We start from the raw sequence: 69526 nt of genomic DNA, 5'->3' as shown, positions 1-69526 counted from the left end.
GTACCTGGTTCATCTCACTGGGACTGGCTGGACAGTGGGTGTAGCCCATGGAGGGTCAGGTGAAGCAGGGCAGGGCATCGCTTCACCCAGGAAGCACAAGGGGTTGGGGGATTTCCCTTTCCTAGCCAAGGGAAGCCATGACAGACTGTACCTGGAAAAATGGGACACTCTCACCCAAATACTGTGCTTTTCCCAAGGTTTTAGCAACTGGCAGACAAGGAGATTCTCTCTTGTGCCTGGCTCGGCGGGTTCCATGCCCACAGAGCCTTGCTTACTGCTAGCACAGCAGTCTGAGATTGAACTGTGAGGCAGCAGCCTGGCTGGAGTAGGGGTGTCTGCCATTGATGAGGCTTAAGTAGGTAAACAAAGCACCGGGAAGCTCAAACTGGGCAGAGCCCAACGCAGCTCAGTAAGGCCTACTGCCTCTAGACTCCACCTCTGTGGGCAGGGCTTAGCTGAACAAAAGGCAGCAGACAACTTCTGTAGACTTAAACGTCCCTGTCTGACAGCTCTGAAGAGAGCAGTGGTTCATCTAACATGGCATTTGAACTCTGAGAACGGACAGACTGCCTCCTCAAGTGGGTCCCTGACCCCCATGTAGCCTAACTGGGAGACACCTCCCAGTAGGGGCTGACAGACACCTCATATAGGCGGGTGCCCCTCTGGGATGAAGCTTCCAGAGGAAGGATCAGGCAGCAATATTTGCTGTTCTGCAGCCTCTGCTGGTGATACCCAGGAAAACAGGGTCTGGAGTGGACCTCCAGAAAACTCCAACAGACCTGCAGCTGAGGAACCTGACTGTTAGAAGGAAAACTAACAAACAGAAAGGAGTAGCATCAACATCAACAAAAAGGACATCTATACCAAAACCCCATCTGTAGGTCACCAACATCAAGGACCAAAGGTAGATAAAACCACAAAGATGGGGAAAAACCAGAGTAGTAAAGCTGAAAATTCTAAAAATCAGAGTCCCTCTTCTCCTCCAAAGCATCACAGCTCCTCGCCAGCAACAGAACAAGGCTGGATGGAGAATGACTTTGATGAGTTGACAGAAGTAGGCTTCAGAAGGTCAGTAAAAACAAACCTCCAAGCTAAATGAACATGTTTGAACCCATCGCAAGGAAGCTAAAAACCTTGAAAAAAGGTTAGATGAACGGCTAACTAGAATAAACAGTGTAGAGAAGACCTTAAATGACCTGAAGGAGCTGAAAACCATGGCATGAGAACTTCAGGACTCATGCACAAGCTTCAGTAGCCGATTCGATCAAGCAGAAGAAAGGGTATCAGTGATTGAAGATCAAATTAATGAAATAAAGCAAGAAGACAAGGTTAGAGAAAAAAGAGAGAAAAGAAATGAACAAAGCCTCCAAGAAATATGGGACTGTATGAAAAGACCAATCTATGTTTGATTGGTGTACCCGAAAGTGATGGGGAGAATGGAACCAAGTTAGAAAACACTCTGCAGGATATTATCCAGGAGAACTTCCCCAACCTAGCAAGGCAGGCCAACATTCAAATTCAGGAAATACAGAGAACACCACAAAGATACTCCTCAAGAAGAACAACCCCAAGACACATAACTGTCAGATTCACCAAGGTTGAAATGAAGGAAAAAATGTTAAGGGCAGCCAGAGAGAAACATCGGGTTACCCACAAAGAGAAGCCCATCAGACTAACAGCGGATCTCTCAGCAGAAACCCTACAAGCCAGAAGAGAGTGAGGGCCAATATTCAACATTCTTAAAGAAAAGAATTTTCAATGCAGAATTTCATATCCAGTCAAACTGAGCTTCATAAGTGAAGGAGAAATAAAATCCTTTATAGACAAGCAAATGCTGAGAGATTTTGTCACCACCAGGCCTGCCTTACAAGAGCTCCTGAAGGAAGCACTAAACATGGAAAGAAACAACCAGTACCAGCCACTGCAAAAACATGCCAAATTGTAAAGACCATTGATGCTATAAAGAAACTGCATCAATTAATGGACAAAATAACCAGCTATCATCATAATGACAGGATCAAATTCATATATAACAATATTAACCTTAAAATATAAATGGGCTAAATGCCCCAATTAAAAGACACAGACTGGCAAATTGGATAAAGAGAAAAGATCCATCAGTGTGCTGTATTCAGGAGACCCATCTCGTGCAAAGACGCACATAGGCTCAAAATAAAGGGATGGAGGAAGATCTACCAAGCAAATGGAAAGCAAAAAAAGCAGGGGTTGCAATCCTAATCTCTGATAAAACAGACTTTAAACCAACAAAGATCAAAAGAGACAAAGAAGGCCATTACATAATGGTAAAGGGATCAATTCAACAAGAACTAACTATCCAAATATATATGCATCCAATACAGGAGCACCCAGATTCATCAAGCAAGTCCTTCAAGACCTACTTGGAGACTTAGATGCCCACACAATAATAATGGGAGACTTTAACACCCCACTGTCAATATTAGATAGATCAACGAGACAGAAGGTTAACAAGGATTTCCAGGACTTGAACTCAGCTCTGCAACTAGCAGACCTAATAGACATCTACAGAACTCTCCACCCCAAATCAACAGAATATACATTCTTCTCAGCACCACATTGCACTTATTCTAAAATTGACCACAGAATTGGAAGTAAAGAACTCCTCAGCAAATGTAAAAGAACAGAAATCACAACAAACTGTCTCTCAGACCACAGTGCAATCAAATTAGAACTCAAGATTAAGAAACTCACTCAAAACTGCTCAACTGCATGGAAACTGAACAACTTGCTCCTGAATGACTACTGGGTACATAACGAAATAAAGGCAGAAATAAAGATGTTCTTTGAAACCAATGAGAACAAACACACAATGTACCAGAATCTCTGGGACACATTTACAGCAGTGTGTATAGGGAAATTTATAGCACAAAATGTCCACAAGAGAAAGCAGGAAAGATCTAAAATTGACACCCTAAAATCACAATTAACAGAACTAGAGAAGCAAGAGCAAACACATTCAAAAGCTGGCGGAAGGCAAGAAATAACTAAGATCAGAGCAGAACTGAAAGAGATAGAGACACAAAAAACCCTCCAAAAAATCAATGAATCCAGGAGCTAGTTTTTTGAAAAGATCAACAAAATTGATAGACTGCTAGCAAGACTAATAAAGAAGAAAAGAAAAAAGAATCAAATAGATGCAATAAAAAATGGTAAAGGGGTTATCACCACCGATCCCACAGAAATACAAACTACCATCAAAGAATACTATAAACACATCTACACAAATAAACTAGAAAATCTAGAAGAAATCAATAAATTCCTGGACACATACACCCTCCCAAGACTAAGTCAGGAAGAAGTTGAATCTCTGAATAGACCAATAACAGGCTCTGAAATTGAGGCAATAATTAATAGCCTACTGACCAAAAAAAGTCCAGGACCAGACAGATTCACAGCTGAATTCTACCAAAGGTACAAAGAGGAGCTGATACCATTCCTTCTGAAACTATTCCAATCAATAGAAAAAGAGGGAGTCCTCCCTAACTCATTTTATGAGGCCAACATCATCCTGATACCAAAGCCTGGCAGAGACACAACAAAAAAGATAATTTTACACCAATATCCCTGATGACCATTGATGTGAAAATCCTCAATAAAATACCGGCAAACAGAATCCAGCAGCACATCAAAAAGCTTATCCACCATGATCAGGTCGGCTTCACCCCTGGGATGCAAGGCTGGTTCAACATACACAAATCAATAAACACAATCCATCACATAAACAGAACCATTGACAAAAACCACGTGATTTTCTCAATAGATGCAGAAAAGGCCTTTGACAAAATTCAACAGCCCTTCATGCTAAAAACTCTCAATAAACTAGGTATTGATGGAACATATCTCAAAATAATAAGAGATATTTATGCCAAACCCACAGCCAATATCATACTGAATGGGCAAAAACTGGAAGCATTCCCTTTGAAAACTGGCACAAGATAGGGATGCCCTCTCTCACCACTCCTACTCAACACAGTGTTGGAACTTCTGACCAGGGCAATCAGGCAAGAGAAAGAAGTAAAGGGTATTCAATTAGGAAATGAGGAAGTCAAATTGTCCCTGTTTGCAGATGACACGAGCGTATATTTAGAAAACCCCATTGTCTCAGCCCAAAATCTCCTTAAGCTGATAAGCAACTTCAGCAAAGTCTCAGGATACAAAATCAATGTGCAAAAATCACAAGCATTCCTATACATCAATAACAGACAAACAGAGCCAAATCATGAGTGAACTCCCATTCACAACTGCTACAAAGAGAATAAAATACCTAGGAATCCAACTTACACGGGATGTGAAGGACCTCTCCAAGAACTACAAATCACTGCTCAACAAAATAAAACAGGACACAAACAAATGGAAGGTCATTCCATGCTCATGGATAGGAAGAATCAATATTGTGAAAATGGCCATACTGCCCAAGGTAATGTATAGATTCAATGCCATCCCCATCAAGCTACCAATGATTTCTTTACAGAATTGGAAAAAACTACTTTAAAGTTCATATGGAACCAAAAAAGAGCCCGCATTGCCAAGACAATTTTCTAAGCAAAAAGAGCAAAGCTGAAAACACCATGCTACCTGACTTCAAACTATACTACAAGGCTACAGTAACCAAAACAGCATGGTACTGGTCCCAAAACAGAGGTATAGACCAATAGAACAGAACAGAGCCCTCAGATATAATACCACACATCTACAACCATCTGATCTTTGACAAACCTGACAAAAACAAGAAATGGGGAAAGGATTCCCTATTTAATAAATGGTGCTGGGAAAACTGGCTAACCATATGTAGAAAGCTGAAACTGGATCCCTTCCTTACAACTTATACAAAAACTAATTCAAGATGGATTAAAGACTTAAATGTTAGACCTAAAACCATAAAAACCCTAGAAGAAAACCTAGGCGTTACCATTCAGGACATAGGCATGGGCAAGAACTTCATGACTAAAACACCAAAAGCAATGGCAACAAAAGCCAAAACAGACAAGTGGGATCTAATTAAACTAAAGAGCTTCTGCACAGCAAAAGAAACTACCATCAGAGTGAACAGGCAACCTACAGAATGGGAGAAAATTTTTGCCATCTACCCATCTGATAAAGGGCTAATATCCAGAATCTACAAAGAACTCAAACAAATTTACAAGAAAAAAACAAACAACCCCATCAAAAAGTGGGCAACAGATATGAACAGACACTTCTCATAAGAAGACATCTATGAAGCCAACAGACACATGAAAAAATGCTCATCATCACCGGTCATCAGAGAAATGAAAATCAAAACCACGATAAGACATCATCTCATGCCAGTTAGAATGGCAATCATTAAAAAGTCAGGAAACAACAGATGCTGCAGAGGATGTGGAGAAATAGGAACATTTTACACTGTTGGTGGGAGTGTAAATTAGTTCAACCATTGTGGAAGACAGTGTGGCGGTCCCTTAAGGATCTAGAACTAGAAATACCATTTGACCTAGCCATCCCATTACTGGGTATATACCCAAAGGATTATAAATCATGCTACTATAAAGACACATGCACATGTATGTTTATTGCAGCACTACTCACAATAGCAAAGACTTGGAATCAACGCAAATGTCCATCAATGATAGACTGGATTAAGAAAATGTCCACATATACACCATGGATTACTATGCAGCCATAAAAATGGATGAGTTCATGTCCTTTGCAGGGACTTGGATGAAGCTGGAAACCATCATTCTCAGCAAACTATCACAAGGACAGAAAACCAAACACCGCATGTTCTCACTCATGGGTGGGAACTGAACAATGAGATCACTTGGACACAGGGCGGGGAACATCACATACCAGGGCCTGTTGGCGGGTAGGAGGCTGGGGGAGGGATAGCATTAGGAGAAACACCTAATGTAAATGATGAGTTGACAGGTGCAGCAAACCAACATGGCACACGTATACCTATATATCAAACCTGCACGTTGTGCACATGTACCCTAGAACTTAAAGTGTAATAAAAAAAATTTTTCTATGGAAATGTATATTAATTGCTTTTCTTATCTTTCCTGGATTTTTCCTGCGCATATAAAAACTTAACCCTGATAACTGCCGCCACCTGGTGGCAATATTCCTATCTTACAAAAACAGGGTTTTGAAAGGTTGAAAAGTGTGACTGGCGTTTCACAATCCAAGTCAGATGTGAAAATGGCTCCTAACATCTCCACAGCTCTTTCCTAGGTGAAGACAACAGGTAACTGTTCATTTGTCTTGTCTGAGACTGCTCCTTTTCCCCACCCACGTCAAAGCAGCCAAAACATCACCTTTCCAGCTATTCTAAAATTTCCCCCATCTCACATCCATGCCTCTGACCTCTCAATCCTTTAACACGATAGTGTTCGTCCTTTTAACACACCAGAAAACTTTCTAAGTTTTCTCTTCCTATGTTTGGACAGTCTTCTTTGCAGCATGATATTAGTAGATAAGCTCTCTGAGTGTTTCCTCAGCCTAAGATGAAAGAATGTATATAAAGTGCAGAGCAGCCTCTGAGTTCTCCAGGATAAGTCATTCCCCTCATCATTTTTAAAGTCTTGTGGGAGCCTGGTTCATGAAATATCACACACTGTACTCAGCACAGTGGCTTCTATGTAGAGGCACCCAATAAATAAGTATGGAATGAGCCAACTGTATAGACGGGGACTTCAAACAGTCCTGTTAAAATACACATATTTCGCCAGTTCGAGTTTATTACAGAGCTCCTATTAGGTTGGTGCAAAAGTAATTGTGTTTTTTGCCAATACTTTTAATATTATTATGCCTGTAGTTTAGCTTTTCCTGTTAGCTGGGAATGGAATGATGAGACCAGACACATTTTAAATGAGAATGGAAAGAGGTAGGCACAACGTCCTAGGCAACTGATGATATTGGGAAGATCAACATGGAGCTTCACACTGGGTCCTGGGGAAAACAGGCACAGAATGTAGATGTTTTTCTCAAAATTAGTAGAAGTCTAGTGAAGCCCTTGCTGTGTGTTCAATATTAAACTACAGATGTTGTAACCTAACAAAACCTTCTAAAATGCAGAGCGAATTCTCTTATAGTGAATTCTCTTACAGTGTTTTCTTGGTGCTTAGAAAACAAAGACTTATCACGGGAAATTGTCCACCTCAAACATGTGTCTTCCCTTCAAGACATTTGGCAATTTGAAGCTGCATGGGGCAGGAGACCATAGAGTTGAGCTGGGAACTTCTGATGACGAGAGATGAACCCCCTTAAGTCTTTCAAAACTTAAGAAGAGACAGATAACCACCAACAGTCAAACAAAATCCCAGAGAAGTCATTCCAGAGCAACAGGGACAAATCAGAAGCAGATGAATATTTCAAAAGCTGCAATTCAACCCTGACCCAGTTCAATCCCTAAATAGGTTGGAATTAGCTGGTTTTCACTCTGTCTGCATAACAGAAGAAAAAGACCCTTTTCAATGAAAGAAAAAATAAAAGGTAGATGATGATACTGGGAGGATCAACATGGAGCTTCACATGGGGTCCTAGGGAAAACAGGCACAGAATGTTGACGTTGTCTTTCTCAAAATGAGGAGAAGCCTAAGCCCTTGCTATGTGTTCAGTATTAGACTACATTAATTCCAGGGCATTCACAACTCAACTAACATATTCTCTTCACTTCTTTCCTGAATTATTTAGTTTCTCCTGCTCTGCCCTGCCCTTGGCTCTTCCACAGGACCTGACTGTAACCAGTGTTCCTGGAAGTCCGTGTTTGAACTGCAGAAACAAATTACACCAGAGTGTTCCCACTCCATCTGCAGGGTTGTTGGGAAGCTGAGAAAATGTGAAATTCTACACCAAGGACTATGTTTCCATGGGCTCTGCCAGCCTCTCATCAAGCTTTTTTTTTTTTTTTTTGAGATGGAGTTTCGCTCTTGTTGCCCAGGCTGGAGTGCAATGGCACAATCTTGGCTCACTGCAACCTCCGCCTCCCGGGTTCAATGGATTCTCCTGCCTCAGCCTCCCGAGTAGCTGGGATTACAGGTGCGTGCCACCACACCCAGCTTTTATACTTTTAGTAGAGATGGAGTTTCGCCATGTTAGCCAGGCTGGTCTCGAACTCCTGACCTCAAGTGATCTGCCCTCCTTGGCCTCACAAAGTGCTGGGATTACAGGCGTGAGCCACCGCGCCCGGCCCAAACATTTTTACCAAAGAGGAAGCCCCACAGCCCTCTCATGACACTCATGAGCATCGAACTAAATAATAAACATTTTATTCCTGCACAGATTGAGCAGTGGCAAATGAGAGGTACCTATAAACCCATACTTTTGCAAACTCTTAGACCCTAGACGCTACCCTTCTTGCTCACCCTGCAACACATCCATAGCTGCATGTTTTCATCTTGGTTAATATGTGGGTGTCGACGGGGCAGTCCCAGCTTTCCACTGTCATTTCTCTGAGCTTGTCATTTTTGAGTGTACTGGAAATTGTGTATAAGTAAACTATAAGGATTCTGGGTGAGTTTTTGTTTCATTTAAAAATATCCTTCTTTTCTTTTGTTACGCAGACAGAGTGCAAAGCCAGCTAATTCCAATCTATTTAGGGATTAAGCTGGGTCAGGGTTGAGTTGCAGCTTTTGAAATAGTCATCTGCCTCTGATTTGTCCCTGTTGCTCTGGAATGACTTCTCTGGGATTTTGTTTGACAGTTGGTGGTTATCTATCTCTTCTTAAGTTTTGAAAGACCTAAGGGGGTTCATCTCTCATCATCAGAAGTTCCCAGCTCAACTCTATGGGTTCCTGCTCTGTGCAGCTTCAAATCTGGCAAATGTCTTGAAGGGAAGACACACGTTTGAGGTGGACACTTCCCCGTGATAAGTCTTTGTTTTCTAAAACTACCATGAGAACACTGTAAGAGAATTCACTCTGCCTTTTAGAAGCTTTTGGTAAGGTTTAACAGCCTCCTGCATGACTCCGTAAACTAGCAAATGCCCTTTTGAAAACTGGTCACGTATTTGGGGTCCTGGAAGTTTTCCACATGTCATTCTAGTTCAATGTGACCTTTAAATATGTTGCTGATTTCACCCTTCCTTAGCAATTGGCTTTCTTCTTGGGCATATCTCAGCATGTGTACAAAATCGGCAAATGTCTGCAGAGAAAAAAAGGTGGCTGGCCCTTTTCATCTCACCTCAGAAAGGTTCTCATCTCTCTGGATTTTATTAGTCCTGATTTATCTGATTTATCTGGATTTACCTTGTCCTGATTGCCTCCATAATGCTGTGATGCGTTTAACACCATAATTTTTGTAATTTAGTTGGCTTTTGCTAATTGTTGTAGCAGGAACAATGGTTCCTTCAGTGTAGTCGGAAGCAAGCATAAAATACCAGGTGCTTTATATGTCATATTTTAGCCTGTTTTCACCATAATACACCACACGTTATATTGGATTTTGTTGGTTCCAAAGTCCTTCCTTAGAAATTCACCTTTCCCCTATCCAGTGTACTTCTAACGAGGTGAACAGTGTTGGTGTTACCCTCTCCCAACTCTAACCTCAGCAATGGGTACTTTTTTTCAGTCCAGAAAAATTGTAGCACTTCATTCCCCTAGAAACAATGATGATACCGGGAGTCATGCATGACTCCCATGAGGTCATTAGAGTCATTCTTTTTTTGTGTGTGTGTGATGAAGTTTTGCTCTTGTTGCTCAGGCTGGAGTGCAATGGTGTGATCTCAGCTCACTGCAACCTCTGCCTCCAGGTTCAAGCAATTCTCCTGCCTCAGCCTCTTGAATAGCTGGGATTACAGGTGCCCGCCACCACACCTGGCTAATTTTTTGTATTTTTAGTATAGACAGGGTTTCGCCATGTTTGTCAGGCTGGTCCCGAACTCCTGACCTCAGGTGATCCAACTGCTTTGGCCTCCCAGAGTGTTGGGATTACAGGCGTGAGCCACTGCGTGTGGCCTAGAGTCATTCTTCAGATTGAAATATAATTGTTAGGTGAAACAAGTATTTCCACTGGAAAAATACAAGCTTGGGGACTTCAGTAGTGATTGTTTTGACCAGATGAAGATTATCTGTGGAATAAAATGAAATAAAAGCTAGCAGAGATGTTTGTGTATGCATGTGTGTGTTTGTGTATATGTGTGTTGTGGGGGTTGGCGTGGGGGAAGAGAGAAAGCGCATGAGCACAAGACAGTGATCTAGACCCACCTGCATAAAGAGAACTAATACATTCCCTTGTTGCTTAAGCTTCTTTGAGTTTTTGCCACTTGCAAATTTTTCTAAGTCCTGATGAATAGGCTAAAATCATCCCAACTTTTTCTATAAAAAGATTGATATTCAGAGAGATTAAATAATATAACTAATGTCACACAGCCAGCAATTGCTGAGCTAGGATTTGAATCCAAGTGGGCCTAACTCCGAAGTCCATGCTTTTCCTACAACATCATGCTTCTGCCACACTTGATGTTAAGGAAACTAAGCCGTAATATGAGGGACCCAACTTGTCCCAGGTTCTCCCAGCTCTTGGGTTAACTGGCATTTGTCAGGTCTTTAGAGAGTAGATATGGGGAAAGGGCATGTGCCTCACCGAAGAAGGGAAATGTGCATGTTCAAGTTCTATTCCTTGGCCATGATGAACTTTGCTTGTGGGCATAATTATCAATCATCCAGCTCTACTGACCACCACAGAGTAGGTGCAGTGGGGCTAAATAATGGATAGACATCTGTTTATGCCCTCTGTGATCTTTCAGCCTAATAAATATTAGCATCTTACTTTACATTTGCATTCTGTTCACATAGTTGTATTCCACTTGTCTTTTATGAAATCTTCGTGATGTACCTTGGGCAGTGAGAGGAAGTATAGAAAAGTGGTTGAGAGCATGCACTCAGACACCAGACAGCTCTGATTTGCATCCTGGCTCTGCCGCTTACTTATGTGACCTCAGACAAGCCATGGTTGTGCATCCCTTAAATATGGAGATGTGCTCTGAGAAATGTGTTGTTAGGCAATTCTGTTATTGTGCAAACATCATAGAGTGTACATACACAAACCTAGATGGTATGGCCTACTGCACACCTAGGGTATACGGTATTGCTTCTGGACTGCAAACCTATACAACCTGTTACTTTACTGAACACTGTGGGCGTTTATAACACAATGGTAAGTATTTGTGTATCTAAACATAGAAAAGGTATGGTAAATGCACAATATTATAATCTTATGGGACCACCATCATATATGCAGTTCATTGTTGACCAAAATGTCTTACGCGGCATATGACTGAACTTCACAACTTCTGTGCTTGTTTCATCGTTGGCAAAATGGGGATAACAAGTAGTGACTACATCGTAAGGTATTATATACATTAAATAAAGTACAATATGTAAATTGCCTAGTCTGATGTCTAGTGCCTGGTAAGTGTCATATTATTTCTGCTATTATTAGCTATGAGGGGTGGTGCCAGAGGCAGCTAGTTATCCACTGCCCTGGTTTGAGTTTGCCTGAAAACAGAGCCTGACTTGTGAGTAGGTAGTTTAATTGCAAGGTGATCCTAGGACGCAGGAGTAAAAGAGTGTGGAGAGTGAGATGGGAAGGAAATGAGAAATTCTAAGGCAGGGGAAGGTGTTCAGCTAGCCTGAGATGAAGATTAGGACAAACACTGGCAGACATTACACAGAGACAGCTTAGCTCATGTGTGCCTCAACTAAACCCTCAACATTTTCTGGAGAAACCATAAATAGTTCATATAATGTTAGGTGTTTTAAAAGTCCCCCATAAAGTATATGAGACCCTTTTTGTAAAGTTAAAACAACTACAATAAAGATACATACTCTGGAAATTCACCTACCACAATTGAACTTATATCTCAAGAAATTAAGGTAATGATAAACTCAGGATGTAAGATGTGGTTACTTAGATGGGGTAGACATAGAAACTAAATGGTGAAGGATCTATTTGGTTAGATATAGTTACATGTGGGACAACTGAGACACAGACAACCAGAACAGAATAGAGAGTCCAGAAATAGATTCATTATGGATATTTTATCTATAACCAAGGTGGCACTGAAAAGCAGTGGAAAAAAAAAGGATAGTCTTTTCAATGAATGGTGCTGGGTAATTAAATAACCACATGGAAAATGACTACTTCACATCACATGCAAAAAAATCAATTCTAGTGAAAGATAAAACAGTAATGCTATTAGAAAATAACATTAAAAATTGTCATAACCTTAGCTAGAAAGATTTCTTAAACAGGACACAAAAATAACTCATTAACCATAAAGGAAATAACTTATAACTTGGAACACATTAAAATTATGAATTTCTGTTTATCTAAAGGCATCACTGAAAGGGTTAAAGAGTTGGCGAAGATATTTATAATCTACTGAGCATTATCAGTATATTATCTCTCAGTTCCAGATTCATTCATTCTCTATTGCTTGCTCTGCAAATATGGTACTGGACCTTTTAAATAGCTTTCCTTTGCCAGCTGGCATGATTTTAGGCTTTGTCAGTACAGGATGCTAGAGAAACACTGTAGGAGAAAAGGGGTTTTCCCTTCCTGGTTCTGGCATGCTCTCTCAGCAGACTCTAGCAGCCTGCAGCTGCTGCAGCACCCAGCTCTGCACCTGAACAGGAAGAAGTGTGAAACAGGAGAAAACAATCACTCCCAGTCAATGTGATGGGTTAAGGCTGCAGAAACCTTGCCTGTGGCCAAAAGCAGAAACAAATGAGAGTCTGAGACTAGACGAGATCCACATCACACAGGGACCATATACGGGTCCAAGTTGATCCACCTGCACAAAAGGAGGACACTGAACTGAGCAGGAAACACAGGACTTGCCCTGGGGTGATGTACACTGTAGGGCCACTGAGGAAGCATGGTCAGATGACGATGATCCTTTGAACAAGAATTAGAAAATGTCTTTCAGTCAGCAGATCCGACAAATGGGAAAACATGAATGGAAATACACATAAAAGGACAATGATTTGAAAAAATGATTTTGAAATAGCATATATTAACGTTCCAGTATATAAGGTAGAAATAGCACCCACAAAAAAGAAAAGGAGGTTATGAAACTAGTGAGGGCAATTATGAAGCAAGAACAGTCTATAAAATAAAACCATGGAAATTAAAATATAATAAACAAAAAAAGTAAACTCAAAAGAGGGTTAAATATGCCCAATAAGTGCAAGAAAAGATGCTCAACATCATTAATGATCAGGGAAATGCAAATTGAAACCACAAAATGGTACAATGTCACACCTACTAAGGTGACTATAATAAAAAATAGAAAATGAGCGTTGGCAAGGATGTAGAGGAATTGTAACTGTCATACACTGTGATGGGAATGTAAAATAGTACATCTGCTGTGGAAAACAGTGTGATGGTTCCTCAAAAAGCTAAGGTTTGCTGCTATGGAATGAAGAAAAAGTAAGTCGGGGTAAGGAACATCAAGAGTGTGGGGGCAGGGAGCGTGCAGTTTGCAGTATTCAACGGGGTGATCAGCTTAAGCCTTGTTGAAAAAGGAATTATTAAATAAAAGACAGAATGGAGGTAATGAGCTATGGAACGTCTGGGAAAAGAGTGTTCTGGGCCAGGAGAACAGTTCATGCAAAGGTCCTGAGGCAGAACCGTGTCTGGGTGTTCAAGAAAACAAGGAGATGGGCAGAACTGCAGCATGGTGTGAGGAGAGAGGCCTGATCCAGGAGAGTCTCCTAGGCCGTTTTTAACACTGTCTTTCACCCTGAGTGAAAGCAGGGGCCATTGCAAAGGAACATTATGAGACTAAAGTTTGGCTGCTGGGTTGGGAATAGAGCACAGGGGACAAGGTTTAAAGCAGAGAAGCCAAGAAGGCTATATTAGTAACCCAGGTGAGAGGTGTCTCAGGCCAGTGTAGCAATGGACATGGTAAGATTTGTTCAATACTAACCCTATCTTGAAGGAAACGTCTTCTTTGTTCCAGAATGCAATCCATGACCCTATATTGCATTTAGATGTCATATCTCCTTAGTCTCCTCCAACTTGGAACAATTCCTGTCTTTAATGGCCTGCACACATTTGAAGAGGACTGGCCAGTTATCTTTCTAGAATGTTTCTCAATTTGGGTATGTCTGATGTTTTTCTATGTTTGAATTCAAGTTATGTATTTTTGAAAAGAATATCACAGAACTGATATTGTGTCTTTCTCAGTACATCGGGTGTTACATAATGTTGACATGTCTCATTGTTGATGAGAAAGTAATGTCAACTTCGATCATTTGGTTTAAATTGTGTCTGCCTTGCTTCATTCATTATAAAGTTACTATTTTCCCTTTATAATTAATATCTTGCAGCAGAATATTTTGAGACTGTGCAAATATCCTGTTTCTTATCATATTTTTATACAATAATTTTAACATCCCATGATATTTCTTGTCTCTAACAATTATTACTATGTAGTGTTTGCCAAATCATGATTTTCTGTTTCTACCACTTTTACATTTATTAACTGGCATTCTATTGTAAGGAAGAGCTGCCCTTTCTTCCCTAATTATATATTTATTCAATTATTTATTGACAACAGTATAGACTCCTGATATTTACTTTATTCTGTGAACTATAATTCATTTTATTATTATATTTATCATTTATTTTGTTGCTGAAATTGTCCCAGATTTGATTGGCTATTGGGAACTCCTTCAAGGTGGATCTTGTATCCTTTTGACATGGCTCAACCATCTCTTTTAGCACTTCTTTACTACTCTCTGTAACCATAAGCTGCTACAGTCTTTTCTTCTACTTTCCCCGCCTCAGCCCAAGAATCAGCCATTTCTTCAGGGACTCCTGGTTCCTTTTTATTGAAGAATGGAATTTAAAAACCAATATCTGGGCACTATATATACTTATTGCTACTGGAATATAATTGCTTCAAGGGCCTCTCAGCAGTTAAAGCTGGGAAATACATTTATGTTTACATATTTTATATCAATTTCTGTATGGATATGTAATCATGGTTTTAAATATATTTTTAAATACATATTTATAAATATATTATTATAATATTGTAATTGTTTCAAGGGCCTCTCAGCAGTTAAAGCTGGGAAATATATGTTACACATATTTTATATCAATTTCCGTATGGATATATAATCATGGTTTTAAATATATTTTAAAATATATTATTGTAATATATATTTTAAATATATATTTAAATAAAACCATAATTAAATACTGAAATACCTTCAATTCCAATACCAGAGGGTTTATTCTAGCCTCTTCTCTTTCCCTATTTATAACTTATTTCTCTGACAGTGAGAAACACAGCTCTCATTATCTACCGGACATTTATTTACTTGCTTACTTTTCGAAGATACATGAGGTAGTTTAAGAATTGTTCCTAGCCAGAGTAATCAGGCAAGAGAAAGAAAAAAAATGACATGTAAATAGGAAGAGAGAAAGTCAAACTATCTCTGTTTGCAGCCCACATGATACTATATCTAAAAAAACCCATAGTCTCAGCCTAAAAGCTCCTTCAGCTGATAAACAACTTCAGCAAAATTTCAGAATACAAAATCAATGTACAAAAATAACTAGCATTCCTATACACCAACAGCCAAGCCAAGAGCCAAATTAGAAAGGCAATCCCTTTTTAATTTGGGAATTACAATGGCCACAAAAAGGATAGAATACTTAGGGATACAGCTAACCAGGAAGGTGAAAGATCTCTACAATGAGAATTACAAAACACTGCTCAAAGATATCAGAGAAGACACAAACAAATGGAATAATATCCCATGCTCGTGGATAGGAAGAATCAATATCATTAAAATGGCCATGCTGCCCAAAGCAATTTACAGATTCAATGCTATTCCTATCAAACTATAAACAACATTCTTCATAGAACTAGAAAAAACTATTTTAAAATTCATATGGAACCAAAACAGAGCCCAAATAGCCAAGGCAATCCTCAGCAAAAAGAACAAAGCTAGAACATCACCCAACTTTAAACTATACTACAGGACTACAGTAACCAAACAGCATTGTACTGGTACAGAAACAGGTACATAGACCAATGGAACAGAGTAGGGAGCCCAGAAATAAGAATGCACGCCTATGACCAGTTGATCTTCAACAAAGCTGGTAAAAACAAAGGAGAAATGACTCCCCTATTCAATAAAAGGTGCTGGGAGAACTGGCTAGCCATATGCAGAAGATTGAAACTGGACCCCTTCCTTACACCATATACAAAAACCAACTCAAAATGGATTAAAGACTTAAATGTAAAACCAAAAACTATAAAAACTCTGGAAGACACCTGGGCAATATCATCCTGGACATAGGAATGGGCAAAGATTTCATGACAAAGTTGCCAAAAACAATCACAACAAAAGGAAAAGTTGACAAGTGGGATCTAATTAAACTTAAGAGCTTCTGCACAGCAAAGGAAACTATCAACAGAGTAAACAGACAACTTACAGAATGGGAGAAAATATTTACAAACTATGCATCTGACAAAGATCTAAGAGCCAGCATCTATAAGGAACTTAAACAAATTTACAAGAGAAAAACAAACAACCCCTTCAAAAAGTGGGCAAAGGACATGAACAGACACTTTTCAAAAGAACACATACATGTGGCCGATAAGCATATGAAAAAAAACTCAACATCACTGGTCATCAGAGAAATGCAAATCAAAACCAGAATGAGATACCATCTCACACCAGTCAGAATGGGTATTTGTTGACAGTCAGTATCTGTCAACAAATAACAGATGCTGGCGAGGTTGCAGAGAAAAGGGAACACTTATACACTGTTGATGGGAGTGTAAATTAGTTCAACCAATATGGAAAACAGTATGGCTATTCCTCAAAGAGCTAAAAGCAGAACTACCATTTAACCGTTACTGGGTATATACCCAGAGGAACAGAAATCACTCTACCATAAAGACACGTGTGGCCAGGTACGGCAGCTCTCAGCTATAATCCCAGCACTTTGAGATCAGCCTGGGCAACATGGCCAATCCCTGTCTCTACCAAAAATACAAAAATTAGTCGGGTGTGGTGGTGCATGCCTGTTTTCCCAGCTACCAGGAAAGCTGAGATGGGACGATCACCTGAGCCTGGGGAGGTCAAGGCTGCAGTGAGCCATGATTGTGCCACTGCACTCCAGCCTGGGCGACAGAGTGACACCCTGCCTCAGACGAAAAAAAAAAAAAAAAAAAAAAAAAGGATACAGCACACATGCAGGTGAATGTTCACTGCAACACTATTCACAATAGCAAAGACATGGAATCAACCTAAATGCGCATCAGTGACAAACTGGATAAAGAAAATGTGGTATATACACACCATGGAATATTATGCAGCCATAAAAAAACAAGATCGGCCAGGTGGGGTGGCTCACACCTGTAATCCCAGCACTTTGGGAGGCCGAGGTGGGTGGATCACAAGGTCAGGAGATCGAGACCGTCCTGGCTAACATGGTGAAACCCCGTCTCTACTAAAAAATACAAAAAATTAGCCAGGCTTGGTGGCACGTGCCTGTAGTCCCAGCTACTTGGGAGGCTGAGGCAGGAGAATGGCATGAACCCGGGAGGCGGAGCTTGCAGTGAGCCGAGATCGCGCCACTGCACTCCAGCCTGGGCGACAGAGCTAGACTCTGTCTCAAAAAAAAAAAAAAAAAAAAACAAGATCATGTATTTTGTGGGAGCATGGATGGAGCTGGAGGCGATTATCCTTAGCTAACTAATGCAGGAACAGATAAACAAATACCACATGTTCTCACTTATAAGTGGGAGCTAAATGATGAGCACTCATAAACACAAAGAAGGAAACAACAGAAACTGAGGTTTTCTTGAGGGTGGAGGGTGGGAGAAGTGGGAGGAGGGGAAAAAGGTAACTGTTAGGTACTGGGCTTAATACCTGGCTGATGAAATAATCTGTACAACAAACACTTGTGACACAAGTTTACCTTGTGTAACAAACCTTCACACCTGCCCATGAACCTAAAATAAAGGTTTTTTGTTTTGTTTTTTTTAAAGAATTGCTAATGTGTACACCAGTAAGAAATAAATTTACTAACTAGAGTACAGTATTTGTGTATAGTTCTTTTTGTCTTTAGCCTTTCCATATAAATCCAAAATCCTATTTTCCAAAGTTAAAATTATCAAGGTTAGTACTTTTCTTTCCTAGCCTCTTCAGTGCGGTTACATTGTTGTTGTTAAATAGAGTTCATTTGTTACTGTTCGTATTCCATTTTTAGTTGCCCCCATCACTACCACATTTTCATTGAGAGGATGAATTTTTGCATTATATTAGGTAACAGCGCTTTTTGCAATTGTTGTTAGGATACTCAAGTATGAGAATAATAATTAATACGTATGTATGTATGTATGTTGCATACCCCGAGTGATCCTTACAGCTGTAACATTGCCTAACTCAGTACTCATTCTAACCCCCTCCAGTGTGCTTTCCTGTGATATAGGCTAGCAAGCTAAACCTAGAATTCCCAGATTCCCTGAAGTAAAGATTTCATCCGTGACTTAGGTTCTGCTAAGCAAATGTGCCTATAGGAAATTTAGGTGAATTACAGAATAAAGGTAATTAATGTATAGGGGAGACCAGCTCTTCTGGAAAAGCTGAGGTAGAGATTCTAGTATCTAGTCTCCAACATCACGGATGCTGAGCTGCAGGCAGTGACAGCAGTGGGATTACTGCTAGAATAGTCCCAAGGTATTCTCCATGGATCTGGCCTTTCTGCACATCTTGGACTATCTTTTCAAGGATATTCAAATAGGAAATAGCCTTGAAAACTGCAGATAAATCTCTATCTCTGCACGAGGAAGAAGAGGGGAAAAATGGGCTGGTCATCAGCAGCCTTATATATAACATCATAGTTTCCTAATTTTGGGTTTCTCTCTTGAAATGCACCCATTGAATGTGCAGGCACAGTTTGGTCCTCATTCCTTCTCCCTTGTAGCTTGTGGAACTGGCAAAAGATTTTGATCTGGCTTTTGCTATTATTAATACATTCCCTTGTCTCTGACCCACAGGTCTTGTTTTTTTGTAGTGTGCATACACACACGGCAAAAGGCTAGGTTGTTAGGTTGCAAGTAGGGTAAAAGCTGAGACCTTTAACAGTATGTCTTAAAAAGTGAGTCATCCATATCTCCTGGACATGTTGTTTCCAGATGTGTAGTATCCCATCCTGGTTTCCTGACCCTCCCAGAAACTCTAATACCATCTAATGTCTTTTTTCTTAAATTAGCTTTAGTGGATTCCATTATCTGCAACTAACAGCTGTCATAAATAGAGGCGAGAATCTTGACCACACATTGATCTATGCTTTGGATTCGATGATAAAGACAGAAGACCCAATCATTGCATACCTAAGAGATAAGTTCAAGGAAGCTTATAAATAAGAAAAAAAAAACATAGATAAATTAGAAACTGGAAGGCAAGTTGCCCTTGAATAAAGTGCAAGCAGAAGGTGGGACAGAAAAACAACTCAGATTCATCAGAAATATTTATTTATTTATTTATTTTGAGACAGGGTCTTGCTTTGTCACCCAGGCTGGAGTGCAGTGGCACCATCGTGGCTCAATGCAGCCTCAATCTCCAGGGCTCAGGTGATCCTCCCACTTTAGCCTCCCAAGTAGCTGAGACTACAGGCATGAGCCATCATGCCCAGCTAATTTTTTTGTCAAGGCAAAAGGGTTTCATATGTGACCTAGGTTCTGTTAAGCAAATGGCCATGTGCTTTCACATGCTTCAATCTTTATGGCAGGTGCCTGGTCCTATGGACATTTTAATTTCAGACTCCGGCTTAAAGACTTGGAGGCTACACTTCCAAAAGAAAAAGTAACATAATAATAGGTATGGCACCCACTCTGTGTAGCACTAGCTCCTAGAATTGGAGGGCTAGAAATTGATCTGGTGTCTATAGCAACTTATGCGGGACAGTCATGCCTAGGAAAATGTTCCCTGGGTGGATTAAAGATTTAATGTGTGAGAACTGGTGTTTCTAGAGGAGACCTAGCAGAAGTGTGAAGGTAATACTACAATAAAATAATTTTTAAAGTACCTTTTTTATACCTTTTCCTCAAACACTTCTTGAGGAGAGAATAGATGGGGTTGTTTTTTCAGGGAAAACAAGGATTTTACCAAGGAGAGAATATAATTGGAAGACTCAACTTCCCCCTCCCCATCTCAGCTCCCCTTGAGGATGGTGGAAACTGTTCTCGAAGAGATTCTGGCTCCAACCAACAGTGAAGTGAGCAGTTGCTCACAGCAAAGAAGGAAGCACATAATCCACACAAGATAGCATCATTGTAGACTAGACACAAACTCCCTCTTTCCAAAAATAGCAGTGGGGAAAATGACCTTGAAAGGAAGAAGCTGACAACTGAGTTGCAGAGTTCAATTCAAGAAAAGAATCTCAGAGAACTCGGTGGGTTCTTGTGTTTACAGTTTATTTAATGGAAAAGAGATTGGCCTATTGTGGTTTTGATGCCTGCTTTGCCCCGGGATGAGAAGGCTTCCAACATGTCACTTAGAAGAAAAGACAAGGGTTTTCCCTGGTTTCTGACACCAGAGGGGCTTAGGCTTCTTGATCCACAGCAGAGTTTTCTGGGATTTCTTTTTTTAGAGAAAGAGGACTTATTTGAGGGGTTACTGAGTTGACAGAGGAATGGTTTCCATAGATGGGAACAAAGCGGTTGTCAAAAGCTAGAGGAGTGTGTTCCGGGAGCTGGATGACAGGGCTGGAGGGCAGCATCATCCTGTTTTCAGCTTCCATCTGAAGACCCAAGTTACCCATCCTGGGGTGAGTGCCCACCTCAGAAGTCAAATTCTCCCCTCTTAAAGGCATAGTCTGCCCTTCAGGGGTGACTAATATGTTTCTGGAGGGGACAGTCACCTTTTCACGGGCCACAGCCTTCCTTCTAGGGGCCACTGTATTCTGTCTAAGGGTCTCAGTCTGAAAATGGACAGGGGTCATAGTCGTTCCTCCAGGGCTCACAGACTGATGACTCACAGGGGTCACAGACTGATAACCCACAGAGGTCAGGGTCTTCTGTCTAGTGGTCACAGATTGATGACCCACAGGGTTCAGGGCCTTCTCTCCAGGGGTCATGGACTGATGACCCACAGAAGTCATGGTCGCTGCCCCAGTGATCTCAGTCTTCTCTCCTAGAGCTACAGTGTGCTTTCCAAGGGATACAGTTTCCTTTGTAGGGGTCACAGTTGTACCTCTAGGGGTTATAGTCATATTTTCACACTTTCCGTGGATCTCAGTGACCCCAGCCTCTCCTCCTGGGGGCAAAATCTTACTATCAGTGGTCCATGCCGTGGTCACAGCCAGCCTTTCAGGGTCAGTGCTTGAAGAATTCACAGCAGATGACAGCCAAAATTGTGGTAAAGAAGTTGAACTGAACTCTAGAGAAAATCAACAGAAAAGAATGAGATTCCTACCACTTCATTCTCATCCTATTAATTACTGGCAGAACTAGAACCAATCCAGCGCTGAAGTACCTGCTCCAAAAATTCAGAAGTGTAAGATTTCATACTATACCTACTTGAGGACATAGATGAAATCCCACCACATAGAAGCCTTGCTCCAGACCCCGCCATGTTCACAGGTCCCAGACACCCACAGGCACTCAGTGGATTTGCTACATTTTCCATGAATGACCTCAGAAAGGAGCCCACCCATTCCTTGTGCTTAAGCCCTCACTTTGACATCTCTGATTGCATCATCAGCAAAACCTTGCCTCGAGGCCTAATTCTAAATAATTACTTGATGAATGCTCAAGGAGAAGCTTCTTATGTCTCTATGTTGTAGGAGGCACCAGGAACAAAGCCAGAGGCAAGGAGGCTAGAGACAGCATGCTGTGAACAATGGGACTGGGGCCCACCTAAAGACTTGACCTGACTGGGCTCCAGTCGCATTACCCATAAAATGAAGATTATAAACCATCCGTAAGGATGCTTCACCTCTTGTATGCTAGCTTCCATTTCCTAATTGCCAGGGTAGCCTCTACTATCAAAAAGAGATATCAAAAGAAACCTAATTCCCTCAGCCCTTGCCCATGAGAGTAAGAGAAAGAGAGAAATAAATAACATATATTGAGTGCTAACTATGAGAATTTTCATTCCATAGCTCACTTAGTTCTTATAATAATGTCATGAGTATACAGATTATTCCCATTTTAAATAGAACAAAGGAAGCTCAAAGAGGTTAAATAAGGGCCAAGTATCCCAACAAAGACTGGAAAACATATTGGCCTGGCAAAGCTTTTTCTCTCCCCTCAATGTCATGTTGCCTCACCAAGGCATTTAGATCTAGCAGAAGGGACTCACCCAGTGCCTGGTTATGCAACTTCCAGCCCCAGCTTCTAGGTCACAGCTACTTACCAGCCCGCACCAGGATATCATTCAATACGTAGACAAGGGGGAAAGGGCCAGTGCCACAGAACGTGCCCCTGACGTCATCCATGTCCAATGTCCACACCATGGCCCCCCCAAAATGCTCTCGCCTTATAAACCATGCCTGTAAAAGTAACAGTCAGTCAACCTGCTGTACTTGTCAGTCTCTAGACTGGGTACAATGGCAAAAAACTGAAGATAGTCCCTCAGGAAGCAATGTAGCTGGGTGGTTAGGAGTGTAGCCAGCATTTGAATCTAGCTTTTACTGTTTATTAGCTATGGGATCCTGAAGAAGTTATGTAACCCTTATGTGTCTTAACTGCCTCATTTGTGAAAAAAAAAAAAAAAGAGGATAATAACATGTCCAGCATGTTTAGACCCAAAAGATTCTTACATGCACATACTACATACGATATGGATGAAGCGTGAAGACACTATGCTAAGTGAAATAAGCCAGGCACAAAATAAGAAACACTGTATGACTCCATTTATGTGTGGTACCTAGAGTAGTCAAATTCACAGAAACAGAAAATGGAATGGTGGTTGCCAGGGGATGTGGGAAGGAGGAAGGGGAAGTTACTGTTTAATGGGCACAGGGTTTCCATTCGAGAAGATGAAAAAGTTCTGGAGATGGATGGTGGTGATAATTGCATAACAACATGAATGTATTTAATGCAACTGAATTTCAGACTTTAAAATGGTTAAAATGGTAAATCTTATGTTTTATGTTACATAGGAATGCTACATAAGTTTTCCTAAAGAGTTCCCATGCATAAGATATTTGGATCAATACCTGGCACATAGTGAATCTTCAATAAAAGTTAGCTACTAACCCTCTGGGTTCCCCACCTCACTAATCACCATTATTACCCTATTAAACTGTAGATATTGCTCTACTGTTTAAAATTCATTTCCTTATCTCACAGTGATGCTATAAAATACAGTAGAGCACAAAATATTATATTCTTCTCACAGATGAGAAAATAAAGGCTTTCATCCACACTTTTTAAAACCTCCACTACAACTAAACGGCAGAGCTTAGATTCAAGTCCAGGTTTTATTATTACCTTGCCAGCGCTCTCTGTCAAGTCTGATGGAAAAGACAGAATCTATCAGGTCCAAATAGCTGTGTGCCTTAGCCAAGTCAAATGGCTCCTTTCAGGAGTTGACTTTCCCCAAATGTAAAATAAGAGGAAGGAGGAATCCAATCATTAAGTCTGAAACTGTGAAGTTTCTGAGACTTTTATGCTACTTACAAGCTAACAAATTAGTCTGCCAGTTTTGTGTGTATACACACACACACACATGCACACACACACACACATACTCACATACCCCAACACCCCAGACCTCTGGATCAGAGGACAGAATATTTATTACTCACAGAAAAAAAACAAAGCAAAATAGCCAGAATAGCACTTTGAGTCAGTTTCCATGTCCCAAGGACAATGTGATGAAGGTCAGATGTTCAATTCACCTGCATATGCAGTGGGGTCTGCGCTACAGAGAAGAACTCTGAAATTATGAGACTCAGAGCTTATATAGAATGGTTGACATATGTGGCCCTCCTCCCTTCCAGAGAGAGGAGAGAACCTGGAATGTAAACAAGTCCTCCCTGGGAAGGGGACTTTCACAATCATTGAAGGTAAGCAAATGGCTCTGGGGGAAAGAGGAAAGCAGCTCTCTATTTTTAGTAAAGCTTGTCTGCTTCCTTTGCCCAGAATCCTCAAACTGTGCAGGAACTCTGAGAAATCCAGGGTATAATTATCTCCCAACAATAATCCCCAAGGTCTCTTTTAGCTCTGATATTCTATGTCAAAATCCCTTAACCATCCCCAACCTGGCTTCATGTCCCCTCACCTAGTTCTGCAAGTTACAGTAACTGCACCTCAAAGCAAGACCACCCTCTGCTGCTCATCCCAGGGCCTCCCCCAACACAAGGGATCAATCCCCTCTCTGATGTCCTATGGGTCATAGACTTAACTCCATCCAACTGGGTAAATCCATTGAGTCCTTAATCTTTCCTGTTTGTGTCTTCCCATTCCCAAACCACAGAGCAAGATCCCAGAGGGGAGAAGCCATGCTCTTTTATCTCTCTCCTCCCCAGCAGGCCCCACCCAGTGTTAACGCACAGAGGAGCTACGCAGTGAATCTTCATGAGTGCCTTCCTCTCTGGTGCTTCCCACACAAACTTCCCCCAAAAAACAGCCAACACCTGCCATTTCTGCATCACCGTTAACAGGAGAACTGTGAATTCTCTCTATTTAAGTCTCAATATCCAAGCAGTTGCCACATTCCGAGAATTTCTCACCTTTAAACTGCTGCTCCTTCCAACTACCCTAGTCCAGACCCTCATTATCTCATGCTTGGACACCTCTGTGTCCACGCCCAGAGCTCCCAAAATGCCAACTTAGCATTTGGAAGGATCATATATGGAGGCATTCTAAAATAGTTTCCAAAGTTTTTCTAAGACCTACTGAATATTGAAGAGTGGAACCATGATTTCTACATGTATCCAGTCTCTCAGGTGATTCCAAAACAGAGGCAGGTTTAGGAACTACTGGAGCATGTCAGTTCTCTTTTAGTTCACTATAAAAACCTGCCAGATTCAACTTCATAAAATACCACTTACATGAAGGGAGGGTGGTGGTCATAGTTTGGCTCTAAAAGTTTGAAAATTAAAGGTCATCCACCTGTAGAAACCTGATTTTGCCTTAAAATGTCCACAGGATGAAGACTGAACACCTTTACCAGCATTCAAGTCCCTTTATAAAAAGCCTCTGCTTCACCCAAATTCTTCTTTGAATCTGCTATAAGCTTTCTACACCACTGAGCCTTTCCCCAATGTCATAATCTTCTCCTACTCCTGCTCACCTCCCTCAGGAAGCCCTCCCAGACTTCCTCATTTCTGCTACGTGTCAGTAATATTTACAGAGCACTTACCATGATCTACTTTGTGTTGGTATTTATCTGCTATGAAATTAGCTGGTCCAAATGGAAAGGAAGAGACCAAAAACATCATCGAAAAGCTGTAAGAACTGAGAGAACTATTTATTCCCTCAGAACCTAGATTCTTTCTCTTCAGAATAGAGACTTGGAACAGATGGGATTATAAAGCCGCAGTTAGAACTAAAATGTAGGCATGCCTGAAACCCCTGGTCTAATCATCCTCACCTTTCACCCTCCACCCAATACACATACATGCATTGTACAAATAAGGGCCCCATGGAAGCCGGTAGGAAACCATGTGCTGGAACACGAAAGAGCCAGGGTCTCACCTTGTAACTGAAGCTGATGGCATTGTCATAGCCAACCCACTCTTTCCCCTTGTTGGCATACGGGACATACTGATAATCAATCCAGTGCTTCTTCGCTCCCCAGACAAAGGAACAAATCTGCCAAGAGGACCACCAGGTTAGTTCTGGGAAGTGCCATGGAGATAAGCACCAGGAGACAGTTGTTCCTTGCCCAAGGATAAAGAATCCAAGAATCCCTAACCAGCGAATGAGAAGAAGGTAAACCAAAGAGAGAATGGAGAGGCCACTCACAAATGAGTTCCTCTCTATTTTGAATAAATTCCTACTGTTACCCGTTCCTCCCTCTACTGTCCATGATGGAAAAAAGGGAACCAAAGAGTGGATGACATCCTTAAGAAACCAAGCCAGGGGTATAATGCCAGTACCAAAATAGTAAGAGTAACATACATGATCCTTGACCAAATCTGTATCTCATTCAAAGTGTTTTCATAAACAAGTCTCTCCTGTTCATTAGATCCCAGCACAGACTGCCCCATATAGGTAGTTCTCAAACTAGCACCTGAACTTCTAGTAGATTTAAAGTTCTTGAAGGCAGGGAGAACTACGTTGCTACAAATAATTAAGCATTTGAGTGTCCACTGGGTGCCCAGCATTGTGCTAAAAACTATATGCTGCAAAAAAGTAGAGGTACGCAAGCTGTGCTGCAGAAGTTAATGTCTAAGCCATTCCTTTTTTCCTTTGGTGCTTCAAAGGGTCTGTCTATCAAAGCTTCTTTGCCCTTCAAGAACATTGTTTCAACTATGCCAGCACTCATAAAAATGCTTCATTGGGTTAGCAGAAAAACACCCTCATCCATCCAGCGCAGAGCAGAGATTGGAGAGACTTGCAGCACCTCCACTACTGCCTAAAGTACTCACCCTGTCCCTCTGTACCTGCTGTCCTCTACCTGGGAAGTCCTTCCCATCTAGTCATTCCTGTCCATCAGGATTTTCCTGTGCTTCAAACTCTGCTCAAACTCTACCTGCTCCATAAGACCTTTCCAGGTCACTACAGCCACACACTTATGTGGCTCGTATTGCCACCTCTGGTGGTTACATGCCCTTGGAAACATGTCTCTTTCCGCCACCCAATAGCAAGCTTGGTTGAGATGAAGGTGAAGAGGGTAGAGCTGGAGTGGAGAGAAAGAACCTGTAGTAGATAATGTCTTGGAATTGCTTCAAAATCATCTAGTAGTAGGGAGGGAGGGAGTCAGCAGAGATGAGACAAAATTGGCCATGAATTATTAATGATTGAAGCTGAGTGAGTAGTATGTGGGGGAGGTACAGAGGCTATACTATTCTTTTAATTTTGCATATGTTTGAAATTATATATATTGCAAATATTAATGATTTTTATTTAGGCCATACAGAAAGTCAGGGTTTACCTGTATAGCATATAAGATCATTTTTGGGGTGCAATGAAACCCTTCCATCCAGATTCCACCAAGTCCTTCGTCCCTTACAAAGGACTCAAATAACTTATCCCAAAGAAAAAGAAAATATCGCAGAGAGTGGGTTTCTCTTGTACTAATAGACCACCTCTTTGCCCTGTCTACAGCTCTCACCCTTGCCATTGCCCCTTGTCCTGGCCTTTGCTCCAGCTGGGGGTGGGAGAGTCCTAACTGCTAGACAGAGACTGATATTCCCATCACCTCAAAATAAGCCAAGAAGCCTTCTTGCTTGGTGTACTTCCCTGGAGATGCTGGTCCGATCGCTCTGGCCTGCAACCCATTCTTAGAGGCTTTGAGGAGGCGAAAGGTACGTCCATAGGTGGGGATCCCCATGATGAGCTTCTCTGAGGGTGCCCCAAGCTTTCTCCAATAATTCATAGCATATGCCTGCAGGTAAGAAGAATCCAGACTCCTCCTTGTTACTAAGAGCCAATGGCCTGAGCTCAGGGGGGCAGATGTCTGGACCACCTGAGATCTTTCCTTTCCTTACCGAAGATTTGGGGTCTTCAGGCAGAGAGAAGAGGGGGCTGTTATGTCCTGTGAACCTTTCCCAACTTCCATGTAAGTCATAAGACAAGACATTGATGAAATCCAGGAGTCTGTAAGGGGCAGGAGGAAGAGATATAAAGACTGGGCTAGCCAGATTTTCAAGTCAGAGCATCACAGCACTGTCTAGCTAACTAGCTAGACATTGGTCACCAGAGCTTCCCTGCTCCTTCTGCCTGTGGGGCCTGCCCAGGCTGTGCTATCCACCTGCCACTGGAACAAACAGCTGGTTAGGAACAGCTGTATATGAGGAGCTATGCATCCTGAGAGTACCTGTGGAGGTAGGCAGGAGTTAGATGAGAGAAAATACACTCAGGCCTGATATAAATGCTAACAGGCATCTGCACAAATGGTCATGAGTAAAAGCAGTCTGTTCCATAGCTTGTCTTTCTACAATTCCAGGGTCCATCGAAACCCACCTCCTGTAGAAAGCGTTCATCATTACCAGGTCACAGGGATAAGGGTTTACACTGATTATCTAATTTAATTTTAATCTGGCTAATTCCCTAAGTAGTGTAATTATCTCCATTTTAAAGTTGAAGAAATTGAAACTCAGATAGGTTAACTAATTTGCCTAATGTTGCCCAGTTGGGTGAAGGCAGGACTCTCTCAATCCTGTCTGGCTAAAAGATCAACACTAACACACTCCATGTCCCCTGTGTCTCTCACCCTCCTCCCACATTGAAACAATTCTCTAGCACACTCATACACAGGAACATCCCATTTCTATTTTGGTCTGCATCTGCCTCAGTTTCCTCTTCTGTAAATACTTGATTCTCAAAATTCTAGAAAATATACCTAGAGATGACATGTCCAAAAAGATTTATGTGCTGCTCTTTGTCTAGCTTTTTAACTTTTGCATGAAGAACTGCTCTGAATACTGGATGTGACTGGGCATTCCTATTTTTGTTTTTGTGACAGTGATTATTAATTCATCTGTCTCTGATGCCAGCATCCGCTGCATAGTGTATGTCTACAGATATACTCTGGGTAGAAAGAGGACAGGCCCCTGGGAATCTCTCCTCATGAGACCCAGCAATAGGCTGTGCAGAAGACTCTACCCGTGCTAACGTTGTTGTGGGCAGATATTACATCACCTCCCTCTGAGGTCTAAAGAAACCCTCAGGGTATAATGGAACTAGCCCTTCTCCCCACCCATGCTCCTCAGTCCAGCCCCAAACTTGCACTGACATCAGGGCAGGCACACGGTGAGCTCAAAAACAGTGCTTGGGAAGCTCTGGGGTTCTGAGCTCAAGACACCTGCTTCTCACCAATGTCCTGCCCCACCAAAGCAATATCCACTCACCTTCCTAGAAAGCGCACATCATAGGATGTTTGGATGATGTGTGGGACCCCAGAAACAGCAGCAGACAGCAGCAGCCTCGGGCGCATGGTGAGCAGTGCCTCCTTCCGGAAGGCAAACAGGAGCTCCTAAGAGGAAAGACAGAAAGACACAGAGAACTGGACAAACAGAGAGGTGGGGCCTGGGGGGAGTGTCATCTAGGAAGCATTTACTGAGCTTCTGAGCCAGGCTCTGGGACACGAAGGTGAGTTGGACATGGGCCATGCCACAGGCTCATGAGACAGGCAGATGAGGGCTGATGTGGTGAATGATTTAATCAATTGAGGGGTGGCAAGCAGGCTCAGAAGCACAGAATTCAGACAGACACTGCCTGAGGGAGTGCAGAGAGCTGCAGAGAGAAGGCATCCCTTAGGCTGGAGGACTGGAGCAAGCCCCAGGTGCAGCGAAAAGAGCAACCTCAGGGAGTTACAGGTATTACCCTCCAGGGGTTCACAGTAAAAGAACATTCTGTCACCCTCTTCTGCCCCTGGCCCTGGACTTATGCTCTTCTCCTGCCATAAGCCCAGATATATAAAAGTAGAATCATTTCTGGATTCTGGCGCTTCTAGACCAGACTTACTTCAATTAAGAAGAGAAAAGTCCACCGGTCATGCATGGGGCTGCCTCTTAGTCCAGGATATAAGAAGAAAAGGTCAAGACCATCAAAGTCATGTGTCCTCAGAAGGGATATAACTGAAGCAATAAACTTTTCACGGTTGGCAAATGTGGACAACATAGTGGTGAATCTGTAGGGAGACCAGGGGTAAGGCAAAGAACTCTATCCACAGAATCACAACCTCCTAGAAGGCCCCTTGCAAGCTTGGTGCCCTGTGGTGGGCCTGGCAGATGTGGCTGGAGGAAAGGAAGGCAGATTTCCAAAACTCTCCCACCTTCTTATATGCCTCTCCCAGAACCAGGAGCTCAATACCCAGGAGTAGGGAATTCAGGCAGCTAAAAGAAGTTGAAAACCATGTACTGCCCCAAGGCCAGATGGCACAGGGAACAGCAGGCACAGAACCAAGCATGCAGCCTGGGGTGTGGAGAAATGGCTCAGTCCAGCTCTGCCCTCAAAACATGGTATGCCCACTGGCAAGGCACCGCCCCTCTCTGTGCTGTCTCCTCATAGGTAACTACTCAATTCCCACAACCTGTCCTAGCACTGACATTTTCTACCTGACTGGATTAGGGGAGAGAACATGAGTCAAGGGCCAGCATGTCCAGAAACATCTATGAGTTAATCTGGGCCTGGGCTGTATAACTTGGCACAAGAGGCCTGTGCTCTGATAACGGGATCCTGATCCTGTGTTCTTCTGTTCGTTTTTTGTTTGATATTTTTCTATTTTACTTGTTTTCTCTTCCGTAGTGATGACACTTTGGAAAAATTCTAACTTATTGGACCTGAACTTTAAGCAACTCTGGGGTAGTCCTGAGATGAGCCATGATTAAAAAATTAACCAGACTCATAAATAGATCTGGGTTCCACGGTCAGTTTCCCACCTCCTTGCTGGGCAATCTCTGAGGAATACCTGTGACAAATCTGGCAAGTTCCTTAATACCTGTGACTTGTGCTTTCTGCTCTACCAATTTTGAATACAACCACTTTGTAAAGCTTCCTCCAAGTGTTCACGGGATAATGCGTGTATAGCCCTAGCCCAGCATCTGGAGCACAGGGAGTGTTCAGAGATGGGAAGAGGTGAATCCTGGGCTGGGCAGAGCTAGTTCTCACCCCTCTGCCCTGAATCTTTCCTCCATCTTGTAAAGTGCATCCTCACACACTCCCAGCCCACCAGGCCTCCCTCTCGTGTATCTCATGCCTTTAAGGCAACAAGGCAAGTACGGCCTCTAACCCAGGCCTCAGCCATGAAATAGGGGAAATGTTTCTTCAGAAAATATGAAGGCAGTTTGTAATCTCCACGTTGTCTCATGGAGATTGAAGTGCTAACAAGAGCAGCTGCTACATACTGAACATGTACTATGTCCCAGCACTAAGCTTAGCATTTTGTTATTTCCTTTCCTCTGTTCCAACCCTTTGAGGTTGATATCCCTGGATCCACTAATAAAGTGAAGAAACCTGTGAGGTTTGGGAGTTATTCTCATCCTGCACCTGATTCCTCCCCTTGGAGACAAAACCCTTGCCTCTTATGAAAGGTTGAGGAAACAATTATGAGTGCCTCATTTTGTCCCTAATTTTCCCCCAGCCTCTTTCTCACCACCTGCTAGAACTTCCTTGTCTCCCCTGACCCACCATGGAGAAGAGGCCAGGATATCCCTTGAGTGCAGGGGTCTAAGATTCATGAGTTGGGGAAGTACTTGTGCTAGCTTTGCTGTCCGCATGGCCAAGCTGCCTTCCCCCTCTGTCTTCACGTCTAACCAGCCTGCTCCACCCTCCCAGGGAGAAGAGAATAACAGCAAAGTCTCACCTTGAGGTGCCAAAGTTCCACCCGCCGATGGACAGTAGTGTTTTCAGCTCTCTGTTCCTATGATGTGAGCGAGAGGGTTGATGAGCTGGGTTCTTCACTCCGGTGGGCAGCTGCTGCCACATTCTTTTATTTTGCTCATTGGAAGAAAACAGGAAACAGGAGAGATGGGAGGTAAGGAAAGGAAAAGGGGGAAGGTGATAGAAGGAGAGAGATGATGAGCACAGGAGAGAGGAGGAAAGACAGAGAGAACAATCAACCCAAGGGCCATCACAGCCCAACAACTCCAAGGCTGCACAAAGTCTGCCAAACTCGCGCATGTCCCCATGATGCTTCCAAAAAAAGAGCAGTCTAAAATGTTTCTCTTTTTCCTATTCAACAAATATTTATTGAGCAATGTCTATGTGCCATTTACTGCTTTAGGCACTTTAGAACAAAGAACAACACAGATAAGCTCCCCACTTTCAGGGAGTTTATAATCTAGTGGCATAGAACTTTTACTCTGCCCATCTATAACCATTAATGCAGTAACAAGCCTTCCCTTGGGCACAGAGAGATCCCAGGAGTTCTGGAGAGAGGAAAATGTAAGCAAACACTTACTGAGCACCAACCCTGTGTGAGACACTGACCTAGCCACTGGGGATACAACAACACAGCAGACACTGCCCCTTCCCTGGAGTAGCTCACCGGTAACAAACGGTAATAAAAACATGAGCATTTGTTGAGCATTTGGGATGTGTAGGCCCACTTTAACAGCATTAATAACTAAAATCCTCACAACTAGGTTCAAAGGCTGAGTTGGGTTTTGCCAGGCAGAGAAGAGAGAGAAGCACATTCCAGGCAGAGACAACAGCAACTACAAAAGTAAGGAGGCAGGAAAGAGCTCAAGGTGTCTGTGACAAGGAGTTCTCAAGTTGGGGGTGCTCTGGACCCCTATTTGAGAGGAAGCTAGGACTGGAAGAAATAGAAGAAAGTTGAAGAGTAACAGGAGAAATAGACTGTTATCTTATACCTGTGAAATCTGAAATACAACCCCCACATCCAATATGAACACACCTCTCCTTTAGTTTGTTGAACTCTGGGTAGAGAATTTTCTCATCCTGGAGATCCTTAGCAACAATCTGATTGTTGTTCATTGAGGCAAAGGCAAATATCAGGTGGGTGCAGAGAAAGGGGTCCAGGTCATGGGGCAAGATCGAGGCGGGGCCTGGCCGACTGTGTGCCCAGTTGGTGAAATAACACACGAGTTTATGGGCAGCACCTGGTAAGGGAGAGCACACATTAGTTGGCAGAAACCAAGGGAGGGGATGGAGCTCAGCTTCCAGAAAGCAATGTGAACGCAGCCCAAGAGACCAGGCCACATTTTCATATCCTCTCTCCCTGGCCCTGAAGTACACCTCAGAACTACACTGAGGTTCTATTCCTCCCCCACTGCTGAGGTCTCAGGAAGAAAAGAATGCCTTGTGAAATCCTGGTCAGAACAGATTCTCAAGTCTGGACCAAGGCACACAGTCAGCGACACAAACAGCAGGTGACCAAAAATCCTCTGAGAAACTGTGTTGGATCAATAATCCCTGTCAGAGAAGCCAGGGCAAGGTGGGCTGCAGGGGACACTCAATGTGGAGGACTTCTCAGCCAGAGACTCTCCCTGGCTCTGGAAGGGAAAACACAGTTTCCTTACCATCGTGGTGTTTCAGCACAAGAACCAGCCCTGTGGGAAACAAAGGGAGGAGTCACACAAAGATTCATACCCTCACCAGAGTGGTATGCCACAGCACACCCTCTGATTAGCAAGGGTGCCCACCAACACACCACCTTATGCAGATGCAGACACACAAATGGGGACACACACACCATTCACTCGTTTCCTAGTCTCCAAAGTTGGACCAGTGGAGCTAGATATAAGTTCCTTTTCTTTTTGATAAACATGTGTATATGCTCATGCTTTGCCCAGGGACAACGACAAGTGTTAGAAGTCCCAGAAAAAGCTCGAGGCCAGTGGTTCTGAACCCTGGCTGCAAATTAAGAAGTACTGATATCCTGGCTGGTCATGCAGAGATTCTAACAGAACTGGTCCAAGGTGGAACTCAGGCATTTACAATTTCTAATGGGCCACCAGGTTTGAGAACCACTGCTCTGACCACTTCTCCCTGGGTCCCTCTGACCTCTGACCGTTAACTATGGCCCATCCCATCTCTACCTAATCTAGGCTTCCCTGAGTCTCAGGCTGCTCTCTCAGGCACCAGAGAGATGACGAACTCATAAAGCCTGGCACTTCCTGGACTGAGTGACACTGCTGGGACCTGCCACACTCACCAACCCACAGCAACAGCTTCCACATCTCAATGGTCTGAAAGCTGTGAGGCCAGAGATGGAGTCCTTTATAGGAGCTTCCCTGTGGATAGCGCTGGGACAGCCCAGCTACACATACACACACACACACACACACACACACACACACCCCAGTGCCAGGATCAGTAATTTATGAGAGTCACAGTGACCCCAGAACGACCTGGCCTCCCTCTCCAACAAAGCAACAGCACCAGGTTGGCACTGAATACCAGGAAGAGGGTCTTCCTGGTATTCAGTACCACAGGGACTGAATATGGGGGAGAAACCCCATATGGTAGCAGCAATTCTATTATTAAAAGATTATTGGCTGGGAAGCAGCGTGATTTTTAAAAAAAGTTTAAACCATAGCTTTGGATTTAGGCTTTGAATCCAAGGTTTGAATTCAAAGTTTGAATCTCAGTGTCACCACTTAGAAGTTTTATAATCTTGCACAAATTACCTGCCTCTGTGAGGTCAGTTTCCATGCTTGTAAAATGGAGATGACAGCTCAGACTTACCTCATAGAGCTTTATAGAGATCAAAGAGATAATGGGTCAAAAATTGTTAGTTTCATGCTCGCATATAATAAGGGCTCAGTGAATGGTAGCTATTATTAGGGATGTCAAAAGGGTTGCCCAGCAGAGCAGAGTTCTCAAACTCAAATGACGCTTGCCAGGAAGGTAATGTAAATGGATGGTGTAGATGCAATAAAACAGCTATCTCTATTTTATTAGAAAAGTAACAGTTCATGCCCAATGATGTACATCAACTGACGTGAAGCCTCTTGGTCAGGAGACAACAGAGATCAGTATAAAGAGGGACAGCACTCTGAGCAGCTGCTAATGGTTTCCCTGCAGGGAAACAGACCCAGTGTTGCTGGATCCTTCAGTTTCTCAGGAGAAGGCAAAACCTGAATTTTTATGAGTCAACAATATTTGAGTCAGTATATGAGCCAATTGTGAGGATGTGTCATGAACCTCAAGAATATGATGGATACAATTCTGGACATCTAAGAGCCAGTTTTTTAAAAATGCAACAACAGGAGTACGAAAGATAAAATATATATATATATATATATACCGTTTTTATTACCAGACTGCAAGCCAGATGCTTTTATGATTCATCAGTTTTCTTTCTCTGCTACAGAGGGTCTTGGACCCTATGCCCACCTTCACAGAGACTGATGCTGCTCATCTAATCCACATGAACTACCACGAGGTATTAACCAGATGTCAATATAATCCGCAACACAGGGAAATAATGACTAGTGGTCAAATTCATATAACATCTATCCTTCATTTCCAGTATGAAGAAACCAGGAAAGTCATTGTTTTAAATCAGCAGTTTGCTTGGATATGATGGAATAAAAGCAAAAAATTGTATAGAATGTTTGGAGTATTTCACTGAAACTCTGGGAAAGCCTGATGGAATACCCCACCCAACCCAGACTATGTCTCCTTTTCTTCATCCATCTTTGCCTTTCTTTATGTATTCAACAAATTATCACTGAGCATGTGCCATGCCCTGCTCGGCACTTGAAACAGTTTCTGCTTTCAAGGAGCTTATGATTTAGTGAACAGAATGATCATATCCCTAGAGCTAGGGTATGTGTCTCTTTCTTGGAGAAGTAGCATGATGAGTGCAGTGAGGAAAACATGAGTTTTGTTGCCAAAATGATTTCAGATCCAATTCCCACTCTGTACCATCACTGAGGCAACTTGGGTCCCACTTGCATGCTCAATGCCACCATCCATTCCTTGGACTAATATTAACCTGAATTAGGAGATAATTAGGCCTCCTGAGACCAACACTGGATCATGCTTGGCAACAACTTGTACCATTGGTTAGACTACCCCTGGTACGTTTTCTGACTACAACAACCATGCTCTTGTTCCCCCATTCCTAGCCCTTGTGCCCTCATTCTTGTAACTGGGTCTGGTCCCTGCTTTGACTTCTCTTCCTGTTCTACAAACTGCTGGCACCACAGTTGGGTCCTAGGGCCTGGGTCTTCTGACTCTGTCTTGCTAGGTTCCTCATATCCTACAGCCTAAAGGCCTCCTGTCTTTTAAGATCTCTTTGAAAGTGGAACTTTCCTCCACTTCTGAGCCTCCTCCCACAGTATCCCCTGCCCCTCAAGATTTCACATCACTGAGATTGCCCACTAGGCTGTGACCTTCCACCAAAACTCCTAATAGGGGCACTAGCTGCTAATGCTGTACCTAACACAGAAGCCAAATTGGCCTGCCAATTTGAACTTAATTCATCTGCACCCGAGTCATCCTCTGGATTCCTATTCTGCTGCATTGAGCATGGCTAGATCTCAGACCTGACCCCTCTGTGCCTTGCAAAAATGACTGATGATGCTCAGAATGCCAAGATATAACAATGGATGCCCAGGAATGACCTCTGCATAATGCAGGGATGACCGTGCCAAAGAGCTGGCAACTATGCCCCTATATGTTCAGAGATGATGAATAGTAAAATGCTGAATGGGGATTATGTTGAAAATCAGTGTGTCATGTCGCTCTGTGTGTTCTCAATCCTTTTCCTTCAGTTCTTGCTGTCAAAAAAAAAAAAATTACAACCATTGCTTTTTATTTTTACCCAACCACCCGGATACTTAGACAATATCCCTCCCTAGTGCTTAGCCTGTTCTCATGAAGTTAGAAATGACCATTTGCAAATGTCCTTTACTGAGTAACTGAAGAAATCCCTGCAGCAGTGTGACATCTCTCACATTTTACAACAATTATCAAGATGAAGGCAAGATCAAAGATGTGAAGTGCTTTGGTTTTAACAGAGCATTTGGCCAAATATTTCATGATACCCATGTGAATGAATTAGAGAAGTATGACTTAAACAAAATCAGTTGGTTGAATAATAAAAAAAAATCCAAAGAATATTGACTACAGATCACTGTAAACTTGAAGGGAAGACTCTTTTCTAGTCAGTTACCACATCTTTAAAGTGAAGGGAGTGTTCCAATATTTGGTGTAAAAGATGATTTTTGGTTGTGCATGAGGGATTTTTTAAAATATTTAATGTGTTTATTTTAATGTATAGTAGGAAAATGAATATTATCATATAAACCCATACTTTCATGGATCTTATTTAAGTTTAAAAATTGAGGAAATTCAAAAAAGAATATTTGTAATAAAATAGTAAAGGTAGTGCTATTTGTTTAATGTCTTTACAGGTCATATAGCCAATATCGCAATCCTAAATATAAAATCTTGTAACTTAGCAATTTCACTTTTAGAAATGTATCATGCCCAAGTACGCAAAGAAACAATGTTCATTGCAGCTTTATTTGTAACAGCAAAATACTAAAAACAAAACAAAAATCCTAACTGATTAAATGACATCATTAGGAAATGGCTAAAGGTGTTATTGCACATCCATGCAATGGCCTTTTTCCTTTTAAGCCAGTGATTCTCAACTGGGCACAATTTTGCCCAATCTAGCAATGTCTGGAGATACTTTGGTTGTCACAACAGTGGAAGAAGGTATGCCATAGCACCTAATGGGTAGAAGCCAGGGATGCTGCTAACCCTCCTTTGATGCACAAGACAGCCCTCCACAATGAAGTATATTCAGTGCAGAGGGTCCTTGACTTATGATGGGATTACATCTCGATAAACCCATTGTAAGTTGAAAATATTAATGTTTATGACAACCCATGGACACAGGGAGGGGAACATCACAAACTGGGGCCTGTCGGCGGGTTGGGGGCAAGGGGAGGGAGAGCATTAGGACAAATACCTAATGCACGTGGGGCTTAAAACCTAGATGACAGGTTGACAGGTGCAGCAAACCACCACGGCACATGTATATCTATGCATCATACCTGCATGTTCTGTACATATATCCCAGAACTTAAAGTAAAATAAAAAATATTAATGTTTTCAACTAACCACTATTTTATCAGGATGTAACTCCATCATAAGTCGATGAACAAACTGACAACACTTTTTTTGTTGTTGTTGTTTTGTTTTTGTTTTTGCAGTGTTGTAGAGTTGAAAAATCGTAGGTTGAACTATCAGAAGTCACGGACCGCCTGTACTGGTAATTTAATAGTAACAAGGGTGAGAGACACTGGTTTAAGCAGAATTGCTTTTTTGTGGTCGTCAGTTCTTATTCTTTTCATTCCAACAGAAGTTTGACAGTGTGCTACTACTTAAACCCTTATAACACTATATTTAAAAATTAAACTGTTTCATCTATTACAAAGCAAGCTTTTTTAGTGAAGGAGTCACGATTGATCCACCTTTGTTGCCCCAGATCCAATGGTTAAATGGTCTGTCTTTGGAATGAATGAGCTGAGAAAAAGCATAGCCAAAGAGGTGGGCACACCCCGGCTTAGAAACAGGCAGATTTGGGTTACTAATTGAGAAACTTTGGACAACATATTTGAAAAGTAGCAATAATGACATTTTCTTGAAAGGTTTAAAAAAATAGAGATTATAAATGTAAACTGTCTGATTCATGGTAGGCACTCATAGCAGTGACTGTTGTTATTGCTGCTAATGGTTATTATCTTTGGAGTAAGATCAATACCTAACAACATTGAACTAATTGCTCAACAGGTTTAACTAATAGATCCTTAAGGTCCTTTCCTACTCTAACATTCTGTGGCATAGTCCTGAAAGCAATTCATTCATTCATTCATTCATTCATTCATTTTTCTAACTTATTCAACAAATACTTATTTTCTACTCTAATGGAGCAAGCAAAAACTAAAATCACAAAAATTTAAAATATAAGTATGTAACTTAGATGTTAGAGACTCTCTGCCCCTCAGTGGTCTGATTACACTCTGCCTATAATCCCAGCCCCACTCCCTGTGTCAGCCCGAAGTGTCCCCGATAATCCAGCAAATTCTCAAGAATTCCTCCTTATGTTCTCTACTTCTGTGCTCCTGCATCCTTGGGTATAGACTGTTTTTCTGCAAAGCTTCCTGGTGCATGACTTAACCTTTTTACTGGCCTCTATAAGAAATCCTTACACATCAAGTTCTTGGTAGTTTTTAGTAAAAACATAGGGGAGAGGGGTGCCTGTGAAGTGTCACATCCCCTAATGCAAAGACTTCACCAACTCCTGGCTCCTCTCAGTTATCCCAGTGTTCTCTCCCATTCCAGAGTCCCTGAAAAACTCCTCCCTTGTTTGCTACAGTTTAGTTCTAACCAGACCCAAAATGCTTGGGCTTTCACTATCTATACCCAGGCAGATATTAGGGTACTTTCTCTAATAAATCCAAAGAGGAATTCCAATAGCAACTGTTACTATAGTTACTTTTTCCTATTTACTTATATTTTGTATAAGTATGATTAAGAAAACATGCAGGATGTACTGTTTGGGAAGAACATGGTTTAGAAACTTCTTTACCATGGAAGGTATCTGGGCAGGAAAGGGAAACAATCAAAAGGATATTCTAGGAAGATGCTTATAGACAAGTAAAAGAAGGAATGGAGCAGAGACCCACTGGATGGCAGGAAGGGGGCAGGGTGCCAAACCATCTTGAGTTTGTCTTTTCCCACCTTCCCAGTGCTGTGCCTTTGCTCATGATGACTGATTCCCAATTCAAAAAGGTGCAGCTCTATGGTGGCTGTCCTCTGTATGCTGGAGATAATGGTAGGAATAGATGCAAGGGAATCAGTTCCCTGATCAATCAGATACAAGCTAGGCAGTGACCACAATAAACCCCATAAGAAAGAAATGATAGTCATGGGCCAGACGCAGGGCTCACACCTGTAATCCCAGCACTTTGGGAGGACGAGGTGGAAGGACCACTTGAGCCCAGGAGTTCAAGATCAGCCTGAACAACATAGAGAGACCCTCGTCTCTACAAATAGTTTTTTAAAAAATTAGCTGGGTATGTTGGCATGTCTGTGGTCCCAACTATTTGGGAGGCTGAGGTGGGAGAATCACTTGAGCCCAGCAGTTCAAGGCTGCAGTGAGCTGTGATTGTGCCACTGCATTCCAGCCTGGGTGACGGCAAGATTCTGTCTCAAATAAATAAGTTAATTAAACTAAATATAAAGAAATGATAATCATGGTGTTTTGACCTATAAGAATTTGTAGTGATGACTAATTGATGGTAAGGTCCCAAGAAATGAAATAAATGAGCAGCCTACTAAGGTGCAGCTAGACATACATAGGTGGAAAATTTCTAGGTCTACAAGACAGAAACCGAACCCAGATTACTATAGAAGGGATTCATATTCATAGCTTTTTACCCAGTTCCCAGATCTAAACTAGTTCACAGTCCTGGAGCCACTTAACTATGAGGAAGCTGGGTCCTTCTGAGAAGGGATCCTGCAATGTAGCTATAGGTATGCATTCTGAATCTTCACCCAAGCTTTCCCCAGAGATAGTGTGGGCTGCATGACTTCACACTGGGAAAAAGAAATGCCTAGACTATGCAGGGGCATTAGATACTGTCTCTAAATTTACACTGATTCTCAGAGACTGGAAACACCAATGTGCCTAACATGTCACTGGGGGCTTATAAATTTCAAAGGGTAAATGAAGTCTTGGCCTGAGTCCATCTAAGCAGCATAACCACGGATTTATTATGTGATTCTTCCCAAGTCCCAGAATGTATACTGGGAATAGATATCAGTAACAAGCAGAGTCCTTACGTTATTTCCCTGGCCTCTGGTAGGAGGACTGTTATGGTAGGAAGGGTCAGGCAGAAACCTCTGGAGTTGCATATATGTATGCGTGTGTGTGTTGTGTGTGTGTGTTTTAAACTTTATAGTTTAAAAAAATAGTAAAAAACAAAACAAAACAAAACAACACTACTACATCCCTAGAGGAATTGCAGAAATAATGCTACCATCAAAAACTTGAGAAATGCAGAGTGATGATTCTTACCACATCATCCCTTAATTCACCCAATTGGCTGGTGTGAAAACCAGACAAATTCTGAAGAATTACAGTTGATAATCAGGTTGTGCTGCCAATCACAACTACAATTCCAGATGTTCTGTTCTTTAATGGAGCAAAATGACATAGCCCCTCGCACTTGACATACAGCTACTGACCTGCTTTATCTTCCATTCCAATCATTAAGAAATTTGGGGAAACTGCACTTGTATGGTAGGGACAAGAGTATACTTTTATTAATACCATCTTGCCCCAGGACTGTGTCAACTCTTCCACTTTTTGTTATAATATAGTCCAAAGGGAACTTCAATTTCTTAGTAGCCCACAAAACATTATATTGGTCCACTGTATTAATGCCACTATGCCTTAAATCAGGGAGAATATATGGCGTCATCTCTCCCAAGGCCAAAATGCATAGCTGCAATTAAGAACCAAGGGGTAGGAACAGAAGTTGCCTTTTTTACTATTATATCTAATAATTCACTTGAAGAGTTTTTGCTGCTTATTCAGTAGTCCTGGCTAAGTAGGCTTGAAGATTCTAGCATTAAATGAGGAATGTTTCACCCAGTACAGTTATGGTCTCAATGAATTAGAAGCTAAGGCTACCTCTTGGCCATCTGGAGCTCCTTAGGCCACTGGGGAAAAAAAATGTAAAGAAAGAAGCCATTGCACCAGTTGGGGTAATTGATGCCAATTACCAGGGGGGAATTGAGTTGCTGCTACACAACCAGAGAAAGGAGGACTGTGTTTGCAACTCTGGGGACTCACTGGGACATCTCCACTACTCCCTTGCCCAGTAATTCCCATGACGGAAAGCTGCAGAAACCCAATAAAGAGCAAATCACTAAGAACTCAGACCCTGCACACAGGTTTGGTCATCTCACCAAGGTTCTCAGAGGGCGAGGGGAACCTGGACGAGGGGTTCTCAGAGGGTGAGGGGAACCCAACGTCGAATGGATGGTGGGAAAAGATGGCCATGATACTTAGGCTGTATGACCATTTACGAGTAGGAACTCTAACAGCTATATTTCGTTCCTTGTTTTTCTCTTCTCACTTTTCTACTGCTGCTTTATATGAGGACACTAATGATACCTAATCCTTTAGGGTTAAGATGGAAGCACGAACAAATGGTTATCACCCCTTAATGATAAAATAGTTGATGGGACTCTAGGCATCTCTTGTGTTAAGGACATGAAATTTCACCTATATTAAGGACAAGAGAGGATGATAAGGGGCAAAAAGGTAGACTAAACATATTTTCCAACTGCCCTTCTATTAGTATTTCCCATCTTTCTCCACCTCGCTTGCTGCCCCTGAAAGTCTGTCTGTTTGGACTACATCAAATGGGCTCTGTGGGGTTCAGCCTGACAGAAGAGTAGAGGAAGGGAGGACAGAAATCGGCGTATTCATTCTCCTGGATCACCCCGTGATGTGGCATCAAGGTAACTCTATCTCTTGATAAAAGTCACTGCTGCTCTCAAAGCAGATGCTCTACAAAACTATCTTTTCTTCCAGTTTCAGGTAACCGCTCCCTTCCCTTGCCCTTGGGCACTAGCCCTTTGGTTCTCCTACACCATTTCCAAACCTTTCTAATTAGTCCCCTTATACATAAGCCCTCCGAAACTATATTGTGTACCATTTGCTTGTTGTGATAACTCATTACACGTCTATCAAATAATCACGTTGTATACCTTGAATATACACAATGTTTGTCAATTAATTTTTTCTTTTGAGACTGTTTCACTCCTGTCGCCCAGGCTAGAGTGCAAAGACCCAATCTTGGCTCACTGCAACCTCTGCCTCCCAGGCTCAAGTGATTCTCCTGCCTCTGCCTCCCGCGTAGCTGGAACTACAGGCACACGCAACCAACCGTGCCCGACTTTGGTCAATTTTTTGTAGAGATGGGGTTTCACCATGTTGCCCAGGCTGATCTCGAATTCCTGAGCTCAAGTGATCTGTCCACCTCGGCCTCCAAAAGTGCTGGGATTACAGGTGTGAGCCACCACACCTGGCCTAATTATTACTTTTTAAATTTAATCTAAATGTTAAGCAGGGACAATTTATCACTTTGATGACTGGGATACGAACCCTTGTTTTCTACGAATCTTTACTTTTGGCTAGCACCTAAACAACTTAATTCCAACCTGTCTCTCTCTCTAGACTAAGTCGCTGAATACAGGAAAACTGTATCTGTCTTGCTCACTACCAAACCACGAAATGCCTAACAGCTTCTGATACACCATAGCTTCTCACTACTGAGTATTTCTGTCTGGTTTCTGACCCATCTGGAATTCTCAAAAGGTAATCTAAGTCAGTGCTTCCCAAACTTTAATATGCATGAGTCATGTAGGAAGCTTTTGAAAATGTAAATTCTGACTCAGTAGATCTGGACATTCTGTATTTCAAGCAAGTTCCAGGATATGCAAATGCTGCCAGTTTATAGAACACATTTTGAGGAACAAGTTAACATCTTATAAAATTAAGCCAGAACCCCCCTCCAAAAAAACCAAATATTGTATGCTCCCACTTACACGCATGTCTAGAATAGTCAAATTTATAGAAATGAAGATGAATGGTGATTGCCAGGGTCTTGAGGAAGGGGAGTTACTGTTTAATAAGTACAGTTTCAGTTTGGGATGATGAAAAAGTTTTGGAGATGGAAGTGGTGAAAGCTGCACAAAAATGCAAATGAACTTAATGCCACTGAACTGTACACTTAAAAAGTTAAAATGACAAATTTTACATTAAAAAAAAAAGACTTTAAAAACTCAAACAAAGCCCAAGTTGATCTTGCTTCAAGGAGTCCGCCACAACAGGTCCAGGGACGGTGGTGCACGCAGAGCCTGTCTTACCTGCCTCCAGGTGCCTAGATCAAAGGGTGCATTAATGCTAACTGTGCCAAGCAAACTGCAGTTGGATAATGGTCTTAAAGGGTCTCATACATCAGTTCTACTCAGAGGATTTCTGAGACAAGCTGCAGAAACTACAGAACATGAAGCTAATTTAGGCTGTATATAAAAAGTGCATTTTCTAATCTAAACAATTTTCATGACTTAGCTGACACTCCAGGTAAGAGTTACTACCAGAATGGAAAATTAGTTTGCAACTGAAATTCCTAATGTTTACAACATGGTGCCTCCCAAAGTGAAATGCTTGACCGGAATCTGGTACCTCATGATCACAGGGACAGGTGAAATATAGCTATATCCACTGAAGGCACTTTCAACCAGTGACACTGGCTGGGCTTTCACCAGAATGTTAAAGGATGTTGTTTGGGAATTAAATTCCTTATTATATTTTGAACTTTGATGGTCCATCCATTACATATTGAAGTTGCAGAACATCATTTGTGAAACAAGGAGTTTCCACAGTAAGTAGAATGCTACTATATTAAATGTTGTACCAGATGATAAAAGATTATGGGATCACTAATTGTGTCACAACTTGTTTTAAATTGTCTCTACAACTTAAAACAAGAGCTAACCTTTCTTCTCAGATGCTCACAGCTCCCTCAGTTTCCTGGATTGCAGCAGTCCTGTGATCACTCAGTGAGACCAAAACTCCAGAAATGCCTATTTTTGATGGAGAACTAAAAAAGAAAATGTGTTTGGGGTCCCAGAGTTGTCTGCTTACCTTGTTTACTCTTCCAAAACTGTATCATGTGAGCTGCTGATGAAGTTCTTGAGAAATTTCAATTAACTCAAAATTGAGACTACAGCTTACTTATCCTTTTTTGAAACAAAATCAATTTCACAACTGATTCTAATGTGTTCAGTGTGACCATTACTCACGCTGTCCAAATGCAACAAGAATCTGCCTCTTAATAATCAGAGCTCTTTACTTTCAGGTCTAGATGTGGCAAGAAGATTTGGAGCCCTCTGAAGTCCAATCTGATTTTTAAAATCTCCTGTCCTTTCTAACATGCTATCTGGAGGAAACATGGCTGGAGGCCCACAGCAGTTAGAGCTTGGGTGTTTTTGCTGCTGTAATATGATTGTGAACCAGTAAGTAAGGTCCATATAGCTATTTATTAAAGAACCAGACTCCGACTGTCCTGTTGGGAAGGAGAGACACCTTGAAAATTAGCCCAATGTCTGATGCCACCTGAAATCATAGGCAAGGCTTCTTCAGTATTCCTTGTGGTTCTGAGCACCATCCAAGGGGTGAGCCTCATAGCCCTTGGTGGACCAGAGAACAGCCGTGGAAGAGTAGGTTTGATTAGTGGACTTCAGAGTAAGGATGTAGATAGGGAAATGGGTTTACTCTAATGTTTAGACATTTTAACCAATGAAATTAAATGCAAAATATTTGTATATTTTTAAACAAATAGATTGATCTCATTTCAACCTGTCATCAGCTCTGCACTCACTCTACTAGAACTATCCTCAAGTGAAGGACCTAGCAAATCACCCCATATGTGACAGTACCATTTCTAATTATTCTGTGGTCATCTTTTATTTTAAACTATCTTCTTTGTTCATTGCAACATATACATTTACCCAAAATTGTGCTGGTTGTTCTTCCTACTGTATTTGATAAGGTTTATAAATATCTTGGTGGTGGTCACTGATAGATGTGAATTACTCTCATCAGCACAGATCTATCTGAACCAAAACATTTTTTTACAATAAAATATGGTCCTTCAAAAACCATGCTTTCTGGTCGGGCACGGTGGCTCATGCCTGTAATCTCAGCACTTTGGGAGGCCAAGGCGGGCAGATCACCTGAGGTCAGGAGTTCGAGACCAGCCTGGCTAACAGGGTGAAACCCTGTCTCTACTAAACACACAAAAATTAGCTGGGCATGGTGGTGGGCGCCTGTAATCCCAGCTACTCAAGAGGCTGAGACAGGAGAATTGCTTGAACCCAGGAGGCGAAGGTTGCAGTGAGCCAAGATCATGCCACTGCACACTAGCCTGGGCAGCAAGAGTGAAACTCCATCTCAACAAAAGAAAAAAAAAACCTACGCTTCCCTTCCATATTGTAACCACCTTGACACATTTCCTTCCTTATCACACATTTCCACACATTTGCTTCCTTATCTCTTTCACTGAGTTTTTTCTCCATCATTCTTAAGTCCAGGAAGAGAAGGGCTATGCAAATTCCTACTCACCTCAAGCTCCCCCACCCGCTACTTTCTCTAAGTGTCCACAAAATTAAAGTTTTATCTTTGAGAGGCAGAACTTAAGTGATTGTACCTACCCATTCTATTTCCTCCCACATTATAAAAATGATGCAAGACTTTATTCCTACTCCACATCAACGCCAGAGGATCACACAACTACAAATTCCCATGTTTTACTCAAGGGTAATCATGTCAAGGGTGAAGCATGGAAGCTTTACTGAGAAATATTTTGCCCATATTCCTTCAGACTTTCCCAGTTTCATCATGTGATTTTTACCTAAATTGAACCTGCAAAGCTCAAAAGTACATAATTGATTATATTTACTTTCAATATAATCAGTAATTGATCCATGACTCCTAACTGGCAATATCCACTCCACCAACCCAAGAATAAATGTTTACCTTAAGTTCTAACTAGCTACTTTGGGAAGCTGAGGAAGCACAGGAAAAATAATGGGCTACAAGACCAACACCATGATGACTCACATAAGTGAAATATATCTAACTACACATAACACACATGCTTCAAAAAAGACAGGCCAACAATGCCTAAACTCTTTATTTCACCAACCAGTATTTCTGATTTTCTTCTTGATACTGGATTTTAAAACCTTAGAAGTCTATAAATACTGCATTCAGACTTTCCACATCAAGAGAAAGGGAACCAGGGCAGAAGATGTCAGGCCCCATGCTGTTTTCGGGTGGGAAAAGTGGCAAAGATTTCTCAACAGTCTGTGTCAGTTTTCTAACTTAATTGAAACATCTTTAAGCTCTCCTTCATCCCCAAACTTTCCCCTATGGTGTCTACGATAGAAAAACACTTCTCTCTCATATATGTCCCATCACTAGGGAGCCGGGGGAAAGGGAGTGGGCATTACACAGGCAAGCCAAACTTTTTATTCAGCCAGAAAATGGATTTCTGATTCAGTTTAATGGTAAGGAGTTGTGTAAAACCGTACCAAGTCCTGCTTCTTCCTCAGAGTGAGCTGGGCTGCATTTTTGTGACTGGAAGCATTTCTCATAATGGTGAATTAAGCACTATAAAAAAATAAAGTCAATCCCATCTCTATGAGTAGCATAAGAGCTGCTTCCAAGAACCCAGGGATGCCCACATCCCATAACCCACGCAGACACGGCCAATTCCTCATAGACAGCTACATAAAACCCTTTCGTCAACTTGTTTTGGGGGGCGAGAGAGAGGCAGTGCTTAGGGAAGATGCAGGATGGATTTTTTTTATTCCTGCCACTACCAAAAACTATAGATCTACACACACACTCACACGCACATACATGTCCATTTTTAAGAAAGCTTTTCCTCCCTGTGACTACAGGAACCCAGAATCCAGCCTCCCTCAGGCTGAGAGACGATGCCTATTAACGGCACAGATCTAGCATATCAACATACTATAGAAGGCTCCTGTGTTGTCTCACAAGCTGAGAGGGCAGGGCAAAGAAGTGGACACTCATGGGGGACTTGCTTTTTGTCTTAAATCCAATCTACTCAGTAACACTTGCAGGTCCAGGGGCTGGGAGAGGTTCTGTGGGCACAATGTGGTGGACGACCTGATGGTCCCAGCCCACTGTGGTAAGCAGGGAGTGATTGAGCGGGGACCAAGTCGCATCTCTCACAAAGTCTCTGTGGGCTTGGCTTCTAAACCTAGAAGAAAGAAAAAAAGTCGGGGCAGAGTAGAGACAAGAAAAGCAGACCTGGAGAAAAAAGAGAACCCAACACATCTGGGGCACATTTTTTGGGTGTGTTACACACATTTCACCAACTGTATGGCCTCATCGCCAGGATAGCAGTGTAGCTATCCACAGTGGATGTCATCAGTCATCCAATCCAGTCTTCTATTTTCATAGATGAAGAAATGCTGGATAGAACAAGACAGTGATGAGGGGCAGTAATAGGCAGCAAATCACGGCAAGGAGGGAAGTACAATTCAGGTCTTCCAGGTGCTGCCTTTTACCCTGTAGCAGGCTGCATTTCATACGCAGTTCTTTATGTGAAAGGGTAGACTGCCGCCCCCTTGTGGGAGAGCGCTGGAGGGCTAGACTTAAAAATTCCACCTACCACCCGCCTCTACCAAGGACACGGCTTGTCCTTGGGGTTGTGAATGTGCCCCAGGAATGGACAGGGTCAACAGTCAGCCTGCTTCCATTACCAAGTCCCTTCGGATACAGATGGACAATCTGTTCTCCAAAAGCACAACACAGTTTTCTGAAGAGGAAAATGACTCGCCCACCCACTGCTCCCCTTCCCTGATTCCCAAAGGATTCCACTTCACACTTACAACTCAGAAAGGCTTGAGTCCAGCACAGCAAGTGAGCAGTCTTCACTGAGAGAGGCCAGGAAGGGCACACTATCAGATGGAGGAGAGGGTTGTGAAAGGTCAAGCCTGGATCCCAAGACAAAACCTTAACTGGGCCGGCCCTGCCGCCACTGTAAAGTGACCCAGGAAAGGCAGCCTGATTCCCACTTTTGGCTAATCTGGCTACTACAAGTCCACACTAAAAGTTTCAAGTAAAGATGAGGGAAATGAAGCAAAGTTAGGGTTGACAACCATCCTGGCAACTAACCACCCCATCTGGTCCCTCTCTATAGCTTCAGCAATAACCCAGAAACACAGGCTTTTCCAATCTCACAGTCCTAGAAGCCCACAATATTAACCATTTTGGGTGTTGGGCAGGAATGAAATCACATTTTAGCCATTTCAGACAGAAACCATCTAATCTGAAAAATCCTTTGATTCCCAAAGGATTCCACTTCACACTTAAGAGATCTTCGATGTTCCGAAACCTCAGCTAGAACACTGTCTGCTTTAAGGAACTACTTCATCAGCTAATGCTTTGAAAACATACACACACACCCTCAGTGTTCCCATTTATACCCATCAGGCCCCTGATGACAAAGAACAGTACCTGTGTGGGGAGAACACCAGCCCAGTGACACACTGGGAGTGTACAGCTGAGCTCAGGACACAGCTTGTACTCTTGGTGTCCACAAGGGAGACTGTCCCATTCTCATCACCTGTAGAAGAGAAGGAACATGTCATAGTGATTAAGAGCATGGACTTTTGTGCCAAAGACTTGAATCCTAGTTCCTCGAGCTTGTAAAAGTTAACCATTCTGAGCATCAGTTTTCTCTTTTGCAAAGTAGGAATAATAAGTCACTGGATCGTTGTGAAAATTAAGTTAATGAATGAAGCAGTTATTATTTTAACCACAAACTATGTCACCATATACACAGCCTCATGACCATGATAGCTCTACACCTACCCACAGTAGAACAGAATTCGCTATATAGCAATCCACTTGCTTTGTGGCTCACTGACTTATAGCCATGCCCAGAATACAGAAGCTGGATCAATCAATCAAAAATCAAATCCACTGGGAAAATAATCATGTTCTCCAAAACTACACTAAAACTACGTTGGCATCACCCCAACTCCCCATTCTCAATTCATAATTCATCTAGTGTCCATGAGGGCTAAGACTGAGCAACAAGGGCCTTGTGTGTTGTGGAGTCAGCTCTTTCACTTTCCTCCTCCCCTTTCCCAGAGTCAATATGAAGTCTGACATGGTGTCTTACCAAAGGCAAAGACTTCACTTTGCTGAGGATGCCAAGCCAGTGAGGTAGGAAGGTAGCCAGGTGCACTGCAGCCTGCAAAGGAGAGACGAGGGTCTGGACCAAAACTCAGAGTACAGAAGAAGCAGTTTCTCAAATGATATCACTCTACATCCTGGGAGCACCTTTATTTGATTTCCCAAACCCTGCTAAGGCAGCAGTGTCCTCATCCTTGAGCCTCATAACCATTTATCCAGCAGCCTCCTGCCCTTTCTGGACACGAGTCACAGGCAAGTTTCAGGCACGAATCATGACGATAACAATTCTGGCCCCTTTGTCCTCCCATCCAATAAAGTAAATCACCCACCCAGGAACTGGCCCTTCCTCTTGGTATTCATTGCACAGAATGGGGTTAGCAGAGCCTCACTGGAAAAGAAGGAGATTATGTCACTCATGTCACAGTAACTACACTGGGCATCTAGCAACTATGCTTTGACACTGGCCAAAGACAGTCTCTTCTATCAGGGTTCCAAGTACTATTCTCCCACCAGTGAATCTCAGACTCACCAATCTGTGATGCTGGCTTGGGACAGCGGGTATCCCAGAGTAAAATTCTATTGTCCTAGAGCAAGGTGGAACAGAAAAAGGATTTCACAATCCAAAGGAGCAGCTGCAGGCCAGAAAGTCTCCACACTAGAGACTTTGGCCTATGGACGGCTGGAGTGCGTTTAGGGAAGAAGGAGCTATCTCTTACCTCGCTGCATGAAAGAAACACAGAGTCCTTGTGAGGAGAGGCAGCAACACAAGTGACCTGAGCAGCATGAGCTATAAAGGAGAGAGAAAGAGAAATATGATAGAAAACAAGCTGAAGCATTACAAGAGGGCCAGCCCAGGAATAATCAAGGGGCAGGAGGGAGGGAGGGCTGGTCTCATGATGCAATTTAACAAATTTTGTGGGAGATTATGGATTAGACAAAAGCTAAGAGGAGAAGTTTATAGACTTATAAAACCTAAAAAGCCTTGTAAAAAAAAAAAACGTATTAGTGAAGATAATGAATGAGAAATTAGGGGCTTAGTAAGAATAACAAAGGAATTTCCAGTTAAGGCATCCTAGATGTGAGGGCTAAATAATTCTAGAATAGCAGTCTTCATACTGGAGTACACACACCTCCAAGTAGTATACAAAAACTTTTGAGGGAGTTCTGGGCGCTAATAGTATTAAGAGAGCCAATTTCTCTAATGTTCTCTTTCTTAAAATTGAACTGCCTCTGTTTTCAATCACCCTTCTCCCACTTTATAGAAAGAACACATACCTGTCATTCATCCCAGATCTTTCCATGGTACAATGCTCAGGGGTATAAAAATATAAGGGTTCTAAACTAAGGGACAAAAGGGGCTTTTCCATAAGAACCAAAGAGCAAAAAGAAAGAGCATCTAGGTAAAATTCAATGAAGGGGGCTGATCTTGTTTCAGTCACACCACAAACACAGGTATGGCTCTGTGACTTAACTCTGTTTCTGTCTAATAATGACAACTAAAAAATATGATTGATCATTGTGATAAGGACATATTCAACAACTTTATCTGAATTTAAAAACAAAGTCAGACTTTTTCTGACAGAAAATTTAGTCTATCTTGGTCCACTGGCTTTACAATGCAGACTGGCTTTTGCCAATTAGGCTATTTGGTAGACATTCATGCAAACTAAGTAACCTGCGAATCTAAAATTTTGACAAATATATGCTTGAAATAAGCATACAATAAATTATATGCCAGAAATTACCTTCTCTGCAACTACTCAAATAAGTATTTTTAGGTATCAATTTAAAAATGTATGAGGGGGCACAGATTTTCAAAATTGTTTTAGGAGGTCTACATGTAAAAAACTTTAGTCACTGCTACATGTTAATTAGAAGCTGTGGAAACCTTTTCTACAGTCATTTTACCAGACTTTCCCAGGTAGTCTGAATGTGCCCCTTCCCTGAGGCAGAAGGATGGAATTAAACCAGTTTCCATAGTTCTTTCCTAGCCCTAGAATTCATAGAATAAGGATAAGAAGTAAGAAAAGGAATTTATTGCTCACTTGAAAAAAGCAAAGCTCTGGGACAAGCACCATGGTGGTGTACAAAAGATGAATACATGGTTCCTCTACCCTCAAAGGTTTTGGGGCAGGGTGCAGTGGCTCATGCCTGTATCTCTCAGCACTTTGGGAGGCCAAGGCAGGAGACCACTTGAGCCCAGGAATTTGAGACCAGCCTGGGCAACATAGCAAGACTCTGTCCCTACAAAAAATAGAAAAATAATAAAGGATTTGGAATTCAGCAGGGGGAATAAGACACAAACACAAAGAACTAACAAAAAGGTTGCATGGCAGAAATGCTGAAAAAGAGTTAGCATTAACCAGGAAAGGACATCATATGTCTAAGAAATAAAAAGCAAATATAATAGACATAGGACATTGACTTTTTTTTTTTTTTCCCTGAGACAGTTTCACTCTGTTGCCCAGGCTGGAGTGCTGTGGCATGATCTTGACTCACTGCAACCTCCGCCTCCAGGGTTCAAGCGCTTCTCGGGCCTCAGCCTCCCAAGTAGCTGGGATTACAGATGTGCACCACTACGCCTGGCTAATTTTTGTACTTTTTGGTAGAGTCAAGGTTTCGGCATGTTGGCCAGATTAGTCTCTGACTCCTAGACTTCATATGATCCACCTGCCTCAGCCTCCCAAAGTGCTGGGATTACAGGCGTTAAGCCACTGCGCACAGCTGGGCATTCAACATTATTGTAAAACTATTTCCAAGTGACCCTGAGGGTCCAGGATACTGGACCTTGGATATGAGTCAGTGATTTCTCTGGCCTATAACTTAATCATGTACTTTGAAGTTAGAAATGGCAGGGAAAGGCACTTAGCCATTGAGAGAACCACAGTGATCCCCCAGCATCTAAACCTTGGAACCATGTACACATTAAGGCTCTAGACATTATCTTCACAAAGAATGGCTCCCAAGATAAAGTTAACTACTAGTGCTGTTAATGAAAGTGAGCAGAAAGAGGGGCATTAAAAAAGTAATGGTTCTCACCAGAAAACAGACATTTTATGAAGGTAAATACTCAAAAGTTCAAGATTTAAAAGTCTCAAGATTTATCCCTCAAGAATGTCAAGGATCTAGTAAGCTTGAAGAGAGGAAATGGAGTAAAAGGGCTTCAATGCCATGACAAGAAAATGGGATTTTAATCCACAGGCCACAAGAAACTAATAAAAGACCAAAAGAGCTAGATTGCTAGTGGAGAGATGAGTGCCACTGCCTGTGTAAGGTAAAGCCTGAAAGTGAATACAGGCATAGAAATGGACAGGAAGGTGACTGACCAGTGGAAAAGACTAAAAAGAACTTAGTGGCCAACCGATGGTGGGAAAACAGAAGGGGTGGAAAAGGACCGAGAGTTTGAGCCCTGTGTTGCCAAGGTGGTGAGGCCATCAATAGAAACAGGGAAACTGGCTGGTCTGAAGGTAGTGAGTTATCTCAATTGATTGTTCAGTCAGTTACAGATTAAACTCCTTGTTCTATTCTTTCCTCCCTTTTCACTACTGCACTTGACTAGTCGAATTAAAAAAAAAAAGAAAGAAAGAAACAAGGAAATTGAGAAAAGGACAAGGAGTAGATACTGGAGCCTGACTATTGTTGTACAAGAAAACTATCAGAACATGGAATTGCTGCTCCTAACATCAAAGCAAAGTTCAAAAAGTCCAAAAACACAACAGCTAACACCAGGGCTAAAAATGAAAGAATACTCACCTCGGTATGAACTCAGTACCACCTGCTGAGCAAGGTCCCAAACCTTGATGCTAAGAAGCAAAAGCAAACAGACATTTAATCTTGACCTACACTATCAACATAAAAACGTGTTCAAACAAGAACTTCCTGTAATCAACATTCCCCAGGTCTTTGCCTCTTGGACTGCTGCTATGGTCTACTTACGATAGACTGCAAAATCCCTAAGGAAACCTTATAGACATGCTAAAATAAGTCACTGGATTCTTAGAATAAGCCCAAAATGTTACCTAATGAGGTTAACAGGATAGGAAAGGCACCCACAGGAGGCTTAGAGACAGGAGCAATGAGAACAGGGACCCACCAGATGTCTTTGCTACCACTGACAGCTTGTGTGCCAGAGCTCAAGACACTGACTGTAGACACAATGTCATCATGCTCATACTTGCAGAACTTGCTGACAATAAGTGTCTCATTCTCATCTAGTTCCCACAATTCAACAGCACCTGTTGGGGGTAGGGTAAGGAAAACATGAGCTTGGATTATACCAAGGCAATAATTCACTTCTAGGATTCAAAGAGCCATTGTCACTAAATTAACAAAGTAAGTTAGTTATTCCTGTAAAAGCAAAGTCCACATCATTGGAGAGTTCAGCTAATTTCTGAGTCTTTGACTTTATTCTGCGTTACTGTTTTCCTAATGACAGCCCAGACAAGTAGGTGCAGAAAGCTTCCAGAAAAAGACAAAGATGGAACAGTCTGTAAAATTCATTATCTGCTTTTAGTGAGAGAATATGAAAAATGAGCTGCAAGGGGACAAGGATGAAGTTTCCACAACTGTTTAAGCAGCACACTATCCAGTGATGTTAACACTTCCCCATTATTTGGACACTAGTAAGTATTTGCTGAACTAGTTGAATAAATGTCTTGCAGTCTTTAAAAATATGTTGAATAATTGAACGTCTTGCACAGTGACTGGTTAAGTATAGAGAATCCGCCAAAAGTTGTCTTCATTATGTAGTGTTCAAGCTCAACTGTCAGAGAGGTTAAATCTATCAAAAACTGGGACTTTAAACTTCCATGCAATGCCGGCCAACTTCCAAATTCTGATTTAAAAAAAAAAAAAATGCCAAAGCCTGCATCGCTAAGCCTAACAGTCAACAAAAAGAAAGCAGAATGAAGACAAGAAAGCGGTAAGAAATGGGAAGAGACATGTAGCACAGATTGGCTTCAGTGTCATCTTAAAATCAAGATTATGCTTGGTCTGGGCTGTGGGGGTTAAGGGGCAGGTTACACAGAAGAAAAATGGTTCCAATCCGTTGCTTAATTTTGTTACGGATTTTTCTAGGAAATCTCACCAGACAATTTAGAATTTTAGAAAAGGTATTTCCCACCTACACAAGAGTTTGCATTCGGGGCCAACACTCTCAGGCTCCTCCAAGCACTGAGTATAGGACGTTAGATATTGAGCTCAACCCTACGGTACCCCAAGTCTCCATTCTACCGTTCCACCCGGGGGTGGGGGTGGGGGGTGGATAATGGGATAGTGACTCACCTGAATCGGAGGCCACTAGAATACCTCTCTCCCCAACCCAAGTGAGGTCAGCCACTCCAGCCTCCGTTTGGACTCCGGCGGAGCAGAAGCCTTCGTTGGGGGCGGCACAGGGGTCCTTAAAAAGCCAGAGGGAGCCGGCCCAGCAGCGGCCACTCAGGCTGGAGGCCCCGAGGAGAAGCGCCCCATCTACGGGGGGTACAAGCTGTCAGCGCGTGAAGGGTAGAAGGGCTCGCCTCCATGGAGACCGCACAGAACAGCGTTCCGGCCGGGTCTGGATCTGAGCTCAGGAACGCGGGGCAGGGCTGGGGACAGCTCGGTGACGCGACCCAGGGTCAGGATAACACGCAGGGCGGGGATGGGCTGGGAGGGTCAGTCTCCGGGGAGGGGCGCCCTGGGCTGGGGTAAGGGAGCTCCCAGGCCCGGATCTCGGCTCACCAGACCGGTACCGCGCAGCCTCCAACTGCCGTTCCATGCAGGCGGGCGCATTTGGGGGAAGATTCCACTCCCGGGCCGCCGGGGGCACTAGGGGGGGTGGGGTTTCCTTCCGCATCTCCACGGTTCCAACTCCAACCTAGACTCAAACTGGACGCCGGCCAGAGACTCAGCTCCGGCAGCAAACCCCACGTGGTGCACCTCTGAGCCTCCGCCCCTCTCCCGAGGGAACCGCAACTCTACTTCTCGCGAGAATTGCTTCTATGGCTCCATCCTGCTTTCCGGCTGTCGCCCTCATGCGATAGGCTCTCAGCGGTACTTGCCTCTTCTCGCGATAATTTTTTTTTTTTTAACTCTCCCAAGGAAAGTTGAAGGAAGAGTACAAAATTTTCATCTCGCGAGACTTGTCAGCGGCCATCTTGCTCCTGCCCTGACAGATTCTCCTATCGGGGTCACAGGGACGTTAAGATTGCAACCTGGACTTTCGTTGACCATGCTGTCCCGGGTGGTACTTTCCGCCGCCGCCACAGCGGGTAAGGGGTATAGACCCTGCTCTGGACTATCAGAGTGATTGGAAAGAAGCGAATCTAGGGGTGACAGGGAGGGGAGAAGGGCGCAGCGACACGGGCCTGAGCGGCGAGTGGTCAGTGCAGTTCGGAAGGGAGCGTGGGGTCTTGAGGGACGGGAAAGAGGGGTACATAGGCTTAGTGATAGAGCCTGGCGGGGGTGAAGAAGGGGCAAACCAGATTTCATTTGACTTTGCTGACCTTCGCCTTGTCTATCTGCAGCCCCCTCTCTGAAGAATGCAGCCTTCCTAGGTCCAGGGTAAGTGTGAGGATAATGCTCCCTTTCGTCTTTGTTTTCACTACCTTTTATTTCCCGATTCCTGCCCCCACCCCCTTAGCTTTAGGTCAGAAATTTCTTTCCGATAATTTTGGGACACTTAAACCCTCTTTCAGACAAGACACTTGTTCCTGTAACTGCCAGGAACGCTCTCATACCACCTAATGACCAAGATTTTAGCAGGATAAGTAACGTATTCTAACTAAACTAGAAATTGGTTTTGCTGTCTTCTATACCCGCCCTACTCCTTTGTGACCTTCCCTTGGGACCTTATGACATGTAGCTTCCACAGCCTGCATCCGAGTAGATTACATACCCAAGAATAAATTTTGTTCAATAAAACAGTAAAGCATGTTGTTTACAGTCGGTTTCCCAGATATCTAGTTTTTGCTGCCATATGATAACAATCAGAGAAATCATTCATTGATTCAGTAAATATTTATGTTGCCTAAAAACATAACCAAGGATACAAGAATGAGTATGGCTAATTACCTGCCCTCATGGAGCTCACAGTCTAGGAATGGGAGGCACCTTAAGAGTATTGGTTTAGAGTGAGGGCTCCACAGCCAGTACAGGGTCCCTGGCCCCTCCACTTACTGGCTGTGTGACCTCAATTTCCTCATCTACAAAATGGTGATAATAGTGCATTGTGGCTTTTGAGAATTAAGAGACAATTGCTGTGAAACTCAAAAACAGTTCTTGGTACATAGTGTGTGCTTAGTAAATTTAGCAGCTGTTACCGTTAAAATTGTTCCATAAGACATGTCCATTTTCCTAGAGATTTCTCTTTTTACTTCCAAACTTAGTTCTAAAGCTTGCAAAATACGGTAACTCAAATTGAAAAAAAATGGACTTGAAAAAGTGGTCTTATCTATAATTAAGTCTCATGTATGCAAAAAGTAAGGCTATAATTGACTGCTTCCAACTTAGAAGAAAAAGGACCCCATACAGACTTGTAAACAAATAATTGTAATACCAGGTAGTAAATAACTTATATTTACAAGATACAAGGAATGTCCTTGGTTTTCTTTCACACTCCATGTCCAGTACCTCAGCAAGGCTCTTCCTCTAGAAATTTGGACTCTGACTGCTGCTTCCACTACCGCTAAAGTAGGAACCACTATAAACTTTCACCTAGGTATTTTAGTAGTCTCTTAATTAGTCTTGCATCTCTATTCTTGTCCCGTTACAGCCCATTCTCATAATAGCCAGGAGGATTATGTCAATCCCCCACCAAGGCCTTCCAGAGCTCCCCATCCCACTTGAATAAAATCCAAACTTAGCATAACCCAGAAGGTCCAACATGAATTGATTCCATCCTAACTCTTGACACCATCTCCTTGTGTTCTCTTTTTAGCTCATTCTCCAACCTTGGTGTTCCTCTGAAAACTACCAAGCGCATTCTTGCCTCAATATCTTTCTACTTGCTCTTCTCTCTTTTCCCCAGATCATTGGGTCAAATGTCATCTGACTCCCTACCAAAAAACTCTTCCCCATTTTGTTGCTCCCTATCCCCTTACCTTGCTCAGTTTTTCTCCATAGCACTTAGAGCTGCCTGAAATTTTGTATGGAGATACACACTCACCCTTCCCATACCCCCACTAGAATGTTGAAGGCTGGAGCTTTGTTCATTGCCATGTTACCGGTGCCTAGCATTAGTAGAAAGTCAGTAAATGTTTTTTTTAATTGATTAAAAGAATGAATGTTAGCCCAAAATGGGGGGAGGGCTTTACAAATCTGGAGGCTAATTGGTCTTGGTAGTCATTGCTCCTGATTGGTCTTGATAGTCATTGCTATAAAGTCATGGTATGAAGGGCATACAAGGCAGAAGGAGCAGCATAAGGCAATTTTTTTGTGGTGTTTCTTTGTTTGTTTTTGAGAGCTGTTAAGTAATTCCAGGAGAGTAAGAGAATGAAGGAAGATAAGGTTATAAAATTTGGCAGGACCAGGCACAGTGGTGGTTCATGCCTATAATCCCGAGGCCAAGGCAGGAGGATCACTGGAGCCCAGGAGTTCAAGACTAGCCTGGGCAACATAGACAAAAACAAAACAACAAAAATTTTTAAAAATTTTTTAAATTAGCTGGGCATTGTGGTGTACGCCTGTACTCCCAGCTATTGGGAAGGCTGAGGTGGGAGGATGGCTTGAGCCCAGGAGGTGGAGGCTGCGAGTGAGCAGTGATGGCACCACTGCACTCCAGCCTGGGTGACACAGTGAGACCTTGTCTCAAAAAAAAAAAAAAAAATGACAGGTACTAGATTATGTATGTTATATTAAGTAGTTTTCTGTAGGCAGGAGAGAGCCTGTTGAGTTTTCAAGTCAGATTTTCATTTTAGAAACATTGGCAGTAATGTGAGTGGGCTAGGTTTAAGTTGGGGTATTTAATAAGAAGCAGAGGCCAGGTATAGTGTCTCACGCCTGTAATTTCAGCACTTTGGGAGGCCGAGACGGCAGATCACAGTAGTTTGAGACCAGTCTGGCCAACATGGCAAAACCCCGTCTCTCCTAAAAATAAAAAAAAAAATAGCTGGGTGTGGTGGCACATGCCTGTAATCCCAGCTATTCAGCTACTCGGGAGACTGAGGCACAAGAATCGCTTGAGCCTGGGAGGTGGAGGTTGCAGTGAGCTGAGATCATGCCACTGTGCTCCCGCCTGGGTGATAGAGCAAGATTCTGTCTCAAAAAAATAAAAAATAAAATAAGCAGAGATACCAGGTTTTGTATTGTTAAACTAAGCAAGAGGTGATAAGGACTTGAACTAAGGTAGCTAGTTAGGGAGACTTGTCAGCCTAAGCATACCATTTAGTGCTATGATTTAAATCAGTGCTTCTTAGCCTGGGGTGGTTTGCCTGCAGGTGACATTTAGCAATGTCTGGAGATATTTTTCAGTGTTACCATAGGATGGGTCGGGGAGGGAGGGGCTACTGGTATCTATTGTATAAAGGCCACAAAGATACTGCCAGACATTCTACAATGCACAGAACAACCTCTTACAACAAAGAAATATCCAGTTCAAACGTCGGTAGTGCTGAATTGAGAAACCTTGATGTAAATGAAGGAATCTCAAGCATGATTCTCAGATTTCAAAACCTGGTGGGGTAGCTAATATATTTGGAGGCAGAAATAATATTCAAAAGATAAGCATTGTACCAAAATAAATGAAATAATGTAAATTCTTATATTACAAGAAGATAGAAGTTGAGAGATTGGAGGAATGGAGGGTAGGAAGTGGGACAGAAATACACTGAAAACTTGAAGGAGACTAAATGACAGCAGATATAAAGGGACTAGATTTTATTTCATCAGAAGCTTAAGGAGACATCAGTATGCTGTAACTGTTAAAAGTGTAGTCTTAAGCTGCTTTAATACAAGAATAGTTTCCAAATCCACTGTTGATAATAGTTCAATTGTTCAAGCTCAGTACTGGCAATAGTAAGTTCTCAATAAGTATTTGTAGGATGAATAAATTGGCCAGACTATACTTAAAGTATTATATTCAGTTCTGTATACCTCATTAAAAAAAAAAAAAAAAAAAAGATAAAACCAGAGAAGTCCTTACGGGCAATCAGGATTGTGAGGGAACAGATGTTTGACCCAGGTACATGTGTGTTATCTTACATAGAAAAGCAAAATTAGAACTAAGAATGGATTGAGGTTCCAAGAATGTATGTAGCATCTCAATTCAAAGATGAACATAATTAGAGCTACCCAGTACTGAAAAAGTCTGTTACATATAGTGTTTAGCACTCTCATCAAAGAGAGTATTCAAAAAGGTCCAGGAGCTTACAACATATCAGGCATATAATAGCTAACCACTTACATAGAACTTTTCCATGTGCCAGGCATCATTCTAAGCACTTTACATATATTAACTCAATTAATCCTCTCAACAACCATATAAGGTATTATCTTCTATTTCCATTTTACTGAGAGAAATCTGAGATTACAAAAGCTTAAGTTCTTTACTCAAAGTCAAGGAGCAGGTCTAGGATTTGAACTCAAGATGCCTATCTGACCGCCACGTCCACATTCTTACATATTTCAGTGCTAATAATAGACATACAAAGTGCTAGACAGATGATCTGCAAGGCTGATAGAAGGGATTCCAGTATTGGGTAGAAGGTTAAATGTCTGTGATTAATTCTTTGCTGTTGTCACAGCTGATTACTGGACCCTAACCTTCCCATTCCCAGTCCATTCTCTTTCCATTATGAGAGTTAGAAAACTGCCTCAATCATCAACCCTATTTATTGTTTCTGCTCATTATTCATACACTGTTTTCTCCTTAAAGAAACAGGCTTTACATTTGTACAATTACTACCTGTAGGGTATTGCAGGCAACAAGGACCTTTCATACAGGGCAGCCACACCTTGTCCCTGTACCACCTCTTCCTGAATACGGAGGAAAAGTTCGTTATGGACTGATCCCTGAGGAATTCTTCCAGTTTCTTTATCCTAAAACTGGTGTAACAGGTGAGCATTTTTGCCTAGTCTCTGGTAATATGTTTTGATGGCACCACTAAAATCAAGTTAGGTGGGTTTTCTTCTTTGGTTTTTTTGTTGTTGTTGTTGTTGTTGTTTTTTTTGAGACAGGGTATTACTCTATCACCCAGGATGGAGTGATAGATCACAGCTCACTGCAGCCTCCACCTCCCCAGGCTCAGGTCATCCTCCCACCTCAGCCTCCCGAGTAGCTGGGACTTGGCGTGCACCCAGCTCATTTTCCTATTTTTTTGTAGAGACGGGCTTTCACCATGTAGCCCAGGCTGGTCTCCAACTCCTGGGCTTGTGGGATCCACCAATCTTGGCCTCCCAAAGTGCTGGGATTACAGGCTTGAGCCACCCGCCTGCAGCTGCAAGTCAGCTATTTTTAAAAGGAAATTGTAACAATTGATTTGATTGCTCCAACTTGTCTTTGGTATAAATTTATTTGGGATTTTAACTTAATTTTACAGCATTATCTCTGTTTGTTAGTAGATCAAATTTTTTGATGCCTGCTTTATGCCAGGCACTGTTCTAGCCATACAGTGTTGAACAGTGTTAAGTGCCTGCTGTCCTGGAACATACATTCTGTTGTAGGATGACAATAAAGAAATGAGTAACTGTATAATATACTGTTAGGTAATGAAAAGGGTACGAATAAAAATGAAGCCATGTAAGGCAAGAGTCCCCTGATTAAGTTTATGATTCTCTCTACTACATGTACTGCCTTTCTTGGCCCATACCCAAGTATTGCTATGACTGGAACATTGGAAACCGAAGATTGTTTTTTTTTTAGCCCTGGAGTCACCTAAAGTAGCATTTTCCTAACTGAAATTGCTAGAAACATTAGTCTCCTCAGACGTCCATAGGTGATAAAAATGTTACATATGATAGATGTTTCCTGCAAATTCATATTTAAAATGTGTATATTAAAGGCAATTAAAAAAAACTGTTGGAACTTTGTATGGGAAACCGGGTAAAATGTATTTGAGTTTGTAACCCTGTTGTTCTTATGATACATCCTGCCATCCTATGATTCTCAGAAATACTGTAAAATGCTTTCCTAAAAGCCTGCTCTGGGCCTCCCTTACATCCTGTGAGGCGCGGAGGAAAGACTAAATAAATGTAAATCATGGTTTGCATCCTTTCAGAACACATGGCCTCGTTAAAGAAAAAGCCATATTTGAAGCATTGTAATTAGGTGCTACAGGAATTGAGAATCCTAATATTTATTCATCCTTTTATATACATATCACTTTGTAGTTGTTTTTTGCTTGTTTCTTGTGTAAATTTTATCCGGTCTAGTGTCCCATTCAATAAATAGTATATTTTGCTGGACAAATTACTTCAGAAAGTTATCTGACATCTTTGTAGAATAGTTTAATTTACTGTGCGGGGTATTGTGCTTAACATTTCTCAAATTTATCAGACTGAAGAAGGTACTGTCCCCATTTTACAAATAAGGAACTAAATTCAGAGATTATTTAGATTGCTCAGTTTCTTTAAAATTGTAGAGTCAGTATACAGATTTCCCTGAGTCCATATCTTTGTTCTTTCAACTCTACCATACTGCTTCCCAATCCAGTGTTTTGTCTTTGAATCTAATTAAGTCATTACTTTGCCTTCAGCTAATCAAATATAGAAGTACCTTTCTATCTTCCCTCTTTTAGGCATAGCATATCCATTCATAAAATAACTCTTTCTTCTTTTAGGACCCTATGTACTCGGAACTGGGCTTATCTTGTACGCTTTATCCAAAGAAATATACGTGATTAGCGCAGAGACCTTCACTGCCCTATCAGTACTAGGTGTAATGGTCTATGGAATTAAAAAATATGGTCCCTTTGTTGCAGACTTTGCTGATAAACTCAATGAGGTAAGAACCATAAACTTTATTTCCTATTTTAGACTAGCAGAAACATGAAGGTCATCTAGTGATATTTTTGATATGAGTGTTAGGGGAGCAACATATAGAAATGAATCTAATGCTTCAAATAAGTGTTAATGTTAGTTACTAATTTGAGATAATTTTTTTATATCTACTAAACACTTTAGCTTTTCTATAGTTTAATCATTCAAAAGATATTCTATAGTTATTATGGGCAATTCTTTTTAAGGATTTGTGCGTTTCTTTCTATGTTTCTTTGTGGGTGTTTTTACAAATGAGATATACAACTTTGAAGAAGCATGAAATGAATCTCCTTTTTTTACCCTTTGTGCTTTCACTGATCTTTGTTGTTGCTATCACAATTGTAGCAAAAACTTGCCCAACTAGAAGAGGCGAAGCAGGCTTCCATCCAACACATCCAGAATGCAATTGATATGGAGAAGTCACAACAGGCACTGGTTCAGAAGCGCCATTACCTTTTTGATGTGCAAAGGGTAGGTTTCAGAAGTTTCTAGGAAGAATGAAGTTACTTGTTTTGTGCATTTTTTTAATTCAGAATTTTTTATGAAGAATGGTTAAATAGATTGAACGTATTTTATTTAGAAAAGAGAAGATTTGTGTAGGAGTTGTCATTCACAACTATTCAAACATGTAAGAACTGTCAAGTGGAAAAATAGTTCAAATTATTATAAAATTAGAAACTATAGAAGCTATTAAAAAAACATTTTGGATCCACACAAAATGAAATAGTCATTAAGTTAAAGCTGATTTAAAAATGGCATGCACTGTGTAAGGAAGGCTAGGTAAAATACATCCTGTGTATTTCATACACACTTGCTGCAAGAACATCTTAACATCTTTGCTGTAAGGAAATCTGATACTGTACATTCTAAATCCACAAAGCAGGCAGGGCACAGTGGCTCACACCTGTAATTCTAGGACTTGAGGAGGGTGAGGCAGCAGGACTGCTTGCACCCAGGAGGTCAAGGCTGGAGTTAGCTGTGATCCCACCACTGCACTTCAGCCTAGGCAACAGAGCAAGACTCTCAAACACACACACACACACACACACACACACACACACACACACACACACACACACAACAAATTCAGATAGCAGTAGAGCTTTTTATCATGGTCAGAACATGATTAGATTCTAAAATATGCAGCTTCCAAAACAATCTTTAGGAATATGTTCAAGTATTTTGTTATTACTGTTTTTATTTTGAGCCTTGTACTTTATGGCTAATATTTAAAAGTGAGGTGCTGTTATGTTGAAGTTTTATATTAAAATGAAATGAAAAATGAGATGCTAAGGTAGAGTAAGCATCTGAAATAGTTAGGATCTTGGCCAATATTTCTCAATATTGGCCAAGATACTAAGCATCTGAAATGTTTAGGATCTTGGCCAATGTGGTCTTGGTACCATATGGATTAGAGTTATCTTTGGTGTTCCCTTTCCAAGACTTATGGAATCAGAACCTTTCTTAGGGGCTATCCAGAATCTGTATTATTTTAAACAAGATCCCTAAAGACTCTTAAGCACATGGATATTTGAAAATCTCAGAAAATGTTAATTCCATGTATATTTAGGTTACAAAGGGAGAGTGCTTCCTGCTTCTTGGATAGTATATACACACACGTGAATGCATGCATACATATATTTTGGCTTTTTTAAAAAACCATATTGGAAAATGTAGCTTTTTCCTAAGAGTCAAATGATAGTAATTTAGGTTTTTATTTATTTACATTTACTTGATAGATATTTATTGAGTTCTTCCTGTGTAGGTATTCTGATCAAGGCAGAGTGCTGAAAATATAGTGGAGAACAAAAAGCTTCTGCCTTCATGGAGTCTTATTTTCTAGCCAGCCTTTGGGAGAAGCACAGAAAATAAATAATTGAACAGATGCAAATGTCAACAGGTAATAAATGCCAGATAGAAAAATAAACTAGTATTAAAAAGATTGCAGGCCAGGCGCATTGGCTCATGCCTATAATCTCAGCACTTTGGGAGGCCAAGGCGGGAGGATCACTTGAGCCCAGGAATTTGAGACCAGCCTGGGCAACATAGACCCCCTTTCTACAAAATTGCGGGAGGAGGGAGTCACTGTTTTTATAGGGCATTCAAGAAATGTCTCTAATATGATATTTGAGCAGAGACCTGAAAGAACTAATAGTGCAAAGTATGTGGATTTTTGGGGAAATAAGTTCCAGGCTGAGGGAAGAACAGTTGCAAATGCCCTAAACCTGGAAGTTTGCTTGATATAGTCAAGGAAAAGTAAGAAGGCCCATACAGCTGAAGTAGAATTGGTCGGGGGAGAATAAAAGGAGATAGAGGGAGGCCTGGGACTGTGATATATAAAGACCTTAGGCTCCTATAAGAACTTTGACTTGGACTCTGAATGAGAGAAAGTCATTGAAGGATCATTCTGATTGCCTTGTTGCCAATAGCCTTCAGTTTGGTATGCATTGGTTTGTGATGCCTATGGGTTAGCCAAGTAGAGATATATAAGAGCTTGGCCTTATGTAGCCTTACTGCCTGTATGCTGATCTTGGCTTCACAGTTTATTAGCTCTGTAACCTTGGGCAAGTTTCCTAACTTCTGCCTCAGTTTCCTCACTGCAAAATGGATACAATTATAATAACTATGCCATGGTTTGGTTACAAGGTTTAATTGAATCTAAACACGAGTGTTTAGAGCGTAGTCAGTACTCTACAAATGTTAACTATTATTTGATCCAGCAAGTATTATGACATAAACACAAAGACAAATCTACAATGTATGCACCATTATTTGTAGTACCAAAAAATGAATTATAGAATATCAGTATAGTGGAATCCAGTGTAACTTAAAATTGAGGTAGGTTTGTGTGTCATAATTAATAAAAGTGATGTGTATATGCCTATATTTTGATGGGTATACCTATATTTTTATTAAATATTTCTGGGAGGGAATACAAGAAATACAGGAAGTTAATGGCCTATGGGGGAGGCTGAAGGAGACTTTATTTCATACAGCATCACTTTTAAATATGTTTTTGCCATATGCTGTTATAATTTCTAGGTACATATTATCTATTAAATAAAAGAATTTCACGTAAAATACAAAAGAAGTGGGGCATTCTCACTGGCAGAATCTTCAGAGTAGAAGTATTCCTTCAAGTATACAAACAATATTTATCATTTCTTAATTTTGCCCCAGAATAACATTGCTATGGCTTTGGAAGTTACTTACCGGGAACGACTGTATAGAGTATATAAGGAAGTAAAGAATCGCCTGGACTATCATATATTTGTGCAGAACATGATGCGTCGAAAGGAACAAGAACACATGATAAATTGGGTGGAGAAGCACGTGGTGCAAAGCATCTCCACACAGCAGGTACACAACATTTTTGTAGGTTCTGATGTTGTACTGGTATCTCTTAACAAGTATCTGCTGATGTTTTGTTAAGGTAGGAATAGCTGGCAAGGAGTCTTTAGCCTAGAAGTAGCAGTGTAACCCCGGTTTGTTTTTCTGGATAGTGATAAGCAGGAAGATGCTGCATACCTGTCAGGATGGCTTTTCTCTTTCCTTAAATTTGGGTAACATTAACTGATATATTTAATTTCTCTATAAAATAGACTGGGCTGGGCACGGTGGCTCACACCTGTAATCCCAACACTTTGGAAGGGCGAGGCAGGAGGATCACTTGAGGCCAGGAGTTCAAGACCAACCTGGGCAACATAGCGAGATCCTGTCTCTACAAAAAATTTAAAAAGTAGCTGGGTGCAGTGACAAACGCCTGTAGTTCAGCTACTCAGGAGGCTGAGGTGACAGGATCTCTTGAGCCCAGGAAGCATAGGCTGTAGTGAGCTGTGATTGCAGTATTGCACTCCAGCCTGGGTGAGAGAGCGAGACCCTGCCTCAAAAAATAAATAAAAGACTGAACAAGGCTATTTCTAAGCCCCTTCCATTTTCTAATTCCATGACATTCCATTTCTTCTTTTCACCTGCATAACTTGTCTGTTTTGAACGGAAATGTTTTCTATTTGCTTAAACTGAATTAATTTTTTTTCATTTATATTTTTGCTTTAATATGACTTGATTTTTTTTTCTTTCTCGAGTTTATAACATTTAAGTATTTCTGGTTGTTTTCAGCATAACCTATACAGGATTAGAAAAACAGTGTCTATCAAAGTTTTTTTCTTTTTTTGATAAACTGTCTTTTACATAAAAGTAATATATATGCTTACTTAAGAAACTTAGAAAATACAAAAGAAGTCTAGAAAAGAGATTAAAAATTATTTTCATTCTTAACATTTATATATTACTAGTATTTGTTGAATTGGTCTTTTTCAAGTAACTGTTGGTTGTACAAGCCAACATCAGTGGCAGATGGTTACAGGAATATCTGGCCTCAAATTCTATACAGGTTTCACCCATAAAGGCTGTGAGCCAGGGAATTTTAACTAACCCCCTGGATTTGCTTAAAATAAATCGTATCTCCTCTGTGTTAATTAATTTTACTTCTAAACCTGTCTAGTAGCTGTATAGTGTTAAGCCAGTAATCATCTTGAGGTTCTGGTCTGGTAGGAGGTGTCTTTTAGAATAATGGTGTTTATACTCTATACTTTTCTGTGTTTTGGAAAGGTCTAACCAGATTTCTCTTTCCTTATCACAGGAAAAGGAGACAATTGCCAAGTGCATTGCGGACCTAAAGCTGCTGGCAAAGAAGGCTCAAGCACAGCCAGTTATGTAAATGTATCTATCCCAATTGAGACAGCTAGAAACAGTTGACTGACTAAATGGAAACTAGTCTATTTGACAAAGTCTTTCTGTGTTGGTGTCTACTGAAGTTATAGTTTACCCTTCCTAAAAATGAAAAGTTTGTTTCATATAGTGAGAGAACGAAATCTCTATCGGCCAGTCAGATGTTTCTCATCCTTCTTGCTCTGCCTTTGAGTTGTTCCGTGATCACTTCTGAATAAGCAGTTTGCCTTTGTAAAAACTTGCTGCCTGACTAAAGATTAACAGGTTATAGTTTAAATTTGTAATTAATTCTACCATCTTGCAATAAAGTGACAATTGAATGAAACAGGGTTTTTCAAGTTGTATAATTCTCTGAAATACTCAGCTTTTGTCATATGGGTAAAAATTAAAGATGTCATTGAACTACTGTCTTGTTTATGAGACCATTCAGTGGTGAACTGTTTCTGGCTGATAGGTTATGAGATATGTAAAGCTTTCTAGTACTCTTAAAATAACTAAATGGAGTATTATATATCAATTCATATCATTGACTTTATTATTTTAGTAGTATGCCTATAGAAAATATTATGGACTCAGAGTGTCATAAAATCACTCTTAAGAATCCATGCAGCAGGCCAGGCACAGTGGCTCACACCTGTAATCCCTGCACTTTGGGAGGCCGAGACAGGCGGATCACTTGAGGTCAGGAGTTTGAAACCAGCCAGGCCAACACAGTGAAACCCTGTCTCTACTAAAAATACAAAAGGTTAGCCGGGCATGGTGGCAGGCGCCTGTAATCCCAGCTACTCAGGAGGCTGAGGCAGGAGAATTGCTTGAATCCAGGAGGCAAAGGTTGCAGTGAGCTGAGATCACGCCACTGCACTCCAGCCTGGGCAACAGACCTCGACTCCATCTAGGAAAAAAAAAAAAAAAATCCAGCAGACACCTATCAGGAACATAGAAAATAACAAGTGTTGGCAAGGATGTGGAGAAGTTGGAACACTTGTGCACTCTTCGTAGAAATATGAAATGGTACAGCCATTATGGAAAAGTGTGGTGATTCCTCATAAAATTAAAATGGAAATACCATGATCCAGCAATCCCAGTCGACATATATACTCAAAAAAATTAAAAGCAGGGTCTTGAAGAGATACTTGTGTTCCATGGTGATAGCAGCCATTGTTCACAATAGCTAAAACATAGAAGCAGCCCAATCAGCCATCAGTAGATGAATGGATAAGCAAAATGTAGTATATCCATGCAATGGAATATTATTCCACTTCAAGGAAGAAAATTCTGACACTGGCTACAGCATGAATGAACCTTGAGGACGTTATGCAGTTTTACAGGATGAGTTATGGAGCTGGATAGTGGTGATGGTGGCACATTAAGGATGTATTTAATACTGTTCTTAAATGGTACACTTAAAAACGGTAAATTTTATGTGTATTTTACAATCTTTTTTTAAATTGAAGAAAAATCCTGTAGATAAATTAGAAAATTCTTCCCTTCATAGGTTTATCTGCATTTGATTTTCCCATACTTGTACAAGGATTTATTTGTATTCAAATGGACAAATTATGCAATAGGAAATATTTGAAAATATTTATCATGGGTAATTGCTATTTTCATTGACTTCCTAAGATTTTATGTAATAATCATTTGAGTCAATATTGGTAGCTAATGTACTAATCTAATATTGAAATCAGATTGATATCTTTGTTACTTAAAGATAATTTGATTGGATCAGCAGTTATTTCAAATTGATTAAACAAAAAATTATAAAACACCTAGTTTGTGCTAAGCAACGTAATGCAGTGATCATACAGAGATAAAAGTCCTTACCTCGGAGTTAAATATCTACTAGGAAGACAGCAAGAATATGTGATAATACAAACTTGAGCACAGGGTGCTCTGAGAGTGTGGCAAGCACCATTTTAGGTAGTCTCACCAGCCTCTTGTTTCCCTCATATACATCATCCAGGTCAAGGTTCAGTCAGAGAAGCAGAATATATGTTTATATATAAGGAATTTGACTATGCTGTTGTGGGAGCTAAACAATCTGTAAAGCTGTTAGTGTTCTTTCTGATGCTGGAGCTTAGAGTCCACACGGCAGTCAGTTAAGGGAAGACGGATGTAAAGTGGGAGGCAGTTAAGAACAAGTGGAAGTAACAAGCACAGACAAACCCATGTCTGTTTTTATCATCTCTGGCCTTGATAGTGGTTGTCCTGTATAACCCCATATCCAACACAAACACGTGGTTTAGAGAAACCTGGTTAGAGAAACGAGTGATCCAGGGAAGGGATGGGAAGTTGTCCAGCTGCAGCTTGTGAGCTAACACATGTATGAGCTATAAAACAGCTGCTGCTTCACATTTATCCTCCAAATTTTGCTCAAGACTTGTGGCTTACCCTAACCAGAACATTGAGGGAAGATAATTCTGGAA

The 69526-nt window shown here is 41.6% G+C and overlaps 3 protein-coding genes across 13 annotated transcripts; 1 reads left to right on the top strand and 2 right to left on the bottom strand.

The window, feature by feature from the left end:
• Positions 1 to 20450: 20450 nt before the first annotated feature.
• OVGP1 (oviductal glycoprotein 1) lies at positions 20451 to 47415 on the bottom strand. 6 transcript variants are annotated; one of them, XM_063815952.1, is made up of 11 exons: positions 47294 to 47415; positions 33154 to 33183; positions 32529 to 32733; positions 31476 to 31598; positions 29636 to 29801; positions 29020 to 29144; positions 27658 to 27766; positions 27369 to 27554; positions 25700 to 25816; positions 22410 to 22545; positions 20451 to 21431 (listed from the first exon to the last, which is right to left on the bottom strand). In XM_063815952.1, exons 3-11 carry the CDS (start codon positions 32606 to 32608, stop codon positions 20596 to 20598), a joined length of 1878 nt encoding a protein of 625 aa, XP_063672022.1. In that variant the 5' UTR covers positions 32609 to 32733; positions 33154 to 33183; positions 47294 to 47415; the 3' UTR covers positions 20451 to 20595. The 6 variants fall into 6 exon arrangements, with proteins under 6 accessions (XP_063672022.1, XP_009427783.1, XP_063672026.1 ...); XM_009429508.5 differs by having other exon boundaries at positions 31476 to 31532; positions 47294 to 47389; XM_063815956.1 differs by lacking the exon at positions 47294 to 47415 and adding an exon at positions 33789 to 33953.
• On the bottom strand, positions 46357 to 55374 carry WDR77 (WD repeat domain 77). Of its 3 annotated transcripts, none has more exons than XM_016931949.3 (11): positions 55137 to 55270; positions 54702 to 54887; positions 53512 to 53653; positions 53172 to 53221; positions 50135 to 50205; positions 49948 to 50002; positions 49405 to 49476; positions 48735 to 48843; positions 48107 to 48175; positions 47397 to 47472; positions 47033 to 47341 (listed from the first exon to the last, which is right to left on the bottom strand). In XM_016931949.3, the coding sequence occupies exons 1-11, from the start codon at positions 55249 to 55251 to the stop codon at positions 47279 to 47281; spliced, it is 1008 nt and encodes a 335-aa protein (XP_016787438.1). In that variant the 5' UTR covers positions 55252 to 55270; the 3' UTR covers positions 47033 to 47278.
• Positions 54885 to 67425, top strand: ATP5PB (ATP synthase peripheral stalk-membrane subunit b). Of its 4 annotated transcripts, none has more exons than XM_054685633.1 (8): positions 54885 to 55032; positions 55497 to 55666; positions 55922 to 55958; positions 60304 to 60449; positions 62171 to 62334; positions 62715 to 62840; positions 65550 to 65729; positions 67012 to 67425. In XM_054685633.1, exons 2-8 carry the CDS (start codon positions 55627 to 55629, stop codon positions 67087 to 67089), a joined length of 771 nt encoding a protein of 256 aa, XP_054541608.1. In that variant the 5' UTR covers positions 54885 to 55032; positions 55497 to 55626; the 3' UTR covers positions 67090 to 67425. The 4 variants fall into 4 exon arrangements, with proteins under 4 accessions (XP_054541608.1, XP_054541607.1, XP_513639.2 ...); XM_054685632.1 differs by having other exon boundaries at positions 60268 to 60449; XM_513639.7 differs by lacking the exon at positions 54885 to 55032 and having other exon boundaries at positions 55432 to 55666.
• Positions 67426 to 69526: the final 2101 nt, after the last annotated feature.

The sequence above is a fragment of the Pan troglodytes genome, chromosome 1 (assembly GCF_028858775.2).
Source record: "Pan troglodytes isolate AG18354 chromosome 1, NHGRI_mPanTro3-v2.0_pri, whole genome shotgun sequence".
Lineage (NCBI taxonomy): Eukaryota > Metazoa > Chordata > Mammalia > Primates > Hominidae > Pan > Pan troglodytes.
Note: the sequence above shows the minus strand (reverse complement) of the source record. Positions and strands in the feature narration are given on the sequence as shown.

Excerpts from the sequence above, each read along its gene's own strand:
- OVGP1 (XM_063815956.1), bottom strand. The coding sequence starts at position 33,813 with ATGTGGAAGCTGTTGCTGTGGGTTG. Across the intron at positions 32,734-33,153 it reads TGTGCTGAAACACCACGATG|GTGCTGCCCATAAACTCGTG; the intron begins GTAAGGAAACTG and ends CTCCCTTACCAG. Across the intron at positions 29,145-29,635 it reads CTTTTCTCTTCTTAATTGAA|GAGCTCCTGTTTGCCTTCCG; the intron begins GTAAGTCTGGTC and ends CTTTCCTCTTAG.
- WDR77 (XM_016931949.3), bottom strand. The coding sequence starts at position 55,251 with ATGCGGAAGGAAACCCCACCCCCCCTAGTGCCCCCGGCGGCCCGGGAG. Across the intron at positions 53,654-54,701 it reads TCTAGTGGCCTCCGATTCAG|GTGCTGTTGAATTGTGGGAA; the intron begins GTGAGTCACTAT and ends TACCCCCAACAG. Across the intron at positions 50,206-53,171 it reads GGTACTGAGTTCATACCGAG|CTCATGCTGCTCAGGTCACT; the intron begins GTGAGTATTCTT and ends TCTCCTTTATAG.
- ATP5PB (XM_054685632.1), top strand. The coding sequence starts at position 55,627 with ATGCTGTCCCGGGTGGTACTTTCCGCCGCCGCCACAGCGG. Across the intron at positions 55,667-55,921 it reads TTCCGCCGCCGCCACAGCGG|CCCCCTCTCTGAAGAATGCA; the intron begins GTAAGGGGTATA and ends GTCTATCTGCAG. Across the intron at positions 55,959-60,267 it reads GCAGCCTTCCTAGGTCCAGG|AAACAGGCTTTACATTTGTA; the intron begins GTAAGTGTGAGG and ends TTCTCCTTAAAG.